This window comes from Mytilus galloprovincialis, chromosome 9 (assembly GCF_965363235.1).
Source record: "Mytilus galloprovincialis chromosome 9, xbMytGall1.hap1.1, whole genome shotgun sequence".
In the NCBI taxonomy this organism is placed as follows: Eukaryota; Metazoa; Mollusca; class Bivalvia; order Mytilida; family Mytilidae; genus Mytilus; species Mytilus galloprovincialis.
Window position 1 is genome coordinate 59437785 of NC_134846.1, and position 60691 is coordinate 59498475.

At 31.7% G+C, this 60691-nt stretch overlaps 3 protein-coding genes across 6 annotated transcripts; all 3 read left to right on the forward strand.

Annotated features, from left to right (window-relative positions):
• Positions 1-1175: 1175 nt before the first annotated feature.
• On the forward strand, positions 1176-14493 carry LOC143045455 (DNA-directed RNA polymerase III subunit RPC4-like). Its single transcript, XM_076217970.1, has 10 exons — positions 1176-1267; positions 5437-5525; positions 6227-6349; positions 7818-7984; positions 8639-8772; positions 10799-10901; positions 11414-11506; positions 12652-12737; positions 13452-13607; positions 14139-14493. Exons 2-10 carry the CDS (start codon positions 5446-5448, stop codon positions 14247-14249), a joined length of 1053 nt encoding a protein of 350 aa, XP_076074085.1. The 5' UTR covers positions 1176-1267; positions 5437-5445; the 3' UTR covers positions 14250-14493.
• Positions 14494-17054: 2561 nt separating this feature from the next.
• On the forward strand, positions 17055-30779 carry LOC143045453 (casein kinase I-like). Of its 4 annotated transcripts, none has more exons than XM_076217967.1 (9): positions 17055-17233; positions 17350-17426; positions 18563-18673; positions 20063-20211; positions 20862-21090; positions 21569-21739; positions 22279-22427; positions 23168-23306; positions 29837-30779. In XM_076217967.1, exons 2-9 carry the CDS (start codon positions 17351-17353, stop codon positions 30064-30066), a joined length of 1254 nt encoding a protein of 417 aa, XP_076074082.1. In that variant the 5' UTR covers positions 17055-17233; position 17350; the 3' UTR covers positions 30067-30779. The 4 variants fall into 4 exon arrangements, with proteins under 4 accessions (XP_076074082.1, XP_076074084.1, XP_076074081.1 ...); XM_076217969.1 differs by having other exon boundaries at positions 23168-23294; XM_076217966.1 differs by lacking the exon at positions 29837-30779 and adding an exon at positions 27083-27826.
• Positions 30780-41985: 11206 nt separating this feature from the next.
• Positions 41986-57388, forward strand: LOC143045456 (uncharacterized). Its single transcript, XM_076217971.1, has 4 exons — positions 41986-42421; positions 47661-47891; positions 51891-52325; positions 55741-57388. The coding sequence occupies exons 1-4, from the start codon at positions 42088-42090 to the stop codon at positions 57273-57275; spliced, it is 2535 nt and encodes an 844-aa protein (XP_076074086.1). The 5' UTR covers positions 41986-42087; the 3' UTR covers positions 57276-57388.
• Positions 57389-60691: the final 3303 nt, after the last annotated feature.

Genomic DNA, 60691 nt, shown 5'->3' on the forward strand with positions numbered 1-60691 from the left:
TTAGTAAAGTAAGATCTGCAAACACATCACCATCACCAAAACACAATTTTGTCATGAATCCATCTGTGTCCTTTGTTTAATATTCACATAGACCAAGGTGAGCGACACAGGCTCTTTAGAGCCTCTAGTTGAGTTTTAAAATAAAGACTTTCTCAGTAGTTAAGCCTGAAGTCAACTTTTTTCGACTTGAATTTGCCCCTATGCATTTAAAGAAGATCCAAGCTTCTTTATAAAGCAAAAGCTTTGTAGGAAATAATCCTTAAAAGAAAATATTTTGCCTTGAAAATAAATTTGGGATTGGAAGGATTAGTTTGCATACCAATTCTATAGTATTTTGTTCTGTTGACCATACGTTTGCATTTTGATGAATTCATTATGAGAAAATGGTTACTGCTTGACACAATGTAAAACTTTTTTGCTCTTTCGCTGTGCTCACAGGAAATAAAGGATTTCATTGTGGAAAGTGCCTGATATTTTTTATACCATATTAATATGTAGAAAACCAGATAATCTATACACACACAAGCATCTACATAATAGTTCTAATGCTTATCAATGTCTAATATGTAAGAGCATAAGAATATCACTTGCAAACAATGGCTTATCTGTATTAAAATAGTTTCTGCCAATATATGCACATCTCCAATGGAGTCACATATAATAGTATTCTTAACCGCATAATATTATACTCAAAGAATGATTAATCCAATACACAATAATTTATCAATAAAAAGACTTCTTCTGTTCAGCCACTGTATGTAAAATTAATATATGATTTGACAATAAAAAGATAAAGATATATCTTTCATTTTAATTTTAATCTTTTAACACTAGTTTTTTTTAAAATTCACACCTGTATATAAAGTTCTCAAACTAAAGCACCCCACCACACTGTGTAAATATTTTAAACCCATATATCCCAAGTGGGAGTGCTCCAATATATAACGGAGGAAAATATCTGTACAGAACAGAACACCCTATATAAAAAGGTGTTATCTGGTCTATGAGTGACTGCAAAGGATTACTCTTAATGCCACAAAATTGAACAAATAAATAATAAACTTAGTCTGAAAATATTCATATACGTTCAAAAACTTTTTAATTATCCTTCGGGAGTGCTCCTTAGATAGGAGGAACAGTGAAAAGTAAACAGATGCGTGAACCGGAGTTTCTTTCCCCATTCCAAAAAAAAAAACCTCCACGGATTGTATCTGGATTTCAATATTTTGCCTAAATCATATTTATTTGGTACCATTTAAAGTTTCAGGTAACTGATACATCTAATTATGAACAGTATTTGTTATAAGCACTGAAAATTTTGATATTTGTAATTTTAAATTGGAGAATTTCAATGATAAAAGTTTTTCTTTTAGGCTTGCCCTGCCATTGTTTATTTTACTGACCTGTTTACAGAATTATGGTTCTTTCCTACATGATTTATGAAATAATGGTATTTTTGTACTGTAAGATTGGAAAATTTTAACATTCTCAACTTATATTCAATTATTTTAAACTTACTACTCCATACAGGTGACAGAGTTGTCAAGTCACAACTGGAGATTTGCACCTGAAGTTTGGGTCTCATAACTTTTTATCGACCTTTTAATCGTTGTACGCAATGCTTTTTTTAATGTTCTGAATATCTTCTTTTTTTGTTAAAAGAACAATGATTCCATACCTTTAAACACATAATAACCATTTTTTACTTCATTGTACCTGCCAGATAATAATAGAAGATAAATTGTAACAAGGATTTGTATAGTAAGTAAATCCTTGATTGTAAGGGGTTTTCAAATTTTTATTCATCATAGTTCAAGATATGTTATAACAAGTTACAATAACCAGATAACAGAACAATATAAAATTTCACTATGTTGAATGTTTCTTATAATAATGTTTATACTAAAGCACTAAATTTAAAAGCTATTTTAAACAACAGTACTCTAGTAAATAATACACCTTATCACTATTTCCTGACTGACCCAGAATCTGTCCACTTTTGACTCAAACAACAATCACTTTTCCATTGTGGCATCAGATATTTTGTATTATGACTTCAAGATTTTACAGGAACCTGTTTGGTGTCCAGTAATGGTGGACAAATAGGGATAAGGTGTATTTAGTAATACAAAAAGTCACACTGCAGTCTACTCCTGTAAGGTGCCCCTTACTCAGTAAAATGTTGTGTTAAAAATATTGCCCCATGTCACCTGTTAGGTTTTAAGCAAAATTTAACATAGTTAGAAATTTTTTTAATGTTCATATATTATTTTAAAATTAAGAGACATCAGGTCACACAGTGACTATCCCCCCCCCCCCCCCCAAATCTGGGTCTGTTCTCCCAAAAATCATATTCACTCCAATTCATGTTCACCCCTTTCATTTTCGCTCTCACATCAGTACAATGTCTTCTTCCAAGTAAGGAACTAAATTCATATTGAATGTGTATGGTCCCGCGAAAACTTAGCGCAGTGCCGGGGAAGGCAGCAAGTCTTTTCAAAGTTATTTACATTTAAAACGTTTGCCAATTTACAATTAAAGTTATATACATTCTATGCTGTTCACTTCCTTCCAGAGCCTGCTTTCAGAGCAGCTCTGAATCTCTCTATCGAGTCAGCCGATGTTGTTTTAGCTGGAAGTTGATTCCAATCCCTGATGGTCTTTGGGAAGAATGACTGTCCATAGGTGTCAGTTTTTGGTGGAAGCAGACTTCAAGTCTTCTGAAGGCCAATGGTGCCGACTTTAAAATCATTGAATTCTTCGTATGCCGCATTCGTTTCTGTGTATTACAATTTCATAACAACTTCTAATTCCTGACACCGCGTGAATTTGGTATCGGGACAACTCGCCCTGTTTACATGTTCGCCCTTGAAGTTACGAATTTGCAGACAAGAAAATTTTGTTTTTAATAAATAAAAGGATCTATTTCTTATTAAATTGTTGTCTTTATTCATTGTTTTCCTTTGTAATGTGAATAAGATGCCTTTCTTCTTTAAATGGTTTGAATCTATTCATAAAATTATTCAAGACTCAGTTGACAAGAGCAGTACGTTGCTGTTGGGAGAATTTTGATTAAACTCTAAATGCTCATAGAATAAGAAATATAATCTAAACTGAATGTACATCCTTCTGAATAATTTATTGCAATATAAATATGAATCCCTTTTGACAAGAGAAATCTGACTTTTGTCAGAAATATTTGTTTCACATGTGCGAAGGTAATCACGTGTGGCAGCCATATTGGTTTGTTTACAAATATGTGAAGAAGCCTCTAGAACCATGACCTAAACATAAATAGTCTTCCGAAAACGTAAACTTTATGCAATACTATTTTATCAATCATGATTATTTTCTTAAATTTAAATTTGATTATTTAAAGAAATAGAATTATAACAATTACGATTTTAGATTAGAGATTCTACACAGACATGCTTTGATCTATTTATAGCCAAATTAGTTTACATGTGTGAAAATGTAAATAATGGTCTAAATGGATATTAATTTGTTTACTAAACAAGCAAGGATTTGTATAGTTACAAAAACAATTTATGAGTATTGCTTAAAACGTTACACACTTCTTTGTTATATTAATCTAAAGATCTGTATACTTTTTGGTTTTGATTCAAAATTTTATTTTAGTGATATTTAGTTTTTTTGTATCTCAAAAACAATAAATGGAACAAAGCAGCCTGGGTTAGTGGGGCTGCTTTTATGGTAATTCAAGTTACCTTTTATTCACCTTCTTCCACCTCAGAGCTATCAGCTCTTTGATTGTTCTTCCCTGGTCAAATCCGCCTCTACAATGTACCTCTGGTCTGGCTGTCATTGAGTATTAGATATTGTTGTCTATCTATATCGATAAGCCCATGCTGAATTTTAAAAAGCATACATACATGTAGTCTGTTGGTTTTTCTACATTCTTCCAGGCTTTCCCACTGTAATTGTTTAACCCTGTGTGTTACACAGTCAGGTGTTCGGTCTGAGTAATTATTTTGAACAAATCTTGCTGCTCTTTTTTGAACTTGTTCTAATGATTTAATCTTTTTTTGGCTCAATGGATTCCAAACTGTGCAGGCATATTCCACTAAAGGTCTTACCATGGCTGTATATGCTGCTGCTTTTACTGGTTTTGTGCAATCTTTCAGATTTCTTTGGATAAATCCCAAACAAAGTGGTTGAATCCAAATAATTATCTAGTCAACATATACTGTTTAAAATCCATCAAACTTATTAATTTATCATTCTTTAATGGTTATTTCTATGCTTTTTTTCCGTTTTTATGCCACGCCACAGTGAAAATGAAAAAAATTTGCTAAATTTGCCTTCCTGTCACTCTAACTTGAGTTTGCTTCACCCAAGTGTCATAAAAATTGTATATAAAGCTTATTACCACCAAACACAGATCAAGTTTGAATTTGAGTGGGGTCACTTTGGCTGTTCTTGGGTTGTGTCGCTTTTGTAAATTAAAAAATTGCAGATCTTGCCATGTACCGGTATATGTGGTTCAATGTTCTATTTCCTTTGGCGGGGGCATAAAAACGGAAAAAAGCATAGAAATGACCATTAAAGAACAATAAATTAATAAGTTTGATGGATTTTAAACAGTATATGTTGACTAGATAATTATTTGGATTCAACCACTTTGGTTGCCAATGTTCTATTTCCTTTGCCTACAATATTATCAATGTGTCTATTCCAAGATAGGTTGTTGCTGATACTTACGCCTAAGTATTTGCTTGCATCAACATTGTCTAGTGTATGTCTATAGAGTTTATATGATGTATCTCTCACTTCTTTGTTCTTCTGCGTTATTCTGATGACTATGCATTTTTTGGCTCCTTTTTCTCTGGCATTTCCAATGCTTTTTGTGGAATTATTTTGTATTCATGTTTTAGTTGGTGTATTGCTATTAATATAGGGATATCATATCCAATTCGTGTTCACCCCTTTCATTTTCACATCCCACACCTTTACACTGTAGCTCTGATTCTCTGGCCTTTCAAAGGCTTTTTGTTGAATTATTTTGTATTCATGTTTAAGTTGGTTTATTGCCATTAAAAAAGGGATAATAAATAAGGCTTTTTTAGAGTTTTGTGAATTATTTTGACAAAATCAACTCACCAATCAAGCTCTAACCTGTGACAAGTTGGCAAATACTTTGTATATATATGTAGTTATGTACTAACAGTGCCGATAGTTGTACACACACACCTGAACATTTTTGTTCATAATAAATTCTTTGCCCATTAGGGATAATTGACAGTTTTACATTTCTCAATTCTGTATGAAGTGTATGTAGAACAAGCTTTCCTACACAAATAAAGAAACCTTTCATGGAAATTGTTTTTTACTTTTAAAAAATGGATCCTAAGCCTTTCATATCATGGCTGTACAATTCACAGAGTTCTGTAAAATTAGTTTCATTTTCATTTTCAGAGTTGAGATATGGCAGAAGGCAGAGATACACCAGATCTTCCTAGAGGGTTAATTGATAGAAGAGGAACTCCATTAGGAAAAGGAGCAAGGTATTATAACTATTTAACAGATTTGTAGTGAGGTTTATAATATTATCATCATAACTCTCTTATTGTATACAGAAGATTTGCACAACGTACAAAAATGTAGGTACCACACTTTATTTAAAACAAGTATTTTCATTTCATTTATTAAAGTGCATTTTTAATTAGTTTTCATATGACTGGTAAAATTAAACACACAAAAAACAACCCATATGACAAATTAAAATGTGAGCTTTAGATACTATAGAATGCAGTGTCCAGTAAAAATGCCATTTGTTTATGGGTTGTTTTCACATGACCTGCAGTAAGTAACTTTAACCTTAGCACTCACATTTTGAATTATACCAGCACATTGATAATTTGACACTGGGAGTACCAATCTGTCTATAGTTCCACTTTTAAAATATCTGTTATTTTTCACAAATTGCTTTGTTCATGAAACTTAAATAAAGACAACTTGACTAGCTTATTTTCAGTATTTCTTTAAGCAAATGTGTTAGATAAAAGTTTCTTGACAGAGTACTTAAATGGGTTTAAATGGTTTTCACAAAAATCTGCATAATGAATCTCCATTTATATTTAACAAAAGTTTGTATAGGTAACTAATATTCTCTGCTATCTTTTGTTTTGTTTACATGTATAAAACTATGTTGATGTCATTGATAACTGTTTGAGGTTCCACAATATTCGTTTTGCTTCAATTGCAGATTACCCTCTTTAAAAGGACCTAGAGACTTAACTCTTGGAGGAATTCCTAAGAAAGTATTTGCACCCACAATTCCTGTACGGAAACCAGCTGAGCAAAAGGATAAGAAAACAGATCAATTCAAGTAAATATAAGCAGTTAAACCGTTTGTTTCTGAATCCATAGAAGCTGCTATGTTCTAGAATTTTTGCATTTATTTTTATACTGCAACTAGTTGTGTTATTTCCGAAATATAGTACAAAGCTTTATTTTGTATAATGTCAATTTCATCATGGAACACTTTCTCCACAATCAGGGGTTCATTAAGGGATGAAAATAAGTGTGACATTTGTGTTACGATTTAAAAAGCTTTCAATGTATTAGTTTAAAATGCAGTATAAAAACAATATTAGGTCAATGTTATAAAACTATAAACGTTTTTGTACTCGGCACAAAACTGGGGAAGGGCTCGGTAGAACCTCGCTCTTCCCCAGTTTCTCAGCCTCATACAAAAAAGTTTATATTTTTCTTTCATTGACCTAATATTGTATATATAATTGTTATTGTTGGAAAGAATTACATTAATTGTTAACCTGATGATTAAACAGAAAACTGTATAGTTATGATATATTGTAGTAGGTAAAACATTATTCATTTATATGATTGCTTGTTTCAACCCCACAGTGATTGTTTAATTTGTTAATAAAACATAAATTAAAGGAGATGTTGCACCTTAGTAAAGTAGCAACTTGGCCATACTGAAAAAAAAAGAATATCTAGAGGTCAACACACAGGCTTTTAAAATAGACAGGACTGGAGTCTATACAGCATAACATCAAATTAATTAAAAGACAAAAAAAAGAGGTATTTGAAGTAAAAAAAAAAAAACAATAAGGAGGACAGGAACATCATTATGTGCTGTTTACTAAGAGTTCAACCTTCAAGGATTTAATTTCAATCAATGGCATTATAAAATATACATAGAATAATCTAAAAGAAATATCAGTTTAGTTAAAATACTTAGCTCTACAATACCAGTTAAAAGGATATACTTTCTGTGGTCAAGAATGCCTTAGCGATCGATTTGTACAGTTATCTAATCATGTTAAATATAGATTCTACCACAGCATCGAGTGTAATACAATATTTATTCACTCAGGACAGTTCAATTTTCAAATTTAAAATATGAGGCTCACCAAGCATTATAAATATTTAAAATTTAACTGTCAATAGTGGCTAAATATTGTATTGCAAGAGATTTGATGATGGAATCTAGTTCTCCAATGAATTATAGATGATATGCAGACAATCATAATCTTTCTTTTCGTACGATCTGTAAAATGTTGTGTTCTTTCTATGCAATGTCATGAGGCATGGTTGCCTTTTTTATGCTGTCACAATAGGAAATAAAGAGGAAAGCAAGAAAATTAGACGTCATAATCTAATTTTGACCAATGACAAACTAAGATCAAGCGAGCCACATGTTGATTAAATTAAAATAATCAACAGGTTAGGGAAATGATAAATAGTGTAAGAATTAGGGAAACTTTTTTATTGTATGAACAGTTGCTGTACATAACATTTGTTTTAAAAGTTGATTTTTCATATTTAAGGCAAGACCAAGGTGATGTTAAACCAAAAGTTGAAAAAGAGAAAAAGGGGAGATCTGGCAAAGAGAAAAGTTTTGACAATTCTCAAAGGAAATATAAAGGTCAAAATATTATCCATACACACTCTATATTTGAGGAACAAGGACCTTCTACTAAAAATGTGTCCAAAGGTAAGATCTAATACAAAGTTGCATTCGACTTCAATCTTAATTGACTAGGATTGTCAGTTTACCAATCGAAGGTCTGTGGTTTTCTTTAGGCACTACAGCTTCCTCCACGCCATGAAATAACCTAAAACGGTGCTTAAAAGTGGTGTCAAAACACCAAAAATCAAATCAATCTAATACAAAGTTAATGATCCAGTCTTTTTATTAAAAAACAAATAAAGGTAAATGAATATCAGACTTTTGGTTTGCGTCTGTCACCCAGTGACGGATCCAGCGATTTAAAAAAGGGTGGGTTCCCAACCCAGAGTAAAGGGGGGGTTCCAACTATCTGCTCCCATTCAAATGCATTGATAGGCCAAAAAAAGGGGGGGTTCCAACCCCCGGAACCCCCCCCCCCCCCCCTTAGATCCGCCACTGGTCACCATTGTGTTTTTCAATAAGATAAAATGAACAAAGAAATGACTCAATTTTCAGGTAAGAGCTGATCCAAAACTAAACAAAATAAATCTACGCAAATAGATTAAAATGAAAAAAAAAAATGATAGTACATCAAAATTGATTACATACATGCAAATGAATAACTGGCAACAAAATTATGATCAGAGTGAATAATAGTTTACTTTTCTTGAAATTTGAAGATGAGATTTTTCTATTTAGCATCAGGGGCAAACAGAGGTGAAGGATCAGTTGGAGGTAGATTCAATTCAAAGTCTTCAAGTGGGCAGACTATATCAAAAACAGAAGTACAAGAAGATACTAAACAAGTTTTGGATTTCTTGCTTAGGGATGATGTAAGTATTAATGGGTACAACCAATGGTTAACATTGAAGTCAGCTACTGACTGAAACAATCAAATTTCCATTGTGATACCCCTGCTCACTAAAATGGCAGTAAATTTTTATCTTTGTGTCTCTTTGATTGCCTACATTTTTCTATTCTATTTTTTTCTTCTGTCAGCATTTCTTCTAAATTGTTGACTGAGATTTAGAGAAACCTTCAAAGAGTACTGTAGGTCCATAGATATTTACGAGGTGTGATATTAAATAGATTTTGTGTGTGGTGGTACAGACCTTCCAACTATCACGGTTTTGGCGGTATCATCCCAATTTTTTGAGATTTTTTAAGTTATTTTGTCAATTAATAAGTACAAGAATCATGCAAAAAAAGAAATCAAGGCTTTCTAGCTCATCATTAGTATACCAAAAGAAAAAAGAAGCGATATGAGACTATTTCAAGAGTAAAAAACAGTGCACACAGAAACGCCGCAAAAAATGTAACCCTTTAAAATCTGGTCATGCAGTAAAATTCCCCATGGAGATTTTTAAAAGTTGGCAGGTCTGGTGGAAAACCATAGTTTTAACACAGTACTTATTGATTTGTTTAATGTTTGTTTGCAGAATTTGTCAAAATTACTAAATCAAGTATCACGAAAATATAATTTGTCCTTAATTAATGAACAAGAGGCTGTCACAACGACAGCAAACCGGATTTATTAACATTTATTTGTGTCCTGGCAATATCACAAGAACCATTACTGATGAATAGTTAAAGTGAAAATCGTCAATATCAAATTTGACCTCCATTTTGTTATCAGTATCAACATATTAAAATTTGAAAAGCTTAGATTGAATGGTTCATGAGTAAATGCAACAACGTGAATGAAAACGCCATTTTACGATCTTTCAAGAACCATAACTCCTGAACGGTAAAAGTCAAAATCGTCATTATTGAACTTGACCTCTATTTTGTCATCTGTAACAACATATAAAAATTTCAAAAGCTTTGGTTGAATGGTTCATGAGAAAATGCACGGACACGACTGGAAACACCATTTTTCAATCTTTCAAGAACCATAACTCCTAAACGGTAAAAGTCAAAATCGTCATTATTGAACTTGACCTCCATTTTGTCATCAGTAACAACATATTAAAATTTGGGAAGCTTTGGTAGAACAGTTCATGCGTAAATGCACGGAAACGACTGGAAACACCATTTTTCAATCTTTCAAGAACCATAACTCCTGAACGGTAAAAGTCAAAATCGTCATTATTGAACTTGACCTCCATTTTGTCATCAGTAACAACATATTAAAATTTGGGAAGCTTTGGTAGAACAGTTCATATGTAAATGCACGGACATGACTGGAAACTCTATTTTTCAATCTTTCAAGAACCATAACTCCTGAACGGTAAAAGTCAAAATCGCCATTATTAAACTTGACCTTCATTTAGTTGTCAGTAACAACATATTAAAATTTTAAAAGCTTTGGTTGAACGGTTCATGAGTTAATGCACGGACAACATTTGATTGCCGCCCGCCCGAACGACCGGCTGCCCGCCGTACATCCCCAAATCAATAACCGACATTTTTGTCACAAAAATCCGGTTAAAAATGGTATCCATGAAAATTAATCAATGTACAGTATCAATCAAATGTCAGCAAATATATCAGTATTTATTCCAGAAATGTACATGGAATCCAGGGATAACCTCACTTAACTACTGTCTAAACTTGAAAATATTTGTTATTTACAATAAATCTTTTCAAAATTTTGTGGGATACCTATGTATTACCTAGTTATACAGTAAGCAGGATTCATCAATTTTTTGGGATTGTCCATCTAACTGCACTCTTATTTACAAAAATATATGAAATTGGATGAATCAGAATACACAATATTTTTTTTAAACAAATTTAAAACAAACATATAATAAAATTTACGACAATATTTTGTTTTAAAAGTGGGTTTTATTTTCAGGACATTTGGTATGATATAGAAACAATTTATAATATATTTTGAATTTATTTGTGTTGTAGTTTATAGATTCTAAGGAGAAGAGAGATAAATATATGGAACCTGTCCATCTTCCACTATCTAAATTAAACCTGAAACTTGAAGAGAAACCTGTTGAGGTTAAAGGTCAGTATATATTTTATATTCGAATATTTTGTTGATCAGAATCAATGATTACTTTGTAGTCATGAGTGAAACATATCTTCCTCCAGTATGTTACATGTTGAGCTAGCATGTAAAAATCTAGAATTGTGTCAACCAATAATCAGGCTTTATTTATATATTGACATGTCATGATCCTGAGTATGCCCATCATATTTCTCAAATGTACATGTGTGATATTAAGTTTTTTTTCTGGCAATAGATGTGTTTTGACACCAGACTTAACAGTATAAGTATTGTAAATTCAGAAATTAATGTAAGGTTCTTATCATTATGATTGGTGGAAGTATTGAAATAAGAACTCATATTTTGAATAGAAACATATATCTTTGTATGCAGATTTTAATGAAATAGCAATTATTAATTTCACAGTTTTGTCCATTCTTAAAAAATTGCAATAATATCTGCATTTACAGTTTAAAATCTGTAAATAATATCTAAGGAATAGCATTAATATACTGGTTTACATTTTTTAGATGATCCAGATGCAGATGAAGAAATGATTGATGCACATCAAAGTCCAAAATCTAAACTTGCAGATGGTGTTTTAGAGGCCCTTACAAAAACGGGTTTGTTAATTATAATAAGTTTGACATGTACTAGGTTTTTTGATACAGGATTGTCATTAGTACCAGTTATTCAATTGGAAGATTCATTAAATTAAGTTATGTGTTTCTATCATTCTTCTGTTATAATGCACAAAGAACTCTAAAACCATCTGAAAATGAACTCATCATAGACACCTGGGTTAAAATTATGTGCACCAGTCACCAGACGTGTTGTATGTTTACTAAAGACTCATCAGTCAAATATTGTTTCCGCTCTCTGAAATTCAAACTGCTTGGATTTTATGGATGAATTAGTGTTACATCAAAAATGTCTGCATTCCATTTGTAAACACTATTTTCAATTGAATACACCTTCACATTTGTTATTTAGAGCTCCCATTGATATCCTCCAGTTTTATCAGTTTTCAGTATTTGCTCATCTCCTTCCACATCTAGCTACAGCCAACTTTTCATTCCTAACCATTTTTAAAATCCTGGGAACCTGTTCAAGAGGGTATTCTGTTGTATTATCTATTAAGATTTATACTTGGAATTTCAGTCATACCTTTGTTCGATAGATCAAAGGAAGTTCTGAGGTCTCACTCCAAGCCTTTTTTTAACAGATCTTTTTTCCAGGCCACTTCATACCATAGTATTTTTCATACCTTTTTAGGTAAAGATTTCATGAATTGCAATCAAAACCTTATGGGACTGACATGATATCTAAATCTTACAAGACTTATCACTATTTGATACACAAAATACAGTGCATTGATCATAACATTCTATACATCTATCCATTAACATTTCCAGAAATTTAGTGATGTTATATATGCTCAGATATTCAAGGCACAAAATGATGTTACACTTGTCAAGAAAATTACTTAACTTTTGCAAGGTGCATGAATCTAATACTTGTTCTAAGTATATAAATGATGTCAATGTTAAAGTCATCTTTAAAAAAAAATTGAGTTATCTTCCTTTGTCTTGAATTGCTGTTAAATCAACTACAACCAATGCAATATTTAATTTTACTTCCCACTGATAAATTGAAGCAATCTTTACCATTCAGTGCTTACAAGCACTTTGATTTCTATTAATTGACACATGCAATCTGTTCTGCAATTTCCAAACTGTACACATAATTCCAAACTTGTCTGTTCTAGATTCAGGAGAGATGTTATTTTTCCAGTTTCCAGATTGTATGCCCGGTAACCCAGTAAATAGAGCCCAAACAGATGAAGAAGGAAAAGTAAAGATAATTGTTTTACCTTTAAATATATGATTACTTTACTAATTATTAATGGATATTCATGGGTACTAATTTTTCCTGGATTGAAGAAAATTGTAAAATCATGCATATTTCATTTCTAGTATTTTTTCAAAGTATGCCTATAAGCATGTACACATAAAATCCATTAAAGTTGGATTCCAAAGAATTACAATGAATCAACAGTACTGTGGATTAAGTATTGGTCATGGAATCTCAATATCACTGATTTCTAAGAATAGTTACACCATGAACTTAAATGTTCAATCAATTACAAATGTTCTATAGGCTTGTATGCAGATTTCTGCAACATCATGAATTCCCATATTTATGGAAGTAGAGGTTTCTTAATCCATTAAAATTGGTACCAATGAAAATAAATGAACACACAAATGTGTATGTAATTTGTGTGTCAATAGAAAGAAGAATGGTGTATGTGATTTGGCTTAAAAATTTAATTGGTTTTTAAAGTGCATTATTTAATGACAGTATAACAATATAGACCTTTTTAAGGATGCAGCTGCTTATGTTTTGCCCTTTAACCTACAAGTTTTTGCATGGACACTGACAGCTTTTCCATTCTGATCAAACTAGGTTTTACCGGAAATTTTAGTGTTGATTATTTTATTAAGATTCTAAATTTCAGTCCTTGAAAAAATGGTCCAAAATTAATCAAAAGCTTTTTTTTTGTATCAGGAAGAAGAAGAAACACAAACGCAAACACAGAGGTTATCTGATTTCTCTGAAGGAGCTGTTGGCAAGTTGATCATTAGAAAATCTGGCAAGACACAACTGGTGATAGGAAATATAACAATGGATGTCTCCATGGGAACCAAATGTGGCTTTTTACAGGTAAATATACAAAAGGTTATGACTTTTCATAATCAAATAAGTTCTGTGTAACAATTTTACAACAATACATGATCAGTTCATTTAATAGGAGTAAATTCATTTAAATATTTATATGGATTGTCATAATGGAGAATACTTCCCCCAATTTTTAGCACTTATTGTGTTGACGTTATTGCCACTGAAATATCCAGTTTTCAAAGTTTTTGCTGTTTAATATTATTAAGATATATGATCTAGACTTCAAAAATGATCAGCACGACAAGAAATATCTAGATCTCTTAAGTTTCACAACTCTTTTTGGAGTTAGTGCCCCTGAAATGTTGATTTTCAGTGCCTCTTGTTGGGTTATACAAATGAATTCCAATAGTCACTGACTGGTTATCTATATTTTCAGTCGTCTCCTCTAAAAGTTTTTGTAAGTACACACAACATAGTGCAATGACTCCAATGAGGTGAAATTTCTCATATCGTTTAAAAGTATTTACTACTTGCACTGTTATTCAACTTATTATACATTTCATTTTTTTCTAGGATGTTGTTTCCATCCACACAACAGAAGACAGTGGCAATTTGAGTGTATTAGGACACATAAAACATAGACTTGTTTGTACACCAGACTTTGATAGCATGCTCAACACATGATTAATTCAGCTATGTAGAATGATCAATTATAGCTTTTGAGCTATGAACATGAAATATGGAGCTAGCCCAAGACAAGGGCTCAAATGCAGATTAAAACATACTGATGTTATTTTGAAGCAGAAAGATTTGTCAAGGCTTGCAGCTATAATTAAACCTAATATGAAAAGAGAAATGTGTTTATTTTGTGTGAAGAAGTATAGTGTAATGGTTTACAAATAAAAATGAAGTTTTATACAACTGCAAAGTTTATATAGTCATATATTATTATGGTATTGGATTGTTGCAACAGTCTTTTTGTACCCCACCTCTGGAAGATGTTTCACTGTTTGTGAGTCTGTCCCTTGTCAGCTGTAAGTTTTGGTCTAAGTATTTTACCATGAAGTAGTCAACACGTCAACCTGAAACTTAGTACACATGTTCATAATGACATGAACTTCTAATTTTTTTCTACAAAGTTTTGTTTTGACCCAGATTTTGATGGTTCATTGAGCATTACAATAAGATTGTGCATGTCACTCAGGTTTTTGGTCAAGTAAGATAAAAGTTGAGGTCACATTTATTTGAAATTTAGAACACATGTTTATCATAATGTTTTCTCTTTAAACTTTATGTGAAAAAAAGGTTTTGATCTCAATTTTTGGATTCACTGAAGATAGAAATGTGTTAATGTATTTTAGGTTTAAATTTTTGGTTAAGTTAGTTTAACATGAACTTGAAACTTAATGTTTATTGTGATTGTCATTGATTCTTTAAAATCTTAAACACAATTGTTCAATTTCAATAAACATGGGGACAAAAACAGTCTTTCATTTGTTCATGTACACCCACTTTTCATCAAATACTGGTAGGATTTTTCAAAATAATAGTCCTTACAACTATTTCAAAGAAAAGTATATTCAATATTGTTTTGCCTGGTTGCTTAAAGAGTCATGGTTACATTGTTACAAATATATATATTAAAGTGAGTGGAAGCGAAGGCCAGTTGGGCTAGAGGCAAAGCAGGCAAGGAAAGTAGGGTACTCTTTATTTGTAATTAACATTAATAATCCAGAGTATGTAAATTGTCCAGAAAGTGTGTTAATAAATTTAAAGATGTGCAATTCAGTTTATGTTGGCTTTTAGATAATTTTTTGATATTTAGATACAGGAAGATGTGGTATGAGTGCCAATGAGACAACTCTCTATCCAAGTCACAATATATAAAAAGTTAACAATTATAGGCCTTTAACACAGAGCTTTGGTTCACACCAAACAGCAAGCTATAAAGGACCCAAAATGACTTGTGTAAAACATTTCAAACAGGCAAACCAACAGTCTAATCTATAAAAATAAATAACAAGACACCAGAACCACCTATAAACCACACCATCACAACCACTTAACAACAGGCTTCTGGTTATAAGGACATGAAACATTGTAGTGTAAATAGATATACTGTTCCCAGCTTAGGAACGGTGCATTAAAATATTGCTTTGGTAACAAATTTGAGTTTTGTCCTGGTTTGGCCCTCAATTTATTTTGAAATCATATATAGTTTCTGAAGGGCATTCAATATCAAACTTTTAGATCATTACAAAGAATAAAATATGAAATTTTATATACTGGTGTCACCAAAATAAATCCTTAGATAACCACAGATGAGAAAGACAACCATTCTGTCAGATTTGCTGTGGTCAACGACAGAAAAAATGAGGCAACTATACAACAGGCTATATATTTCACAGATTAAAGTATCGCCATTTTGTACAGTCAGCTATAAAAGGCATCAACATGTAAATATGAGAAACAATTAAAAAATATATATGACAAAGCAATGGATGAAAAACAGATACAAAAATAAGAGTGCACACGCTGAAATGTCTCACCTTCTTTACTAATCATTGATATTATGTTGATATTCCTCAGTAAAAGCTTTACTATAACTATCACATAAACTTAACATGATCCATGAAAATGAGGTCAAGGTCATATAAACCAAACAAGAAATATATGTACACCTTTCAATCATTCAATACTTGAGGAGGATCCAGAACTTATAAGGAGGGGCCTGCTCCAGTCATGCTTTGGTGATTCCCTATATAAACCAAATTTTTCCAACGATGAGGGCCCGGGCCTGAAAATGAGGTCAAGGACAATGGACATGTGACAGACGGAAACTCTGTAACATGAGGCATTTATATACAAAGTATGAAGCATTCAGGTCTTCCTCCTAAAATATTAAGCTTTAAAGAAGTAAGCTAAAGCCACCTGAGGATCACTATCCCTATGTCAAGTGTTGCTGTGAAAAAAGTTGCAAGCTTGACAAAAAACAGAAAACTATGGCAACCATGTATTTTAGGTGCTGATGACACGAATTAGAGGTTCGTTTATAAAACAAAGTCAATGTGGAAACAGAAAGGGGGGGGGGGGTTCCAAACCCAGGAAAAAGGGGGTGTTCCAACCATATGTCCCCATTCAAATGCATTGATCGTCCACAAAAAAGGGGGGTTCCAACCACTGGAACCCTCCCCCTGGATCCGCCTTTAAGAAAAGGTTTTGTTTGTTAGTATTTGTTCCTTAAAGATTAGAGTGGAGAGGGGCTAGGATGAAATTTGAAAAAAGGCAGGACAGGAGACACTTGCCAAAAAAAGAGAGGGTGACAATTCATGTAAAAAACGTCAGGTTAAACTAAAAGGCAGGACCAAATAGAATGAAAAATATTTATGATAAACGGTTTCAATTTTTGTATGTACTTTCACTTTCGTTTTACAACCGGAAGGGAGTTTCACATATTTTTTGTCCCGGAAAATAAAGTTATGTCATGCGCACTGATGTCGGGCAACCGATATCCTAGTAAATAATGGACGAATAATAGAGTAGTATCAACAGAAATCGAGACCATCTGCCAAAAAATATATTGAAATGGCATTCGTTTCTTCAATTTTCTTTCAGAAGAGACATTAATCTACATTTTGAACCCAATTTTAAGTCGATTACGATTCAGAGTAAGTAATGGAACTACTCAGAAATTCGGTCTATATTGTAGCTACGTAAACCTTTTGTTTTCATCTGTCAAATTTTAGAAATATTGTTATTAATCCGTGTCTTATCTGTATTTTAGCATGGAGCTTAGAGTAGGAAACAAGTACAGGCTGGGGAGAAAAATTGGTAGTGGATCTTTTGGTGATATTTACCTGGGTGAGTCACAAAAACTATGAACAAAGACTAGGGTTTAATTTTATATCATGTATGTTGACTTGTTCAAATTATTGTGGTTTAAAATATTACATATTTTGGCCTTCGTACACTTCACAAGACCAAGTTCATATTGAGATACACTGACCCTAATTCTGAAACAAGCTGTATTACTCTTACCATGCTTACTGAAAAACAATGGATCTTCTAATTAAGACTAAAGTAAATGCAGGCAAAACTACTGTATATAATTGCAACAATGGATTGTTTGGCAGGCCTTCTATTGAAGGGTTCACATGATCCTAACCCAAATAAGAACCTGAGAAAGAGGAGGAGATCCTTGTTACACATTTTATTTTCGTGATTATTTTTGGTATTACAAATTTGAGCATTTAGAGAAATTGTACAACTGTACTAGGGTGTGTCCATGGTGTCTGACAACATAAATAAGTAACAGGGAAATGTGCAAGTGTAACTGTGAGGAAGAAAGTTAACATTTTTAGCTCACCTGGCCAGTGGGAAAAGTCATCACTCAGCGTCAGTCGTCGTCCGTTGTTGTTAACTTTTGCAAAAATCTTATCCTCTGAAACTACTGGGCCAAATTTAACCATACTTGGCCACAATCATCATTTGGGTATCTAGTTTACAAAATATGTCTGGTGACACGGCCAACCAACCAAGATGGCCACCATGGCTAAAAATAGAACATAGGGGTAAAATGTAGATTTTGGCTTATATCTATGAAACCAAAACATTTAGAGCAAATCCTTCGTTTATTATATGCACATAGACCAAGGTGAGCGACACAGGCTCTTTAGAGCCTCTAGTTAAATTCATTGTAAGATGGATTTTTTTACATTGCATAGCCATACCATGAGTTGGTGGCAGCTAGTGGAACTTCCCTTCCAGTCACCTCATTTCAATGTATTCTGTATTCAATGTAATTCAAAGTTAAAAAGTATCATTACAATTAAACTGTAAAAATGTTTCTTGTGAAAGTAACAATTGACAAAGAAATTACAAAATGTAATCCTGAAGAATGTGAGGTACCAAAGTGTGTCGAAATTCAAAGATAATAGATGAAATGTTATTTTGTTCGAATAAACATGTTGTTTAAATTTTTTTAAATTTTATTACAGGTACTGATATTTCTAATGGTGAAGAAGTTGCTATCAAATTAGAATGTGTCAAAACAAAACATCCACAACTGCATATAGAAAGCAAAATATATCGCATGATGCAAGGTGGTGGTAAGTATTTTTACTGATAATCAAAAATTTTGTGAGGTACACAAATGCTCATCTATATATGTGTAGACTATTGCACTGGGTATATACATTTTAACTTTTAAACCATAAATAAGGCCAATCTTTTTAACAAAAAAGGGAAGCCTGCAATGTTTTAAGTATTGAAATTTCAACCTGAAAAAAGTATTTTTATGCCTACCTACAATAGTAGAGGGGCATTATGTTTTCTGGTCTGTGCGTCTGTTTGTTGGTCCGTTTGTTCGCACGTCTGTCTGCTGCAGGTTAAAGTTTTTGTCCAGGTAGTTTTTGATGTAGTTGAAGTTCAGTTAACTTGAAACTTTGTATAAATGTTCCTTATGCCATGTATGATATGATCTTTCTTATTTTAATGCCAAATTAGAGTTTTGACCTAAATTTCACAGCCCACTGAACATAGAAAACGATGGTGAGAGTGGGGCATCCATGTACTTTGGACATTCTTGTTGATTTAAAGCTCGAAATGTTTTGGAATTAGGGGCCAAAAAAGGGGGGAAACCAGGTTTTTCTGGTCAATGGACAATTAAGACAATTTAAAAGCAGTGTTAGGAAGATAATTAAAAAACCGTTAACATATATTGTTTGGTAAGATAGGATTTACCTCCCTGACACTACTTGTAAATAATGTATAAAGAAATGTCAGGTTTTGGGCTTGTTGCAAAAAAAAGGGGGTTGTAGTAGTTTTCAAATTTTTTTCCAAGTATCTCAAATTCCAAATTTTTGAAAAGTTTGAAGAAGAAATCTTTAATTGCACAATATTGCATAATAGATTTGTAAGATCTTTACATTTGTTTTGTGTCAAAAACTCAGATTATGTCAAGAATTTGATCACAATCCAAATTCAGAGCTGTATCAATCTAGAATGTTGTGTCCATACTCGCCCCAACTTTTTCAGGGTTCGACCTCTGCAGTCGTATAAAGCTGTGCCCTGTGGGGCACCTGGTTTGTTTTTAAAGTCTGAAAGAAAAAGCTTGATACATGAACAATTAAAAAACATAAAACAACTTTATTTGTAAACAAACATATGATTATGGTTTAAGTCTAATAGTTTCTATTTGTTTGATGAATTGGCGGAGATCATTAATCTTTAATTTGTGTATGTTAAGAAGAGATTTTATAATATACATCCGTTGATTGGCTGGTGTATCATGTATTTTGGGATGCAGGGTGGTGCATTAATTAACTGATCAGAAGATAAAAGATCCAAGAAATATTGTGTGGATGTGTTGTTAAACCCATTTTGCAAGTGCTATCAGTGCTTACAATGAAAACAATCCACCAGAGGCCATATGACACAAAATTTGAATTAATATGTGTTGAGGAACTGTTTTAAACAAATGTCACATTTATTTCTAGTTGGTATACCTACAATAAAATGGTGTGGTGCAGAAGGAGACTACAATGTGATGGTGATGGAGTTATTAGGCCCTAGTCTTGAGGATCTGTTTAATTTTTGCTCGCGCAAATTCAGTTTAAAAACTGTATTGTTATTAGCTGATCAGTTGGTAAAGTATTATTATTGTGAAATAATTTTGTATTGTTCTTATTTTAAGTGTTTATTTATATTATACAAGAAAGAGGAGTCTAATGGGTATAAGAAGATGTGGTATGATTGCCAATGAGACAACTCTCCTATCCAAGTCAAAATTTGTAAAAGTAAACCATTATAGGTCAAAGTATGGTCTCAACACGAAGCCTTTAGCTCACACAGAACAGCAAGCTATAAAGGGCTATAAATTTACATGAATATATGATAAAGTAAAGTTAAATGATAAAGTGTTATATATGTTTTTCAGAAGAGTTTGTACAACAATTATCTCAGCTGATTAGTATATATATATATATATATAATGACAATGTAAAACCATTCAAATAGGAAAACCAACGGTCTAATCTATATATAGAACACTTATGAACCACATCAACAAACAACAACTACTGAACATCAGTTGTAAAACACAAAGTTTTAGGCTAAACACAATTATGTGTTAAATCTGATGTATTTATTAAATAAATACATCATATTATGAAAATAGTCTGAAATACTTTAGAGATTTTAAAACAATCAATGTATTATATGATTAAGTTATAAAATCCATATCAATTGCCTCATTATGAATTTGTTGTAATTTTATTTAATATCATTTTCTTTCAGATTAGTAGGATTGAATATATTCATTCCAAAAACTTTATACACAGAGATGTGAAACCTGACAATTTTCTAATGGGACTTGGAAAGAAAGGAAATCTTGTGTATATTATAGACTTTGGACTTGCTAAAAAATATAGAGATGCCAGGACACATCAACATATTCCATATCGGGAAAACAAGAATCTCACTGGAACAGCCAGATACGCCAGTATTAACACACATTTAGGAATAGGTAATGTGCACATTTGTTGTTAAATAAGTATAGTACATTGATTTATTGAAGAAATAGAATTTGAAGCTGCTTAATACACTATAGTGGAGGTTTTTTGCTCAGCATGTGTAAGTGTAGAGATTTATGCGAGAAATAGTTACAACATTAAAAACAATTCATGATTAACACAACGAAACAAAATGTTTTAATCTAGGGTGCAATTAAACTGTGCTGTAAGGTATAACTTTGAATTGTTATTATGGAACCATCCTTCAATGTCAAATAATCATATGAATGATTCAGCAAGTAACTTGTTTTTTCTAAATCTTGCAATGTTCATTTAGATCAAATTTTTTTGTAACTTTGTAAGGTAGGCTTGAAGCATGTAAATCAGGACAAGTTGAATCTTTCTGGAATCTCAATTTCATCGATTTATCAACACTTATTCTGTATAATAAACAAATCAGTTACATGTATGTGAGGTGTATTTTATTTTTAGAACAAAGTAGGAGAGATGATATGGAGTCCTTAGGCTATGTGTTTATGTACTTCTTGCGGGGAAGTTTACCTTGGCAGGGTCTGAAGGCAGCTACAAAAAGACAGAAGTATGAACGTATTAGTGAAAAGAAAATGTCAACACCTATTGAAGAATTATGTAAAGGATTTCCTTGTAAGTAAAAAACACATCAACAGGGAAATTTTAATTGAAGAAAAATTGTCACACAAACTTAACTTTGATTTTTTATTTCGAAAATTTTAGGTGGGTTTAATTTCTTTTGCAAATGGTGTAGACAATAAAAGTTAGCATATGCTAGAAAATTCTTTTCAACTTGTTTAAGGTGGTACCCAACATGTACACCTTCACTAAAATTTATTTGGCTCGTTTAATTTTCATAAAATTTTGACAAAGTATTTACTTTGACCCTTTGACAAAAATATAAAATTTTCAAAAAATTTGAATCAACCAATTTATCAGAAAAATAACACTGGTTACATAGCAGTTTAATAAACACTAATTTTGATTATTGAGAAGCTTAATATTTCCTTAACAACACAACGTGATTAAAACGTTTAGCTGATTTTACAGAGTTATCTCCCTGTAGTGTTAGGTACAACCTTAAATAAAATAAATGATTGGTTTTGATACTTCATTCATAGGAATAATTAACATAGAGTACTCACTTCAGAATTGTACAAATTTTATTTCAGCTGAATTTGCCACCTACCTGAATTTTTGTCGATCTCTACGGTTTGATGACAAACCAGATTATTCTTATCTACGACAGCTCTTCAGGAATTTGTTCCATCGCCAAGGATTTACCTACGATTATGTATTTGACTGGAACATGTTAAAATTTGTAAGTAATGATTCAAAATAAAAGGATTGTGTTTCCTTTGGCTTACAATATCACTTATTCACAAATAGCAGTAAAAAGGTATTTTAAGAGATCTTGTAAAATATCGCATTGAGGAAACACTAGCTTAACTTGCAAATTGAACACTTGGCTCTATTGTAGGGATTTTAAAATTTTTTAAAGGAAAGCTTTTGCTATAGCATAAATATTTCTTTGTGTAACACTTTAAAGTTGATACTATCTAAGCAAAACAAAATACAACCATAACAGAAATATTGGGTGAGGACTCAGCATGAAATTTTAAGTAATTGTACCATGAAGTCTACAATGTATAAGAAGTTCACAGTCCATGTTCAGTTTTATATTTAGAACATTCAAGTAAAATTGTTAGAATATATACATATATTTACTTCAGTTGCAACCTATAAGATACATTTTGTAAGATATGCATGAGCAATATTTGAACCTTACATGATAAAAATGGAAAATCAAGTACAGGAAACACGCATTAAAAATTTGTTTACCTTCTGTTTGGCAAGCTCTTGCTTCTACATTAATTCAATCTTGCAATAAAAAGACAGGAGACAAGCTTTTGGATAATGACTTGTTTAATATATAATTCAGTCTTAAATGATTTTATTAATGGATATGTCAAAATATTTCATGTTGCTTGGCACTGAACAGTGTTGTTAAGCAGGATGTTTTTAGAATATTACATAAAACTTCATTTACCTGATTTTTAGGGAGGACGTAATAATGATGATTCAGACAGAGGTAAAATTGGATCCTCTGCCCGTCCAGTGCATGGCACAGCTGGTGGTAGTCGGATGAAAAATGATCAAATGCCAGTCACAGCAGCCACACCTCCAGGTGATTACGATAGTAAGTGGAGAAAGAATACTTTTATCTGAAAGACAAAAGAAGTTTTTCTCTGCTTTTTGTCTAGTTTGTGTGGATTTTTTGGTCAAGTCTGGTCAGGAGTTGTATAAGCTACATGTTTTTTCTACTGTATGGATGAAGATCATTCTATTAAAAGGTTTTGGTACAGGAAGTCTTATAACGAACTATTACTTTGACTGTTGGCTTTTTTTTAAGAGAAGTTAGTCATTTCAACTGAAAGTTGTCAAGCCTGCAACTTTTGTGGCAGAAAGCTCATCATAGGGATAGTGATCCAGCGGTGGTGGCGGTGTTAGCTAACTTCTTAAAAGCTTTATATTTAAGAAGGTGGAAGACCTGGATGCTTCATACTTTGTATAAAGATGCCTCATGTTATGATGTTTCCTTCAGTCACATGTCCGATGTCCTTGGCCTCATTTTCATGGTTCAGTGACCACTTGAAGAAAAAGTTCAGATTTTTTGTAATGTTGAATTCTCTCTTAATATAAGTAATAGTTATAACTATATTTGGTATGTGCATACCTTGCAAGGTCCTTATGCCCGTCAGACAGTTTTCACTTGACCTCGACCTCATTTCATGGATCAGTGAACAAGGTTAAGTTTTGGTGGTTAAGTCCACATCTCAGATACTATAAGCAATAGGGCTAATATATTCAGTGTATGGAATTACTGTTAGGTGTACATGTCCAACTGGCAGGTGTCATCTGACCTTGACATCATTTTCATGGTTCAGTGGTTATAGTTAAGTTTTTATACAACTGCAAAAATTAAAAACTTTTTGGTCGTATATTGGTATCACTTTGGCGTCGTCATCGTCCAAAGACATTTTGTTTTCGCACTATAACTTTAGTATAAATAAATAGAAATCTATGAAATTTAAACACAAGGTTCATGACCATAAAAGGAAGATTGGGATTGATTCTGAGAGTTTTGGTCCAAACAGTTTAGGAATTAGGGGCCAAAAAGGACCCAAATTAGCATTTTCTTGATTTTTCGCATAATAACTTTAGTATAAGTAAACAGAAATCTAAGAAATTTGAACATAAGGTTTATGACCACAAAAGGAAGCTTGGATTGATTTTGGGAGTTTTGTCCCAACATAAATAAATAGAAATCTATGAAATTTTAACACAAGGTTTATGACCATAAAAGGAAGGTTGGGATTGAGTTTGGGAGTTTTGGTTTATGACAGTTTAGGAATTAGGGCCCAAAAGGGTCCAAAATTTAATTTCATCAAAAAATGAATTATTGGGGTTCTTTGATATGCCAAATCTAACTGTATTTAGATTCTTAATTTTTGGTCCTGTTTTCAAATTGGTCTACATTAAGGTCCAAAGGGTCCAAAATTAAACTCGGTTTGATTTTAACAAAAAGGGTTTGACCTCTGCGGTCGTATAAAGCTGTGCCCTGCGGAGCAGCTGGTTGCGTTTTGGTCTGTTTTTCTCTTACTTTATGCAATAAGTGTACTATATTTGTTGTATGGAATGATTGTAAGGTGTACATGTCTAGCGGGGAAATGTCATCTGACCTTGACCTCATTTTCATGGTTCAGTGGTCAAAGTTAAGTTTTTGAGTTTTGGTCTTTTTATCTAAAACTATATGCCATAGATCAACTGTATTTGGTGTATGGAAATATTTTATGATCTATATGTCAGTCGCACTGGTTTTATTTGACCGTGACCTCATTTTCATGGTTCATTGCACAGTGTTAAGTTTTTGTGTTTTGGTCTACTTTTATACTATAATAGGTCAACTATATTTGTTGTATGGAGGCATTGTTAGTTGTACATGTCTGCCTGGCATGGTTCATCTGACCTTGACCTCATTTTCATGGTTCATTGGTCTTTGTTTAGTTATCTTAGTTAAGTTTATGTGACAGTTGTAATAAAGCTTTATTTATACTTAGGTCTATCAACATAATATTAATGATTAGTAAAAGAAGGCGAGACATTTCAGCGTGTGCACTCTTGTTTTAAATTAATTGTTTAAACATTCAATTACAACTGTATATGACCCTTCTAAAAGCATCGGTTAATTGAAAACCCAGTCCCAAAGTCTATCTATAATTTCACAGTAAGTTGAGTGTGTATTCCCAACATTTGTTTTGTATTTAGGATAGTTGCAGCAAAGTATACAAAAAACCTCTATGGGACAAGTAGGCTATGGACTAATTTAATAATTACTTCTACAGCAGCCAGCTGATGATTTTCTGTAGGATTATTTCAGAGAAATGTGTGTAACATGCATATTGTTTATGAAATCCAACTCTTGACAACATAAAAGAGAAATTAAATATCACATTAAAGCAATAAACTTATAAATAAAACACCACACAGTTTGAAAATAAGAACACCAACACTACAATTTAAAAGGAATTACACTTGTCTACAGTAAATGAAACTTGAGATTTCTCTATTATGTTGAAAATATTGATATACATTATTTAAACAATTTTGTAAATTACTGTTGAAATTAGATTCTTGTAATTGTAAATCTTGAACTGGAATGAAAGTAGCATGTGTTAAGTTTTAAGTTAAATTAATGTCATCAGTAAATAAGGTTTATCATGTAACTTCTTTCATTCATTCATACATTCCTTTGTAACTAATGTTTATGGCTATAATACCCCTCTTTCATCATAATACACACATGCATGTTAATATACAATCTGGAAAATGGTTCTTCTAGTTCTCATATTCTCTATTAAAGCTGTAATGAGACAATTTAAATTAATACACTACCGTAGAAGGATTGTCCTAAAAAAAATGTTTCTAAATTCAAGGTTGTTATTGTGTCCTCTGACAGCTTTACAAGTGACATAGGAGTCTTTTCTGTTGTTTTGCATTGTCGTCATTGTTAATCTGAAACTTCATATAAAAGAAAGCTGGATGGAATCCAGTTAAACTTGTACCTATTTTTTTTTTTTCGGGATAAAAAGTTGGCTGTAATTAACCTGCAGTATTAATTGTATATATACGATTGTTCAGGTTTTCGATACCAAAAATGTACATTTCCAATTATATTAGACATAGTCTGGAAGGAACACATATATTTCACTGGAATGACCTGGGAATCTATTTCCTTGATCCAATAAAAACTTTTGTGTAAAATGCATAAATTAAACAATCACAAAATAAAGTTTAAGTCTTTAGACATGCATAGTTATAGATTTGAATAATTTGGAATATGCCTCATTATAACTTGATTTTGCTGTAGTGGATCTTGACATAATTTTAACCCTATGATCCTATGCTTCTCTTTAGAGACAACCTCCCATTTTGTTTTAACAGTTGTCCAAGACTTGAGACATTTTTTAACATTCTATTTATGTGAAAAATATGGAATGTTTGTAACAGTGTCACATACTTTGAACTCTGAATCATCTTAAAATATTCAGAAAACAATAACATTGTATTATCAATCTGATATAGATGTTTTTTTGAGTAGAGTTAGCCTGAAACATTTTTTTTTTTGTGTGATGGAAATTACTTCTGCATGTGTACAATTGTGGTGTAGAGTAGAACATTTCCCACTGGAGTTGGTCAGATAGGGTTTGGTCTGAGCATGGCTAAGCCACTTTATTTATTTTGGAGTTTGGATATTTTTTTGGTATCATTTGCATGTCTTAATTTTGTTTAGTTTTATCATTTCCCTGCATGAGTTTTTCGTTATGGCTTTTTGGTTTTTGCATGTATCATCCTGTCTTCTTCAAGTTCTGGGTTGACACGTCAGGACTAGTTCTATCTTTTCCTCTATCTTAGATGCCCGAGGTTCAACGACCCCTAGGACAAGGGACAGAATGCCTACAAGGTTGTCTTTGTCAACAAGTCGAGCTGAGGCTACTGATGGTGAAACTAGACTTGCTACTCCATCTTCTGGTGGAAGGATAAGCTTTAAGGCTTCAGGATTGCCTATTCCAGTGGGAAATGACAGTGCTAAGTTAAGGCGGATCATTCAGGACTCAAATAGACCACAGCAGTTAAAACAAAAACCATCATGAGATTGTTATCATTGTAATGGACATTTTAAATTAATAATGGAAAGCTAGATTTCTGTTGTAAATTAGTGTACAGTCATAAGAATGGGTGCGATCTGACTGAATTAAGAAGTGGTTTTGTCTCACCTGTTAAGAAATTGCAAAGTTGAAACCACAATCATATTTAGGGGAAATTATTTATGTTAACCCATTTTATTTTTTTCAGTTTTTATTTTATACAAAATAAATATAGAAATTTCATGAAAAATGTGTTCAATGTGAAATATACCAAAGATAATTACCAATTTAGTGAATAGTGTACTTTTCTAAACATTAAATCTAGCAAGAGCAGGTGAGACATAAGTTCCATGTAACCCTTACACAATATTCACATCTGTAAAATTAGTCACTTTCATTTCACAAAGAAACATCCAATTTAAGATTTATGTAAATTAAGGCTTTTAGTTCATCTTGTATTTATTAATTACATCATAGATAAGAGTAAATTAAGTTAAATAATGTAGTTTTTCCTGAATGAAAATGGTCTAGTAATGCAGTTTTCCATTTGGTCAGTTGAAATAGTAGCTCAAAAGAGTCTTTCATTAACTTGTGATTCAGTTTATTAGAGTAGTTTCAATCAGAAACTATGTAGATTACAGTTCTATGATGATTCAGAAATGATCAAATTTAAATGTGTTCTTTCATGAAGTAACTAGTGGTCTGGGTTAAAACCAATGGTTCATTGCAGAGGATAATTGATTTTTGTAAGGGTTTCCATGGCAATCCATGCTTCTGTACATAATTTGTTTCAAATTGTTTCTTTGCTTAGTAACAGTTTTTTGTGAGGCTTATTTTGTTTTCTGCTTTTTAATCATAAATTAAATATCAGTAAATGGTAAGTGAGAATATAATTATATATAATTCATTGTTCATTCCATTGTGAGCAGTGGTAAATATGTTAAATTATTCATTCATTGAGTTATTCCAAAGTCATTGTAATGTAACATTATATCATATATGGAGAAGATAGTTGTTTTGTTATGTTCAAAAGAAAATTCTTATTGCAAAAATGAATGAGAGATGTGTGTAATATGATACAAGTTGTGTGCAAAGTGAGAAAACTTAGTGAATATTAGTGGTATTTAATTCTGTGCAATATTTTATTCTGATGTCTATTTGCTAGTCAGTTAAAAACTTATTATTAAAGAAATTAAGTTTTAGTTTGTTTTTTAAATTGAAACTTGGATGATTTTACAGTCAATTGCATTAAGTGTGTAGGTAAAGGTAATATCTTTGGTTAGCTTGCTTGCTAGCTGAACCGTGAAGTCATTATAAGATAAGGTAAACTGCCCTCCATTTCGAGGTAGCCCAGTCCTACAGACAGATACATTGGCTATCTGACAGACTTGTCTACTCTTATAGTAGGGTAGTTTACCTAACCTATTAATGACTTCAAAGCAAGCTAACCAAAGATATTACCTTTACCTACAAACTCAATGCAATTGGCTGTAAGGGGATCAAGTATTAAGAGACGCTGAATATGAAATGTATTTGTGTGAGGAAACCAAGAAAATAGTAAATTTAAGAGCATAGTGAAAGCAATGTCAAGTATTTGAGAAAGTGTAAAAATGTCTTTTTAATAACATTTGACAAAGCTAGTCTTGGCAGATTTGGTTGGGTTGGATAATGTTCAAACCTCAGTGCTGATGGAATAGTGTGTTGGGTTTCTGTGCAAGGAAAAATGGCTACCTAATTTGATTAAGTTGTGTTCCTGCTATCATGTTACTGGTAGTTATCAGTGAAACATAAAACATTATTGTAATTGATGGATTTCTGAAGGAAAGAGGTTTATTGAACATATGGGGACTCTATCATTATAATAACTGATTCTGAATGGCCATTTAAGTCATAACTTTGACTTTGAATAATCATTTTTGTGAGGAAAACATGTATCTCTTCTGCGACTGAAAGTCATCAAAATTTTTTCATTTAAAACGAAACAGAAAAATACATGCAGTAGGTTCATCCTTATTTGTGGAGTTCAAATTTTTCATGGGTACCAGTTCAGATAAAACTCACAATTTAAGTTTCCAATGATTTGCAATTTTTTCTAAAGGTTAGTGTGCAAACACTGACAAATCTACAAAATCATATATTGACTAAAATTCAATTTTTCCTCACTACGAAAATTGGTATCAATTAGAATAAATAAATCCACAGAAGTTGGAAAAAACTAATAATAAATACAAAATGAACAAGTTCTGTCTTCTGTATTCCTCACTCCAAACAGCACAGGTAAGTTCATTTGTAAGAAGAGGTATAAAATTTATACATGCAAAGATAGATGTTCTTTTCCTTGATGCTCAATTAAATCATTAATGAATATACAGAGACTAAAAAATGGAAATAAATAATGAACAATTATCATTTTGAAGATATTTCAGATGTTTTTAAATAAATCATGTTTGTTTTGAATTCATAAAAATCTGCTGTTTAGTGTTCTTTAAGAATTATAATTAATTATTTACATTATTGGCAGATGAATCACCTAGACCCTATTCTAGAGAAAGGGAAAGAAGAACAAGCACCCGTCTTCACCGAGGGATACCTACAGGTGCTGAAGCACTACAACGTGATGCCACACGAATTTCTACAGCTCCAATGCAGGCTGGTTTAACTGGTGTCAATTCAGCAATGAGGAGAGGAAGTGCTTCAAAAGATGGTGATATACCTGTAAGGACAGGCTCATCTCGACATAATCGAAAATAATAGTGCTGTAATCAAATTGTTGGAGGAAGATGGTGCCAATTTTTATGCGAAATGTGATATAAATGTGTCAACATCTACATGATTTACATGTGTGTGTTTATGTGGTTGTATAAATGTTAATGATTGATTCTTTTATAAATCTAATGTATTTTATGTAGGTCCTTGTTTTTTAAACAGTTCAAAATAAATGATAAGTAAGTTGAGTTTGTATGAAAACTGTACACATCAGTTATATGTATTATAAACTGAATATGAGTCTCTAATAAACCACCAGAATGTCATTTTTGAAGAATATTCCATTTGTATTCCATAACTTGCATACATACAATGTGCTTGTCTTCATTCTTACTTCTTTTGCAATTCAGTCATAGTTAAATTTCTGACTTGATATCGGTTTGGACAGAATATATTTTAATATGAATTTGATAAATTTGGGCATGCATATATAGAAATAAAAATAGGTTTTACATTCACCTTTTATAAAGTATGCACGGAGCAACATACTGGATGTTTTTAATATAATGTAAGCTAACTATGTTTAAAAGAGTACAATATATTTTAAGGAGATGTTGGAACTTTCTGTTATCTTTTAATTTTAAAAGGGAGGCAAATTCAAAATAAATACTTTATTTAATAATTTTTCAAGTTAACCATTTAGAATATTAACCCCACCTTGTGTAGATGTTTGAATTCTTTTTTTATGAATGAAAAGTGTGGATCACGTATTTTTAAAGTGAGATGTATAAAATATTTTACTAAAATGTGAATATGTTGTAATTGGTTTATATTTATCAAATTTTAATAATTTGTGTGCAAGAATACTGTCAGTTATTTTAAAAATATGCAAAAACACTACTTCATAGTACAATTAAACAAAAAACATTTAATTGATAATTGTTTTCAAAATTATTACCTTCAACTGTCAACTTGTGAAAATGTTATTTTAAAGTATTTTTTTTTTTCTCATAGTCAAAATTGAAATGTGCAAAGCTGTTCTTATAAAGCTCTTTCAGATAATAATAATAACTATCAATCCCAGAGCTATCTTGAAATATGAAATGCTATATTGGTGTTGTCATGGTTAAATAATATTCTCTATATTAACTTGAATATGTAATGCTGTTGCACAGTCAGATGTGATTTGAGAGTCTTCATTGTTGAAGGTTAGAATGCTATATATTGTTCTGTTTATAACTGTCTTTAGAACAATTGATATTACAAGTGTTTTGCTATTGTAATCTAAATCAAAAAGATAGCTGTCCATTTGTTTTGTCTGAGTGAAAACAATTTGATAAATGTTACAAACCCTCACTATTGTGCAAGACTAACATGGCTGTTTTATTGAATGAATTGTGATTCAAAAAGTGCTCAATTCATTTTCATTATTAAATATCCAAATCGTTTTGATGTGCAAACTTTTTATTCAAAATTTACACTGAAATTTCTGTGTTTTTTTGCAGCATACTTGAATTCCTTTCAGCTCGGTGAATGCTTCTGTCCAATTTTAGGAAATCTTCTTTTTGTAGGATACAAAATTGTCTCATCATTTAATCTTGTAAAGATGTTGTTAGTCATTTAATATATTACATTTGTGCTTAGATCATCACTCATTAACAATTCCAGTTGAGTTCTCAGGTTTAAATCTTTACTGTTTTGTAATTATCATATATTTCATCAATTTTTATTTCATTTAACATTTATAAGTTTTACTGGTTTAAATGAATTCAAAACATAACCAGTTAGTGTATTTGAGCATTCATATTTATATCAAGTTTGCAAGATCTAAGGATTCCTACTCAAGACAAAAAACAATCCATGTTGATTTTTAATGGCATTTTATTAACAGATAGACAAAATTTCTTTTGCAATTAACAGTTTAATATAGTGAGGGGATTTTATAAAACTTTGATAGTAGCTTCTACATGATAAGGCAACCTCAACAAAATTTTAAACACAATTTGTTTATAATTCTGTATTTTCCTTATATAAAAATAGTTGTTTTGTTAGTTAATATAACATTTCACCAATAACAGCAACAGATTCAGGCAAGATTTTAAGTTATTGAAAGGAATGAACTTATCACTAAATATCATTTGTTTAACTAACAGTAGTTTGTCTTTTATTTAATGTTAACAATAAAATGGTACTGAAGAATGAATGGTTAATATACTAAGTATAATGCCAAAACATTTCAGTACCTTTAATATCATACAACATTATTTGTGAATGTTCATATACATATATTTATTATCATCACTAATATTATTATAACAAACCTCCGAGAAATATAATCTTAGTGAGTGGCACTGAAAATTGCTTTAAAAGCATAAGCATTTTTTTAAAAGGTTTGATAGAAATAGTACAGTTTTCCCTACATATTGGTTGTATCTGAAATAAAAGAAAAATTTGGCAATTTCAGATTCTTTATAGATTAACATTAATTTAAACATAAATCACAAACTCTTCTGTGCTAACAACAAACCAAGTCAAAATGGTTATTGTGTCTTTGGCCTATGGTACTTCAAGGTGTGTTTGTTATAGTATTGTATGAAAGTTGTAAATAATGAATGGTCAATTGTAAATAATAAATTCATCAAATTTTAATGGACATTTGTTTTTATATTTATTTCTTTGTACAGTCAGCTTAATATGCTAAGAAAGAAAAAAGAAATGCAAGAGAATTAAACCTCTTACACTTAAATCAAGCATCGCAACTTTATACACAAATGGGTCAAATTGTCACTGCAAGAGACAGGAAATTATAAGAATGTAATCAAGTTCTTATTCAGAACCACTTGATATTTTCAACCGTGAATAAAAGGAGAGTTGAACAGTGGGGAAAAAAATCCAGTTGATTTATTTGACGTCACATGGTGATACTGTTGAAGTCCAGAAACTAAACCCTAAATACCATTATACATGAGATAAAGCTTCAGAAATACTTGATAAAGCATTACTTTGTGCGACAAAATAGTAAAGTAGAAAACAGATGAAGGCTAATCATGCACTCGCATTCTAACCTCCAAAACATAAATGAACTTAAATTAAAAAACATACAAGACTAACAGAGGCTCCTGACAGGGTTAAACATGTTTTGTGAGATCTCAACACCCCCCCCCCCCCCTAATACCTCTTAGTCAATAATGAATTTAAAAAAAAACTCAGAGCAAAACTCATTTAGTCTGATATCAGAATAGGTAACAAAAGAAACTAAACAAAATGATATTGATACATAAATGAACCACTAGTTAAGTTTACATTTTCCTCTGTAAAATAAATGCTGGAAATGGTGGATGAATAAGATGAAAGGTAGGGAATGAATTCAAATTTTCAGTATTGCACAAAAATTTAGATTAAAAATTCTGAAAACAATAAAAGAAAAACAAATGTAGCAGATAGCGACATGTGAAACTACAAAAGTTACCAAACTTATGACCAGCACTTAAAGATGAATAGGGATGAAACGTGCTTGGAGTTCTCGTTTTCACCCCAACATGGACAATAGTTAACATTTTGGTGACTTAAGATACATTAAAAAAGGCAATGTGTTTTTAATGACTACTTTTATTTAGGTTTAATTGATACTACAACTGTATATAAAAATATTATGATTACCTTGTAAACATCGAAGGAATGCTGATCCAATTCCATCATCAGGTGGAGTCCTCCTTCCTTGGCTGTTTCGGCGCTATTCCACAACAACCTCCAAAGGTGCGCCGGCTCAGGTGATCAATCTGAACCTGGAACTGGATGGCCTACACGGCTCCGATGTCTCAGCTGATGTCATTGCTGTTCTTCTGTAACTGAATGCTGTTCTGTATATCTATATCTGTTCATTGTTCTATCACTTTGCACTTTTCCACACTTCGTCTCTTTTCCTCCAAATCCACTGTGATGCCACTTCTGCTTCTCTACACACTTCTGTAATCAGTTTCTTCCTCTCTGCTCCTACCACTCCAAAGGTCCTAAGTGCCCACCACATTTGTCCTGCAAAGCCCCTGCATCCGACTTCTATTGCCATACACCACGTCCTCCATCCCCGCTGTTTGCAATCCTCTACTAGCTACTGGTATTTTGCCATCTTTCTTTCATAAGCTTCCTCTATTCTGTCTTCCCATGGGACTGTTAGTTCCAGCAATACTGCCTGCCTAGTTCCCTGTGACCAAATGACTATATCTGGTCTTAGCGATGTTGCTGCTATTTCTGCTGGGAAACTCATGCGTTGATGTATGTCTGCTGTCATCTGCCAGTCTGATGCTGTTCCAAGTATCCCTAAACCTTCTGCCTGGTTGTCTTTCTTTTCTCCAGCCCTCACAAAATTTACAAATGTGATGTTCTTCTGCATCTTTCTCTTCTTTCTCCTGGTGGTATCCAACTTTGCTGCTATTGTTTTCAATACACTGTCTTGCCTCCATGTATATCTTCCATCTTTCAGTGCGACTGGACATGCTGACAACACATGCTGTAGAGATGCTGGTTTGTCTTTACACAAGGTGCATGTTGGGTCTTCTATCAACCCCCAGGTATAGAGGTTTGATGGGCTTGGTAAAACATCATACACTAAGAAAACTCAATCTGTACCTCCATACTCCAAATCTCGCTCCAGGTCAAAGCCCTGCTTCTAGCTCCTTGCCAATTCAACCAACTACCCTGCTGTTTCATTCCTACTGCCTTAACATTCCTACTCTCTTCTTCCATCTGTCGTATTTCCTGTTGCACCACTTCCCTCCGTCCCTTCTCATTTGCTGTATCCCACCTTGGTTTTGCTGTCATACCAAATCCCTGTTTACCAACTGCTGTTACACCAACGATGACACTGATTTAGTCTGGTCTCAGCTTCCTTAACTGCTTCCTCTGCTTTCCATTTTCTTCCTGTCCTGATCTTTACTTTGGCTCCTCTCACTTTAGCATCTTTGCTGTCTCTCAACGTCATAACCTGTCTTGTCTTTGTAACTTTATACTCTTCTGTCAATGCCTTCATTGGTAATTGTAGCTTTGTTCCTGTGCTGTACAATCCAATGCTGCTGAAACTTCTTGGAATGTTTTGGGTGCAATCAACAGTTTTTTACGTGACGTCATTCTGTAAGGCAGCAACCATTTGATTTTCTGGGGGGGGGGGGGCTATGGTTTTTTTTGGAAAAAAAAGTTTGTTTCCAGTTTTTGGAGAAAAAAATAATTTGTTTTTGATTCTAAGAAAAAAAAAATGTTTGTTTCACCCTCAGCTGCCACTATATGTAATGCTAAAATTGAAAGAAAAAAAATTGTTTTCGACTTGTCGCGAAAAAAATAGATTGTTTTTCGCCGCAGGCGGAAAAAAAAATTTGTCCAGAAAAAAAAACCATAGCCCCCCCCAGAAAATCAAATGGTTGCTGCCTAACAGGGCATGTAATAGTGGACCCATCATGCAGAAGTCAGATATTCATAGTTATATAGATATCTATACACCAATGGAAAGATAATTCTATGAACTTTCTGAATAAATAAAAAAAAATCCAACATCTCTTGTTTAAACATGCAAATTGGTACAAGTTATCAGCTGGAAATTAGGCATTTTCCCCCTAAAAAACCTTAAAAACAGACCACCTTTGGACACACGGATCAGTAACCTGTGCATATATTTGAGATTTCTTATAATATGCATTTCGAAGGGCTGATTTAAGAAAATGTAGTTTCAGCCTACGTTCGCCTGCTCCGAAAGGAGCTATCTTACCTGACAAATCAAAGTGCTTTTTGCAACAGGTGAAAATCAGCTGTTTATGGAGTTGCCTCCCATATAGTAGGAAGTCACAAAAACATTTATTTTTTTTTAAATCTTGACAAAAGTGGCATTTTAATTGAACTTCAATATATGTTTTTCACATTGAACATAAAAAACAATCAACTTTTTCATTTAGTGGTATATAAATAGCAGGGAATTCCATCAGTATGTAAATCTCACTGGGGAAATCCCTAGTTTTTAGTACGAAACTGTTTATAGCACCCTTTTGCATACTAACATGTGTAAACCTTGCTAATAGAAGGAAAATACATTATTTTCAACATTTCCAGGATTTTCAGGAACATTAAATATTGGGTAGTATTTGGCCAAGTTGTTTAAAAAGATTTTAAAAAAAGTGAAATTAGTTTTTGGTAATCTTGAAAACAAAACAGTTTGCAAAAAATTGAGTTATAGCCCTTGAACGATGAATTTTGTGGAGCAGGGGCATTTTGTGCCAGAAAGCACTACAGGGATAGTGATCCGGCAACGTTAACTAACTTGAAAACTTGTTTTTTAGAATGTTGACCTGGATGTTTCACACCTTGTATATAGATGCCTAATCTTATGAACTATTCCTTGGTCATATATCCATTTCCTTGACCTCATTTTCATGGTTCATCGACAACAGTCAAACTAATTTGAGTATGTGCGTACATTGCAAGGTCCTCTAGCTATCAGACAGTTTTTATCTGACCTGAACCTCAACATGGATCAGTGAACAAGGTTAACTTTTTGCGGTCAAGTCCATTTATCATTTATCAAATACTATAAGCAATATGTCTACTATATGTGGTGAATGAAAAGGATGTAAGTTGTACATGTTCAACTGACACATGTCATCGGACCTTGACCTCTTTTTTATGGTTCAGTGGTTAAAGTATTACGATACTATGATTTAGGTTCAACTATATGTATGGACATTTTTTACAATGTATATGTCAGTCTAGCAGTTTAATTTGATCTTGACCTAGATGCCCTCGGAATGATACGGCGTTAGATTTTGCCATGTATTATTCTCTTGGTATTCAATATTATAGTCACACCTTCTATATCTGTATCGTTACGTCGAACATAACAAATCTGACTTCACTCAACGGGAGGGAGAGCAACTATATTTGTGCTGTAGAGCTATTTTGAAGCTCTTAACTGACTTGATGATCATAATATCTCAGTCTTCCAGCTCGTATGAATGGACAACAGACTTGACGAAAAAATAGATTTTAGAAAAGAGGTTTTTCTAGTTCCATAACGTCAAGCATTTAGATGACCGATCCTTCTCTAGATTTGTTACTTCATCCATAAATCGGTCTGCTCTACGCTGGGTGATTTCCAGTTGGTTTGTATGTTGCATATGTGTCTCCATACTGAATCTAATAGAAATTTAGTTCTGATTTCGCCTAACTTCATAGCGAAATCAGAGAACTATTTTTTTAATTAAATTGGACCCATACTACTAGTATTCCATTGTAGATCGTACCAATGAGATGTAGGCTGTTTTCTTGCCGTCTTTCGGATAGAATCGGAGGACGCTTCTCCACTGAGAAAGCCGAGTGTTGAGTTTGCTTTCTTGGCTACATTTTAAATGTGGGTGGTTCAGTTTAGTCTTCTGATATTTGTAGCCCCATGTATGTATTGGGTTGAAGAATGCGTCCATCAAGGGTGTAGAATTTCTGGTTTTTGTTTTTGTCAGGCTGTAACATTTCTCTGCGTATAAGCGGATACCCCAGTCTTTGGTCCATTTTCCAAATCTAACAAAATACTGTTGTAGTAGTGTGTGGTCTTGTTGTGTTTTTGTTTCTGTATAACAAACAATCATCAGCAAAAAGTCTAACAGTTGATTTTTACTTAATCTGGCTGGTCGTTGATATGACAGGAAAAGAAGAGTCCTAGTACGATTAGTTGCGGAACTCCCCAGTCGACTGTAGCATCTTTAGATTCCTCTCTGTCAATGATAATGATAGCTTTCGTCTCTCTCTGTGTGAGAAACTTTTCCAGCCATTTATTCAGTGGTCATTTCACATCATAATTATCTAAATTGTGTAATAATTTGTTTAGTCAAATGCTTTCGAAAAGTCTAGGATAGCAACAAAAATTTGGTCACCAACATTCATGAAGTCCTGCAGTGTAACAAATAACTGTGTTTTACATGCATAAGTACCCTGAACTAAATCTATAGTTTAGTGATGTTAGTACCCTACATGCAAGTCTATGTGGTTCTATGTGGTTAAGCATGTGCTTGTACAGATGATGTGATGTGTTCTAGAAATTTACATGGCACATATATGTTAGTGATACCGATCTACCTGGTGTCTGTTTGTCTCCTTTTTTTTAATACCTTTAGATATTCTGTATTGAGCATATGAAAATAAGATGCGGTATGATAACTAATGAGACAACTCCACACAAGAGGTCAAATGACACAGAAATTAACAACTACAGTGGCGGATCTAAGGGGATGTTCCGGGGTTGAAACCTTTTTTTGAGGGATGATCAATGCATTTTAAAGGGGATAAATGGTTGGAACCTCCTATCTCCTTGGTTGGGACTCCCCTCCCTTTTTGAAAGAATGAAAAAAACTATATATATATATATGTCACATAATGTCAACGTATGGAATCCAACAATGAGTAAAGCCCATACATCATGCCTGCATAGTACTTTAACGATCAGTATATATACAGTAAGTTGCATTACACAATTTTAAAATCAGCATGATGTTTGAAAAACGGTCACGCCTTGGATGCATGAAGGGGGGGGGGGGGCAAGGGGTTTAACTGTTATACTGTTATGGGGCAATTTAATTCTTTGTTATCTGTTATTTTGAAAATATATTTGCTGTCAGCTGTTATTGTCTTATTCTTTGTTAGCTGTTATTGGGCTTTTAGTTTTTTTGTTATCTGTTATTGTGATAATGTATTTGCTGTTAACTGTTATTGAAAATTGGAATGTTAGCATTTTTTTGACAGTCAATATTCGGTATAAATTGAAGATCATTGGACATTGGGGTCTACCACCACTAATATGTTTGTCCCGTATTCAGAGAAGGATTCCATTAACATATACTAGTACCCATTTCAGAAGTGAGGTCCAGGAGAATTCAAGTATATCTTATGATTATCCTTTGTAATAAATTCCATTTTTTTTATGAATGTGTATTTTTTGTATGAGAATAATGTTTCTTAATTCCCGTACGAACATATTAAATTAAAACAATTCTTTAATATGACAAATAGGAAAACATATGGCCAGGAATATCTGACAAGGATCTCAATTAAGGACTAGGTCCTAACAACCACTTAACCTTTTATATAACATGGTACATATACTCAGCTCTGTGATTCTTTTCAAAGCAGAACCAAATGCAAATGTACAATGAATTTCCAACCAATGCATGTACTTGGTTCCGAAGCTGCACATAACTCATTACAAACAAAGATTTATTTCGTTTCAAGCCATTGTTTCCATACTAAACTGTATTCTACTTACTAGTACACTTGGTATAATCAAAAACCACAGCTGATAAAAAATTGTTCAAATAAGGCCTTTGAAAATAGTGGAATAAATTGCTTTTGGAGTGTGAAAATTCGTTCGAAGTACTTGATAAATTGCATGCTTATAATTGGTGCTTTTTATTTGTCTACCCTATATACAACTTTGCCTCATAGTCTTATTAAGAAAAATTTACACACCTCATTAAGTGGTCATTTAGAAAAAGTCAGAATATTCAAACTCTTTCAGGTCATTTTTTTTTATTAGCAACAAAGGGAGCTTCAGTCAATATATATAAACAATACACCAACGTTTCATGAGAACTGCTGAAAGCATTTTTGAGTTATTTTTGAAAACTAGAAAATACCACCTTTTTCTAATGAATAAAATCCCTGAACTCAATAACATAAAATCTAAAATTAATAAAAATCAAAAGGGAGTTTACAACAATAGATATATTAAACATTTCAGCAAAGTTTCATGAGAACTGCTGAAAATATTTTTTGTGTTAATGTCTGAAAACTGGAAAATCCCCCCTTTTTAATTAATAAAACCCGTTAACTCGGAAACGTAAAATCTAAAATTTATAAAAATTGAAAGCGACTTCATGTTAATAGATATAAACAATTCACCAAAAATTCCTTGCTTTGTGAAAGCATTTTTGAGATATAATCAGAAAACTGAAAAAAAAACACCAATTTTATTGAATAAAATCCCATTACCCAGAAACTTAAAATCTAAAATTTATAAAAAAAAAAAAAAAAAAAAAAGGGAGCTCACGTCAATAGATATAAACAATTTCCCAAAGTTTAGTGCAAATTGGTTAAAGAGTTTTTGAGTTAATGTCCGACAACAGACGGATACCAGTATACCATAATACGTTCCATAAACGAGCATCATTTAAAAAAATATTATAATATATTGAGTAGTAATTTAAACACATTCTAGATACATAAATTAATACTAAAAACAAAGTCATAGAAAATGGAATGCATTAAAAAGGATTATATCCGTAATAAGAAATACTGATTTGTCACAGACCGACTAATTTTAATATTTCATTTACTGTTATCTGTTTTTGTCCATTTTAATTCCTTGAAATCTGTTATGAGCCAAATCAATTTGCTGTTTTGCTGTTATTGGGACCCCCTTGCCCCCCCCCCCCCCCTCCCTCATGCATGTGAGTGATTTGCATTTTTATAATCACGTTCATTCGATATTTAGTTAAAAAATGAAATATACAACTAAATTGTAAAATTTTACCGTGACCGGCTTACGCGTGTTTAATGTTTGTTTTCTACACGGTGTCACCTTTACAAATTATGTTTACTTAACATTTTGTCCCAAGCTAAGACTAGACAACGTGTCTTCGTGCTTAATTTCGATTAAGTTGGAACATATCCATCGTTAATTGGGACACAAATTACTGTACGAGATAATTGACGGTAATCATCTTTAATATTAGTATAAGTTATTTTTATTATTCTAGTATATGCATTTATATCAAAATTAAGGTCCTCAATGCTCTTCATCTTTGTGTTTGAATTGGCCTTTTAAATCTTTAGATTCGGGTGCCACTTGTGAGTCTTTAAAAAAAAATGGTATTCGAATGGTTGCTTACTACAGCATTTCAGATACATAATTAGGTCATTGTCATTCATATTATACCTTTAGAAATACAGTAATAGAACTAGTATTAAATATTGCAACCCCGCTGTCCATATAGTAGCATGACTAGTATTCTTGTCCTTTTGACCAGGTTGCATGAATGCTTACTTCGTTCCTTATACTCAGCATTCAGAATGGGACATATTGAGGCCACCAAACGCCTTTTCCATTCAATCCTGTCTCTTGCCACATATAAAGCATGGCCCACAGTACAGGCAATATGTTGTAGTAAAAGGCTTCATTGAGTGCAAATTAGGCTTGCGGTATTCTTAGAAGTGGTTTGTATATGTGTGCATTGAAAAGAAGTCGGATTATGTATAGATAATTTATAGTGTTCTTGGAAGCCTAAATTTTCAACACCCGCACAAGCGTTAAACTTTCTAGGAATGTTTAATTTTTATATTCATTAGACGGATGTTCGTTTCATAAAATTTTGGGTGTATACATTAAGAGACTTTTTCGCAAGATACATTAAGCAACTTTCTGGGTGGAAGTACACATTTAGAGTCATCAACTGATGCTTCATTTTCATTGAAGCTTTCTCAAATATTCACTTACAAATAGATGCGTTTCTCTCGTTTTTCGACATTTCGCTATTTGTTTACAGTTTACCAAATGGTGAAACTTAGGCAGTTTTCAGCAGCATTTTGGATAGATGGTACCCAACGGGCACTTGTCTTAAAAATGTAATCCAAGGATATTAAAATTTCAATATTTTTTATGAGGTTTTTGAGATGGTTTAATAATTTATATTCAAAAAACAAAACAACAGATAAAAAATCGTATTTTATATTTGTCTGAGGTGATTAGGTACACAATAATCGGTTGCAACAAGTACTTTCCAGAGAAATAGGAATTTATCAAATAACAATTTTAAATAACACCGATAAAAGGTTTTTGTGCTAAAAGAATAATTTTATGAATTCCCGGCATTTTTACTTGTTTTCAAATATAGTTATCTCCCTCTAAACGGGCACCTTGCCGATATTGCCGCTAGGGTGTCACTGAAGCGTTACTAATAACCAGTATACACAAATATCGTATATTTTATGTTGTTATCTTATTTAAATGTATTGGCGGGTAGGTAATATAAACTTACTGTCAGAATGACTGGGAAATCAGCAGGACGGAAAGAAAATAAACAGATTTTTCAACAGGTATCGCCTGTTACTTCGAAATGTTTAGCTATGGTTGTGTCTCTTGTTGTTGAGGATAAAGCCGTAAATGGCAAAGAAATATTCGACGATTTTCAACTTCGGAATAGCACTTGTTATTGGAATTCTGCGTTATCTGACAGTATTAAAAACCTTCAATATTTGGGATTTTTAGAACCAAATACGATTTTACTTGGTGGAACTGATGTGTGTTTAGAAAATCTGAGAATGGCATGGGGTAGGAGAGTACTAAATGATCCTCATGATTGCAGGATTGAGAAAATTGGTAAGTTTTAAAATGATTTGTATGCGTACATTTGTATTTCCAATATTCAAATTAAAACTTAAATGACACTTAGAAAGATGATTTGCTAACCTAATTTTTGTTTGTGTTCTTTTTTTAATTGTTCATGAACATAACAATGTGTTAACCTGAGGTGTTAACTGTTGATATTTATAGCCCTTTTCTTCTTTGCTGTGAATACCACTGTCACTCTAATATAATTATAATCAATTTAACTATTGTCAGTTTATTGTCTTAATTTTGTATGCCATAACCATTTAATGTAAATGTGTTTGTGCGAATAAAATATTGTCTATATTGTCTAATTAAAAATATCAATTTATATATATTTTCACTTAAATTTGGTAAAAATTAATATTATAGTTGAAAAAGGATCATAAATTTCTTTCAATTTTGCAAATTGTCCTTTTTAATCAATAAGCATGTGTAAGTGCATAAAATTAATCTATATGCGTCACTCATTTACCAGAAACATAGTTTGTATACATCTATGGTATGACTCAAATCTCATGAAGCATTACATAGAGTTAAACCTAAGACATTGTGATGCAAGTTTTCAATATGCATTATATTAATATTTAATATAAATGCTGTTGAATTTTTGTAACAATATGAAAAAAATCATCATGCTTATAATTCAGTACCACGCCAACGCCAGACGCAGGTTCTGCTACACAAGATGTTATCTGTGACTTTTGAATCAAACCAGTTTCAAACCAAAATCAAACATTGTAATTAAATTAAAAAGTACATTAAACATGCATTTGTTATTGCGATTTTTAAATGGACAAATTGTGAGTTTTGACATAAACTTTTACATTTTGATGTTAACATAATTTGTTTCTTCTTTAAAATGAAGTTTTACAGGTTATTTGTAATAAACGAGTCAAAAGCAACATATTTATCTATGTCTTTTCCTGGCATTAAAAAAATGTATTAAGAAGAACTTCTGGTTAAAAAAAACAGCAAAAAATGAAAACATTTGTATATTATTCATAAAACTACATGCAAATATTTCTTGTAAAAATTCGAGTAGGAAATATAGAGTTTACTAATTTAATAGGTTCCAATAAAAAAATAATTGTCAATGTTTATTTGTTTTTGTTTCAATTAAAAACAAGTTTTAATTTTTATTAAGAACCATATGTCTAAAATCACTTTGATGTTTATATTTGTAAAAGCCATAAAAATTATAAACAAATCAAACAAAAGAGGTTCATTAGAACATAAATTAGATTATGGTATTAACACCTTGTAAAAATAATAGCCAGAAGGTCAGGATGTTTCATTTCCCCATAATTGTCGGAATTAGATTATTTGTTTACACTGTAAGATAACAAGTATCTGTTTAATCAGATTGGATGTAACTACCCAGAGGCCAGGTATAGATATCTCTTACTATTATACTAGTACATCAAGTTCTGTTATTTATATATACCAGTTATTTTAATTTATGACAGGGCAGGTATGTTATCAATATCTTTGGTCCAATATAATTATATTTGTATAATTTAAAGACACACCTGCGTCTGGTCTTTGTATAAATCTAAATAATTTGAAAAACAATAAAAAAATAATAATTCAAATGTTTACCTGCAGGAAGCTATAAACACAGCTAAAGGTAATATTCCTGAAAGAATTTATTTGAAACTTTATTTTTTTATGGTGTCTGTGTATAGAACATAATTTATTCTGTTTTCTTTAATTTGAAGTTGATTTTTTTTCATGGTTATAAATGGAAAACTTTATTTTATTTTTGTTTATACACCTTTGCATATTTTCAGTTTAAAAATAAGTTCATATGGAGTTGGAGTACAATTTCGACCCAAACCCAATACCTTTGATGTTAAATTATCATGATTATTGATAGTCATATGTCTTTGGCATGCAGGGTATGAACAAAAGGAGAATGCAAAATATAAAGTAAATCACACAGCATGAAATAGACATCTACCATATATCCCATAATGTACTTAAGTATTATCCAGGTAATGGATTAGACAGTTTACACCTGTCAGTTTTGTCACCTGTCACTTCAAAGTATTATCACCTACTGTCTCTGTTTAATTGCTAAATAAACCCTCATCACTTAGTTAGGTAGAAAATGTGAGCAATTTCACATGTATGTCATCTACAGGTTAAAAGTTATTGACAAATCAAAATCACTTTTAATTATGTTGTGACAGTCATTTAGCTAATTGATATTTACATGTTTAGTTAATTTTCCATGTTTATTTAATTTCATGTTAATTTATGCAATTAATACATTTGGTTAATGTTCCTTTTAAGGCAGATGGCCACCCAATATAAAAATATTAATGTTCTATCTGCTTCAGAAAAAGATGCATTTGAAATGCATGAAAGCAACGTATGATGACAAAGAATTTACATTTATGCAGAATATTTCACCGCTTTCTTATACAATCGATAATTTATTTATGATAATACATGTATATGAATGCTTTTGAATATAAATGACATAAATTGTTGAATTGATGTATTGCTACAAGCAATAGCATTTGCCTTTCTGCAGATAGAAATAAAGATAGTTAGTTACATTTGATTCAAGCATTTTGCTTTCTAGGATAGCTGGCTTAGTATTTGAAAGATTTCCAAGTTTACCACATTTTGAAGGATAGTTGTTGATAAAATATGTAATGAAGGATAACAGGATTTATTAGATGTTGGTTCCAATTAGAAATATTACTTTGTACTTAAACACTGATAATAGAATTCCACACTTTTAACGAACAGTTTGATATCTAAAACAGATGTTTAATACTGCAGAATAAGAAGTTTGTAAGAGAAGAAACTAATGTAACAATGCCAACCATTTGTTTTGTTAATAATGTGATAGCAATTTCTTCTGGATTTGCCATTGAATGTATTTTTCAGCATTTTTTCATCGCTGATAAAATTTCAACAGCATCATAGCATGGAGGAAATTAACCATAAATCAACGTATTTCAAAATCGGAAGCCAATTTTGCGATGAAAATTGGGATCAGACAAAAATTCTGTTCAACTATATATATATATATAGGGTACCTAAATTTTTAAATGGAAAACTCTACCAATCAATATATTGCCAACACCAAAATAAGAGACATGTGTAAAAATATTACATTGTAATGGGTCCTTAAATCAAGTTTACACAGATGTATTTATGATCTAATGCATTGTATAAGAATTCCAATAATAATCTGTCTCCTAACATTTAGATTGCCAATATTTGATGTTTTAACATGTATTTTATTGAAATAAGCTTGGATTATGACTTTTTATTGAGTAAGACATGGTCAGAATGACGATCAATACATGTTAAATCACATGCAGATTTACTGTCAAAGTTATTGGTATAGTTCTAATATCTTGTACTTATCCTTGTCAAATATTATGGATAGGACCTACGATATATGTATTTGTAAAGTCATCAAGATAGCGTTCGTACATTAATCCTAACTCATTTACATTGACATTACGGTTATCTTTGGGTTATACCTCCATTACAAAAGACTGCTATCCTTCCCTGATCTTTGAAGCTTTCATGTAAATGCATATATTACATGTAGGTGCTTGTTTGCTTTAGGTGTGGGCACTCAAAATCAATTTTCTTTTTTGTAATGATGCCAAAATATTTTGTGATTTCTTTGCCTATATATCAAAGGAAAAAAATGTTTTTCTGTAAATTATTAGGTGATGAAAATGTATTTTTTTTGTACTCCTGAATTTTCAATTGCTGCAATAAATAATCAGAAATATTTTTAGGCAAAGATGCATATTTTTCACCAATCCTCATTTGTTTTATCACTACTGTAGATAAGTTGCTATATGTTTATTTATTCACCCAGTACCATTCACTTTTCCATCACACATTAAATTTGCTTTTTTTTGAAATAGTTACGTCAGATCATTCTGTGTAGATGAATTCGAAGCACTAATTAAAAGACCTGGCATGAGAACATGAATCTCTTCATACAAAAGTTGAAAACACTTCAATTTTTTTGGTGTAACTTGTAAACCCTAAATCTCTTCTTATCAAATGATAATGAATAATTTTAATTGTGCATACAATTTCATTTAATACCAATTAAGATGTCAAAAAGAGCCAAGATACAGTCAAAACTCCTGCTAAAAGTTCCTTTATTATCTAACATCTTTGGTCCTTTATTTAACATGTTTAATGTAATTAGATATATATATATATATATATATATGATGATTTTTAGGGGGACATAAATTAGAGATTGTACTCTATAACAACAATTGAAGTCCAAGTGACAAGACAGCTATTACTATTATATGTACAGAGTTGACTGTTATTGGTCTAGTTCATTGGTTTATTCGATAAGGTGAAGGTTATCTCAGAAGCAATTTCACATATTAATTACAACAGTTGCTACATGTTGTTTTTAATGCTATAAATTTTATTAAAGATTTATACACAAAGTATAAAGATGTCATCTATTGACCAAGATCAAAGCTCAATGAATTCTTCATTTTCAAATACTTTGATGGAAATGAAACTCCTGTTTGAGTTAAATACTTTTATTTTATCCACAAATTCAGAAATACAAATAGCTGGAGGAAAGGTCAAACATGATTGTTCCTATAAAAATGGAGAAATGATATTAAGATTTTTTTCATTCAAAATAACAATTGTGTCAATATACAGTTTAAATACACAATGAAAGTCAACTTATATCTTTTGGCCCAGTGGCCTTTTGTGTATATTTGGCTTATTGGTAAACTTACCATGTCTCCTTATTTTTATATTAAAAATGTAAGGAGGATTACAATACCACAACCTTGCACCATTTAGGTGAAATTTAAATCAGGTTTTGACATTGTGCATTTATAATAAGACAAATAAAATTTTACTGATGAAATGAAATTTAATTTGTTTTATGCACAATGTCAAACTCTGAAAGTCCAATATGTTATAATTGCCTGCAGTTACAGTAAGAGTGCTAGCCATACCATCAGTACTTAAAAAAAGTACTAAAATTGCCATACAATTAGTCTACTAGTAGTGACATACATTTGTGCAATCAGTATTAACAGTGCCTGGCATACAACCAGTGCGAATAGTGTCATATATACAATCAGTACTAACAGTGCACATTCAATCAGTACTCTCAGTGCCATACATTTAGTACTAACAGTGTCATACAATCAGTGCCAACATATTACCATACTAATTTCTTTTATTGTCATTACAGGGGATATTGGTAATATAACCATGCAGGAGGTACCACAGAATCATTTTATTCCCCTCCCAGAAATTCTCTGTCTTATTATCCTTGACCTCAACAACAAACAGATCCTAGCAACAGTTGATATCATACAGGCACAGCTAAAAAAATGTTACCAAGGGACACAGTTACCAAGCAACCAGCTTGTATATGAAACCTTGCACAACCTGATTCAAGAAAGAAAACTTTTTCACACTGGTATGTACAGGGAACTTTTGTTTATTTTTAGGTATAAATACATGTATACCAGCTATTGATCTTATCAAATGAAATGACTGGATGGTATAGTTACTCAACTGCTATAGTGCTGGTTTATTCCCTTACTTGTGATCAGCTACAGGTATTACACCACCTGTTCTTGTGATTTCATTGGTCTATATTCAAGCAATAAAACACTGTAAACAAAATTTGCTGAGGAAGCGGAAATGTCTGGTCAGTTTTGAGACCCAATGGCCTTCTGACAAAAGTCAATTTTTTAAGAAATCGAAAGCTTACTTGTATGAAAATGTAACTGAAATAAAGTTGACTCCAGTATATTGATATTAAAATTTTATATCTTACCTATCTTATCATAGGTAACTATTTAAACATTTTTTTACCGTTATATATATATGAAACATGATAGAAGGTTGTTAGAGAAAATTAACTTATATGAATTGAATTCATCAATCAAAAGATAAAAAAAAAATTGCTGTCCTGAACAGAGTAGAACGAAAAGATCTAACACTCATTTCAATAATGAAAATTTTGAAATTTAAGTCTTTTATGAACGTGTTCATTTAGTCCTTATTGTGTGATAACTAAGATTGTAACACCAAAATTTTGGAGATAAGAAACTTAAAGAAACTCAAATTTCTGATTTAAATTGAGTAGATCTGATTTGTAATAAATAATTTAATTGCTATATAGAAATCCTTAATTATTTTACTTCTAAAATTTCTAACTCAAGGATAAAGTAGAAAATTATTGAGAAAATTTGACAAGAAAATCCCTTGGTGAATATAGAATACACCTGAGTTACACCTGAGATGTTTGCAGGTGAGAAAGTTTCCTTTGTTGATAGGATGTCGATTTAGTGGATTTTCAAATTCAGGATCAGAGACCATATGTTTCAATTAAAAGAAAGGGTCAGAGTTCGAGTTTAAAGTTCCCACTGTAATAAAGTCTAGTGAAAATTCCTTACATGGCAGTGACAAATAGATTACTATTATTTAAATAATCAGTTACAACAATATTTTCTCACATAATTGATGCAAGTTTATGAATTCAATAAAGGTCTCATTCTCAAAATTCAAATTTACTTAAAGGATTGCTTTCCAGAGTAAATAAAATTTTGAAAGCAATTACATATTGAATACAAAAAATACATAGATCAATGGCAAACTAATGATGGTTTAAACTACTAGGTAATTGAGTCTTAAATCGACTGGATGTTTTAGTTACTCAAGAATTTTTAAATTTACAAATTGCAAACACAGAAAATGTGAATGTCTATGTTATTGATAGTTTATAGTTTGTTGTTTTATTTTCAACATCTCTGTAAACTTTGATGTTTCTCTGCCTTACATAGGACAAACAAATGCTTAAGACAGACCTTTAAGAGAAAAGGTGTTTGACTTTTTTATCAGCATGATGTTGATCTATTACAATGTTTATAAGCATTTATATGTTTACTATGATTAGGCTATTTTTCTAGTACTTAAAATCAGAATGCAGAAAAGTTACTCTGGGTTTGAACATATTTTGATTTCCTAAAGTAGTATGTCATTGTGATACTTTCACTATATGGTCATGAATTGACGATGGTTGCTTCTTGATATATATATGCATCTTGTCATTTTGGTGTGTAAAAACTGATCGCAATTTAAAAGAAAAAATCAAAAATCATTTGTTAAAATTTATAAAACCTGTTGTCACTATCAAAGATTTTCATTTTAAAATAGTAAAGTAAAAAATCTTTGTATCTGCCAGATGGAATGAAGTATGGATCCACCAAAAATTATGAAAAATACAGAGGATCAAACATGTATTTCTGAATTGAGGAAAGAAATAAAGAAACAGAATAAGAATTTTATTAATCTAATCAAGAACCCATAAAAGGCATCATTTTACAACAATATTATGCACAATATGATTGGAAAAAAGCAAAACAGAAACCTAACACATACTATAACTTTATGGACAGGATCAGAGCCTAACACAACATGTGTCTTATATACCTATTACATCAAATCTTATAATAATAATAAAATATTATTTCATATATATATTTTGTTTACATCTGGATCTAAAATAAATACTACATGCATTAGTCACTTGAAAATTTGAGTCAAAAGTAGATAAAAGAATAAACAAACAACAACTGTTTATAAAGAGGTTTAAAAAAAAATAGACCAAGATATGATACATCTGAGAATGTGATTCAGTTGGTTGCATTTCATTCCCTTTGTATTCTGTTTTTAACATGCATTTTCCTATTTTCTTGTCCTTTTGACCTTTGTTAAAGCATACTTAAATATGGCCTTGTTTTTTATTTACAATAAAAGACATAATGATGTTTATTAAGTTTATGTTTTTACTATTGGATACCCATCCATGGTCTATAAACTTTAGAAAAAGGCACTTCTTGATGTATTAGAGATTTTGATTACCAACTCTCTAATTTGTTTTCTGTGTTTGTAATAAAAATATGAATTGAAAGCTTGTGAATATGGGTTTTATTATGAGTTAATGGTCCCTGCGGTTTTTATAGCTCATTTATTTCTCAAAAATAGATTGTTTTGATACATATCTTTTTTTTATTAACTTGTTATATTTGTTTATACTTTAATCAATATTAAAGTGATTTGCATAAAACATTACTTTTTTTTTGCCAATATTGTGGTAGGATTTTAATTGTGTGGCTTTTTTTGGTTCATATGAATGTCAATGAAACTTTTACCTCAGAATAGAAACTATATATTAACTCCCATGGTGGTCTTGGCTTAGCAAGCTTGCTTTGAGTAGAAGAGGTCATGGTTTCAATTTTTGACTGAGTTAAGAAGAAAGACTAAAAATTTGTAATTTGCTGCTTCCATGCTTTAACTTCCATGGTGGTCTTGATGTAGCAAGCTTGCTTTGAGTAGAAGAGGTCATGGTTTCAATTTTTGACTGAGTTTAAGAAAGGAATAGAAAATTGTTATTTGTTGCTTCCATACTACGTACATATATATCTGAGACTGTATTGTAACATGTTTTCATACAGAAGGTTATCAGGGTAACTGAAGATAAACTCTGTATTGCATGTTGACTATTCTTTGTAGAAACAAAGCACGTTGCATTCTTATGTATGACATATCATGCAATCATCTTAAATGTGTGTCTATGTAATTCTTGCCATAGTACAGAAAGCATCAGTCAATCAAAGTTTTAGCTTAACACTGCTTTTTCTGACACTAAAATCAAATGTGACAGAAACGAAATGAAATATCAAGACGTGAAAGTCAAATGTAATTTGGTTGTTGGTTATTATAATGCATCTTTTCAAATTCTTTCATTCATATCTCCTATTGCTATTGTAAAAGAAATTTAAAATATCAGTGAATAGTTATTCTGTCATTAGCAACAGTTGCTTAGTAAAATTTTGGGCTATATTGACAAATTACTTTTCACCAATTGTTAACTTTTGCACTATTAGTCTCAGGTAAAATTAAGCTTGAAAGAAGATTAGGTCTCTTAAAAAAATATGTTTCTTTAATTTATTCTGATCATACATAATCTTTAAGCAGGAAAAGGTTTGGAGGAATCCAATTTCATAATAATTTATTAGCACCTGAACTTTAAAGCAAATTTCTTCAATATAACCTGTAAAATAAAGATGAGAATGCTGAGTGAGAGAACACATTTTTTTTTTAATTTATAGATTTCGTTTATTTGCTCATTGTATTTCATCCATTGCAAGAGTCACTTTTGGAAATGGTCTAACCCTTTAATTAATTAATTAAGCAAATTGTCAATAAAAACATTCATACAGATCTTTGTTGGGTTTCTGATTAGATTATCTCAGAACTGCCTCATTTCTTTTTTAGTTTGGCAGATTGTATGTTAGACAAGGAGAGTTTACGAGATTATAATTTGAAATCTTGCTCTTATTGTATGCATTATCTGTGTGCGTTATAATTTTACATATGTGACCTTAACTGTCTTATGTATTTTCAGGTAGTGGATACTTTGTGGTAACGCCTGATACCCTCCGACTCCCAGTTGACCTACCTTCGCCAAGTTTGCCACCTCAACACAATCCAATGTATCTACCGTTTTCAAGAAATCTAACAATGTGCGATAGAAAAATGTCACCTTTCGCAGTTCCCATGACAACAGTTGCTATGACACAGACTTTACCACCGGTTAGGTCTATTTCTTGCCAAGTAAGCATAGCCAATCAAAAAAGAGCCAGCACACCAGAATTAAAGATAGAAGAGACAGAAAAATCGAGATTACATCGTAGCCACAGTGCTCGAAGACACAAGGATAAGAATCATAATGATGCAGAATCGTTGAAAAAGAATGTTTCTGTAAGAGCCCAAGATGACTGTCTCACAAATAAAGATGTCAATGTTATGAAGAGTAATCTTAACAAAGTCAAGGAAAAAGGTATGTACAAAATGATATGGTAGGAGTGAAGTGAAAGCAACATTCATATGTTATTTGAAAAATAGAAAAGGACAAGGTATATTTTGTGACTTGTGTGGCCCAAGTCAATTCATAGATGAAAAAAAAAAGATATTGCAACATGAAATAAGATGGTTCATTACACTTCTACAAAAAGGATTCAAACAAATGTAATTTTGAGCTTAGGGTGCACCATTTGACTGTGTTATCAAAGTGCATTTCGTGGCTGCCTTAGGATGAAATGCAGATACCTTTAAAACAAATATATTTTATTTTTATTTCAAGTACACTGATCAAACATTCAATTTAGATTATATTTTTTAGGAAACATTAGACACCAAGTTGTTCATTTTTCCTTTGTACCTTTCAAGGAGGTATAAAGTGACAACTCCATTCATAAATCATACATCATTTTCTTACGATTTTTTCAATATTTTTCATTATGACTGGCAAAAGTTTTGAAGTCACTCAAGAGTTACTTGTCTCAGTGATTTATATATTAGATCAAGGCTCTTTATATACCTCATTATGTCATAGGGTTTATGCATATTTAATCTTTTATTTGAAGATTAGCATTTACATGATAAAGTAAAAGGGTTTGGTGGTTTAATCTATTGTGGTTTAAATACTCTCAATGCATGTTTAAAATATTCAATTATTCAATGATGAGAATTGACTCGTTTCTCACTTGAAAGAATTTAGATTGAAAGAGATACTAGTCCCTCTTATCCTGGATTGAAAAAGTTTTCCCAGCAAGACAACTTGTTAACACCATTTTAAAAGAAAAAGGACTTGAACAACTTATTCATCACCATACTAATCTTTTTAATAAAAGAATTAATTAGAATTTGAAGTTGTTGTAGCAGTAAACTGGTGTTTATGACAAACCAGGCTTCAATAAGTAAATATAAAGGATGTTTTACAGATGTAGAAACTCTTGTCAAGGAAAATGCTGGGATTGAATTATAAGCTTTAACTGGTCAATATACTGGGGTTGAAAGTATCATTTGAAAAATCTGAATACAGAAACTTTTTAAAATTATTAAGTGCATTAAAAAGTTGTATATGGGCTCCTAGGATAGAAATTGACCTTCAACATGTTATGCAAGTGAATATCAACATTATTACATATATCTGGTATCCTATTTCAGCTGGAAATAAAATCTATATCAAAAGTCTGTAACTGTTTGAAAATTGAGTTGTTATATTATAACCCTATAAAACAATCAACATTTATCTTTTTTTTCGTATAATAAAAATGTTTAATGTTCCTTAAACCAATCAAAGTTGTATACATGTGCATGAAAATGTGCACTTGCATAAAGTCAATCCGACACAGCTCATATGTTATTTGTAATTTTCTTTATAGACAATCGTTTTTGAAAAAAAATGTAAGCCACCTAAGGGAGATTTTTTAAAAATTTTTTATTATTTCCATTATTCATATAGTTATATTCTGACATTTGGTTTAAATTAACCTTATACATTCAATTGATTATGCATTGCATGTACTAACACATACCATCTTAGCTGTAGGGAATTTTATGAGTCTAATGTATAAAAGCTATAACTAATGAATCAGTATTCTGTTTGATAAAAATAAAAATTCTACTTCCAACCCATAAAATTTCTAATAAAATTTGTGATTTCTTTGTTAATGGAAAACCTTTAAAGTTTATTAGTTCGAGTCAGTCATTTAAGTAAAGTGTGAAGATATTAAGGGTGTCATGGTTTGATGAATGAGGGTTTAATCTCTAGATATCCACACATTTTTGAAAGTTTATTTTATTCCTTTGGAGGGGGGGGGTAAAAACTTGGGTCTCTCACTAAAATAACAGGGAAACACATAAGCTTTTGTTTGCAAAACAGCTTCCTATATGGTCTCTGTTTCACAGGCTTCAAGTTATGTTCCAGTCTATTAAAAAAGGGAATCTTTTATCTATTCCTTTGATTTGTTTGAGCTTTTGATTCTGCCATTTTATTTTAGATTTTCCATTTCAAATTTTCCTAGGAGCTCTGTATTTTTGTTATTATACTTTTTACAAGACCTGCATACATGTTTAATTTTTCTTGTGTTTTAAATAATTTTCGTATCATGTATGAATCAACCCAATATAGAAAATAAGATAAAATCAAAATCAGTAATCAATCAGGAAAAATTAAGTTCAGGTAAAAATGTAAATTAAATGAAATATAATATATTTTCAAATACTCATGGAAAAACATAATGAATTTGTATTTTATTTTAAAACACTTGTTTGTGACATATTTTGATGGATTATCATGCTTGATATTTTATTCATGCATGCATTCTTACTGTTTCTTAAAAACACCTGTCACATCTGCTTACATCAAATTATATAAAACACCATTGTATTGGTTGAAAGTAAAAGTCTTAGCCAATGACATTAAGTTATTTGTATCACAAGTCTTTTACAGTCTTTTTGCACAAAATTTGAAATAAAAAAGATAATATTTTTAAACTACATGTTTAGGATCGCAATTGACCTCATGTAAAATTAAAAAAAAAGATATGAACAAGAGAGAGATAACATGTGGGAGTATAGTTATTGGTATAAGGAATAAGACTGATAGTAATGGAGGTAGGAATAAGTTGTAGTTTTTTTCATTTAGAGTTTTTGTCATAGGGGTCTACAGTATATATCAAAATCAGAATAAATAATCTTTAGATAAGATGACTGCAACATTAATATGAACTCAGCAAAAAAAAAATATTCCTTGTTTTCAATTCCAAATTGAGATTTTTTTATCATGAAAATAATCATTTAATATAAAGGGAAGCACATGCTATGTTCAGCTCTAGCATTCAATTTAGCTATTTGAATTACATGTGATACAGGCTATCAGCTGTATTTATTTCTGTAGACTTAGTATATAAATTCTGAAGAGCAGATTGGAATGCAGGCTTGATACATTTTATCTAGGATTCTTTCAAATTACTTCAATGTTTCTTATGAGATTAGTATTATTTTCATGCAACAGTTGAAAAAAAATCTTCAAATAACTTGCTATGCCTTTTCAAAGAAATTCATTACTTTTTGTAATGAGATAATTTAAATAGGAATGTTTCTGTTATGTTCTCCTAGTCTCCTACATGTAAATTACTTGTTTCAAAGGGAATTAAAGTTAGTATACATCTAGAAACATGTGTATGTGAGTGCTGTGGTTTGAAATTGCCAATTAAGGATTTAGCTGGATGTCATGAAATATATACATGTATTTCAAAACTGTTATAGGAAGGAAAATTGAATTATGAAAAATGAAATAAACATTCAATAGCTTTAGTCCAAGAAGGCTCTAGTTTGTAAAAAATAACCCACTGATTTTGTAAATGTTATGTGTGCATTTTTATCAAATGTTTTATTTCTTCTTTCAGGTGAAAAGAAGTCATTATTGTCCAAATTGTTTGGGAAGAAAAAAAAGACAGATGAGGTTAAACACAAGAAAACAAAAGAGGTTAAACACAAGTGTAAAGAACCAGAAACAAAAGATAATAAAAAGTATGCCACATTTTCTGGTCAGTTCCCTCCCCCTGAATGGATGTGGTACCAAGATCAATGTAAAAAACATGAAAGAACAAATAAGTGGGTGACGCAGCAAACTGGAATGGTTCAGATGTCACATGGACATATATCTCATAATAAAATACATCGACCAACATTTGAGATCAAGAAAGACCCTCACCAGTGTAACAGTATATCTCCCGTTACTCTTCCTACAGCAGTGTCCAGTACCAAGCATCACAAATCTCATAAACAAACTCATAAAGTATCTCCATCTGACAAAGCACATACTTACCATGAAATTGAATCATTTACCGGTAAAATGTGCAATAAAGCCAAAAAAATGCAGCAGCCACATTGTGTTCAAGAAATGCCACCAGAATCAAGGTTCCTTCCTATTAAAGAAACTCAAGAAAAGAATCCTGATATCAGGGTACGAAGGTCAAAATCTCATAATCGTAAGTCAAACAGACATTCAGTTGATGTTGGATTACTTCGAAGACAACATGCTCACCGAGAGCTTCAACAAGACATTCAAAACGAGCACTCAAGAGTAATGGGGTTGTCTCCCATGTATAGCTCAACGCCGCGAGATGTTGACAAAAGATTTATCCAACCAAGTGGAGAATATGTTGATATGTGTTCCAGTCCTGTGCTACGTGAAGTTAATCGAACAGACCACAGATCCCACAGGAGGAGATCCAAACATTACAAGAGAATTGAGAATGACATCAACTATGAACATCATGGGGTATTACCCCGTAAACACAGCAATATCGCCATGTCTCGCGATAGTGGCGTGAACTGTGTGGGTTTGTCAAATCCTTCGGAAAATAACAATGTATTTTGCTATAATCAGTTGATGGACTACGAAAATGTTAAATCTAACAACTTACACAAAAGTTGGGAGATGCAAGGAAATACTCAACACAATGGTGAATTAAAGAAAAATGAAATCGTCTGTATCGCTGAAATTAATGCATGTGTTCCAGAGCATAATGATTATGTTGAAATTAACAGTATAGAAATGGCAAGAAGTATGCCATCAGAAGTAAATGAGGAAGCGAAAGAAAATCAGCCTTTTTCAAATAGAAGTGATGATATAGGATTAATGGACAGTAGTGAACAGAGTTATGACACAGTAATTTATAATAAAAGAGTGCAAGATGTATCTAAAGAAACAGAAAATTTGACTCTGGGTGATAGTGGATTTTACTCTCCACGAGTAACAGAAATTGAACTCGGAAAAAATAAAAAAGTGAAACTGCCATTATACAAAAACTTAAGTTATGACCACCATGAACTGAACAATCTTAAAGATTTCCAGAAAGAAAAAATAGTGCTAAATAATGAATTCTACAAGGAGCCCTCTCCTTCATCTGATTATCAAATTGTTGGTGTTGTGTAAATTGATGTTGTCATTGTGATAAGGGAGATAATTATCAATATTTATGAATGTACATGCACATGCCCTTAATGATAAGCATGACAAAGTAAAAGAAAAATTTATTTAAAATTCAAGATGTCTTGTTTTTATGCCCCAACACCAATGTAACTTGGCTATATGAATTAATCCCTCAGGATCTGGTTGATTTTTTGGAGATAACTCTCCATCAAAGTCACAATTCGTAAAAGTGAACGATTAGAGCTCAAAGTACGGTCTTCAACATGGCTCCTTGGCTCACACTGAACAGCAAGCTATAAAGGGCCCCAAAAATGACTAGTGTGAAACCCTTCTAACGGGTTAACCAATGTATTGATATTTCACTAACACATGTATCTTTATATGGCATAATTCTGATCTGCAAGGTACTACATTTTTTATGTAGGACTTGAAATTCCTGAATTGGTCTTTGATTGAAATCAAGTGAATTTTGTTGTGAGGACCATTCCACACTTATATTTTGAAAATATGCTGATTTAGGCTGCATAATATCAGGTTTGATCTAGGGCCAAACAAGGTCTTCGGATTTGATGTTTGATCACCAACATTGCAGCATTCAGGAGTCAGAGCAAAGATTTATAGGTGGTTGTAAGGTCTTGAGAATGAGTATTCATATATTCAGAGGGTTAATATAATGCTTGTTACACATCAACATTTCTATCCTATGTATGCTTGAAAAATAAGCTGCTGGACATTTGTTTTAATATAAGAAGATATAGTATTATTGCCAATGAGACAACTATCCAATGGTCTGATTTGACAAAATAATAAACAGAAACCAGCAACCAAAGAAAACCTGTGAATACAGCCTCATGACTTGGTAAAGGCTCATATAGAATGTGGCAGGAGTAACCATGTTTTAGAGCAGTTAACCCTCCCTCTAACATGGGACAGTGGTGTAACAGCACATCATAAGAATAAACTACAAAAACAATTGGAAATGGTCTGATCATCAATTAGCAAGAATCTGCCACAAAAAAAAAACACACCAAAAACAAAGCACTGATCTAAAAGTTCTAGAAGTTCCTGGACGCTAGTCAAAAGCAATTATATAGATATTTTGTCAATTATTTTGAAGACTTTGTATGATAGTTGGACAGAAACTATGTATGTAAAAATGAGCAACATTGTCGAAATCGTTGAAACATCTTGTAGGATTTATTGCCCTTAATGTAAATCCAAAGGAAACAAGAGAAAAAAAATCTTCATCTTAACATCATCAGCTAGAGGCTCTAAAGAGCCTGTGTTGTATACTTAGGCCTATGAGCATCTTAGTTTAAACAGTATTTATTAATGAAAAATGTCAAGACAAATATTACAATGTTACATAAAGTTCAAATATGGGATTCGGAAACAAGTTTGGAAAAACTTTTATAAATCCGTCTCCCTAAAAAAAAACAAAAAAAAATCTATTTAACATACAATATTACGTGCCAACAGTATATTCATTTTATGGTAGCATATGATACATTGAATAAATAAACACACACACACACGCAAAAAAAAAATAATAATAAAAAAAATACAAAAAATACAAAACAAATAAAATAAAGGAAAACAATAAAAAGTGAGGGAAAAAAAAACAAAAAAAACAAAAAAAAAACAAACGACAAAAACAGTCAACTCTTATTTACTTTTCTAGGCAGTCACTGGAACCAACACACACGTTCGACCACAATCAATTACAACGGACAATCCACTCGATTTTACATCATATTTTAAAAAAAAAGTATAAATATATAATATATATACATATACTAGATTAACTTTCAAAACGTTTTGTTTTATTTATGTATTCAGAAACTTTATGAAATATTTGCATATTGTCCTCGTCAGCTTTTAGACCATCCCCATATAAGATAATCTTAAGATTAAAACAAGAGATCGTCCCGATAGTATCCCTTCGAATTTCATTATATTTATGAGCATCTTCAACAATGGAATCCTTCCAACATTAGAATTCATGAAAAAAAATATCAATTAAGGCAACCACTCCTATAAGGAGTAAACCAACAATTTTGCAAAATCTTACTTCTTTGTAGATCTTGTCTTGTGGATAACTTTTTGCTGTTAAAGTGTTATTATCTTTTATAGCTTTATAGATAGTAGTAGGACAAAAATATTGGTAAAATCTTATTTAAAGAGCAAGTATTACAAAGAGTTGATCTCGGCAATTCAACTCAATTGTTGATCAAGTCTTGTTGGTCATTTTTGTAAGCCTTCGACTTTTGTAGAAAAGGCAGGACATAGTGATCCTACATTCTGCCGTCGGCGGTGGCGGCGTCCACAAATATTCACTCTGTGGTTAAAGTTTTTGAAATTTTAATAACTTTCTTGAAATATCCTGGATTTCTACCAAAACTGTCCATCTTAAATTAGCCTGAATTTCTAGTCCTTTCTACGAAACTTGGACAGAAGCTTGTTTATATTCATAAGATAGTATCCAGAAGTAAATTTTGTAAAAATAAAGTTCCATTTTTTCCGTATTTTACTTATAAATGGACTTGCAGTACCTGGCCAAAAGTATTTGTCACCTGCATTTTTTTTGCTATATATTTCATATAAAAACACATTTTTTCAAAAAAATATTTTGAAGGCATTTTTGATTGGATTTTTATCAACAAGGCCTTTAAAAACGTAGAATTGTTGAAAGTATGTATGTTTATTTGGTCATAGTTTTGATTTCAGGTGTTTTTGTTTTCTCTTGATGTGAGCATATGCAATAAAATTTCATAATTTAATTTGGTTGAATATGTAGCGACTTTCTGAACAGAAAATAATATTTGTGTTTATCTTGTAAAAAAATGAAAATAATTGAGAAGTTCCAGGTCCACGGATTCAGAAACACTTTTAAAGCAGAAAAAACTGCATCTTATAATCGGCAAAACTTTATCAGATGATAATACCAATACTAAAATAAGGCTTACGCATAGTTATGTACTCTAAGTCAGTCACGGACCCGCGATATCACGGGTGTGTTCTAGTTTTACTTACAAAGGGGCCAGCTGAAGGACACCTCTGGATGCGGGAGTTTCTTGCTACATTGAAGACCAATTGGTGGCCTTCGACTGTTGTCTGCTTTATGGTCGTGTTGTTGTCGCTTTGACACACTCACCATTTCCGTTCTCAATTTTATTAGTTTTTCTTCCAGTTCAAAATACTACAGTCTACAGTTACAACGCATTTCACTGAGTGTGTAGCTAAAGGTAATATCTTTGGTTAGCTTGCTTGCTAGCTGAACTGTGAAGTCATTATAAGGTCAGTTATACTACCCTCCTTTCGAAGTTGCATAGTCCAATTTACAGATAGATTACCTAACATAATAATGACTTCACGGTTCAGCTAACAAGCAAGCTAACCAAGGATATTACCTTTGGCTA

Coding starts and splice junctions, on each gene's coding strand:
- LOC143045455 (XM_076217970.1), top strand. CDS start 5,446: ATGGCAGAAGGCAGAGATACACCAGATCTTCCTAGAGGGTTAATTGAT. Junction 5,526..6,226: donor CCATTAGGAAAAGGAGCAAG/GTATTATAACTA, acceptor CTTCAATTGCAG/ATTACCCTCTTTAAAAGGAC. Junction 11,507..12,651: donor AGAGGCCCTTACAAAAACGG/GTTTGTTAATTA, acceptor TGTCTGTTCTAG/ATTCAGGAGAGATGTTATTT.
- LOC143045453 (XM_076217966.1), top strand. CDS start 17,351: ATGGAGCTTAGAGTAGGAAACAAGTACAGGCTGGGGAGAAAAATTGGT. Junction 18,674..20,062: donor TCGCATGATGCAAGGTGGTG/GTAAGTATTTTT, acceptor ATTTATTTCTAG/TTGGTATACCTACAATAAAA. Junction 20,212..20,861: donor TGTTATTAGCTGATCAGTTG/GTAAAGTATTAT, acceptor ATTTTCTTTCAG/ATTAGTAGGATTGAATATAT.
- LOC143045456 (XM_076217971.1), top strand. CDS start 42,088: ATGACTGGGAAATCAGCAGGACGGAAAGAAAATAAACAGATTTTTCAA. Junction 42,422..47,660: donor TTGCAGGATTGAGAAAATTG/GTAAGTTTTAAA, acceptor TTGTCATTACAG/GGGATATTGGTAATATAACC. Junction 52,326..55,740: donor TAACAAAGTCAAGGAAAAAG/GTATGTACAAAA, acceptor TTCTTCTTTCAG/GTGAAAAGAAGTCATTATTG.